At 35.4% G+C, this 61,172-nt stretch overlaps 2 protein-coding genes across 2 annotated transcripts; both read left to right on the top strand.

Annotated features, from left to right (window-relative positions):
• Positions 1–2,283: 2,283 nt before the first annotated feature.
• LOC121410514 lies at positions 2,284–16,540 on the top strand. The gene is made up of 8 exons (XM_041602663.1): positions 2,284–2,598; positions 4,258–4,330; positions 4,864–4,916; positions 5,293–5,421; positions 5,748–5,950; positions 7,324–7,401; positions 13,454–13,664; positions 14,823–16,540. The coding sequence occupies exons 1-8, from the start codon at positions 2,346–2,348 to the stop codon at positions 14,864–14,866; spliced, it is 1,044 nt and encodes a 347-aa protein (XP_041458597.1). The 5' UTR covers positions 2,284–2,345; the 3' UTR covers positions 14,867–16,540.
• A 14,936-nt stretch (positions 16,541–31,476) lies between these two features.
• On the top strand, positions 31,477–46,325 carry LOC121411984. The gene is made up of 8 exons (XM_041604895.1): positions 31,477–31,672; positions 31,705–31,729; positions 41,113–41,165; positions 41,701–41,829; positions 42,177–42,379; positions 43,732–43,809; positions 44,802–45,012; positions 46,246–46,325. Exons 1-8 carry the CDS (start codon positions 31,477–31,479, stop codon positions 46,287–46,289), a joined length of 939 nt encoding a protein of 312 aa, XP_041460829.1. The 3' UTR covers positions 46,290–46,325.
• Positions 46,326–61,172: the final 14,847 nt, after the last annotated feature.

Raw genomic sequence — 61,172 nt, 5'->3', positions numbered from 1 at the left:
TGTCTCTTCAACTTCTTTTGACATGTTCAAGAGCAGCCTCTATTGTGAACACGCCATGTCGCCATTAGACTGACCTGGTTTTGCTCAAGGGGTTGAACGCTGTGTCGTGAACCATTGAGAGTATTTATTCTATCGGCTATTGGAATGATGGTAGATAAAAGTGGAATGAACAATAAATGAAGCTATTTGACTGCATCTCGTTTGACAGGTCCAATAATATTCCGCGTATTGTACCCGGGATTGTACCTTATCACAGACCAGTGGTTTCGAGATCTGGGGGAGCTCAATTGACTTCGTGATATACTTACCATGATAATGGACAATGGACTTTTTATTTTTTCAGGGAGTTGGAGTTATTATAGTTTAGACACAATGCTGTTTATCGCGAGACCCATTCCAACCAACACTGTAGGCCTATTTTTGTTTGTTTGATGAAGGAACGTTTTTTAATAATGTACACCCCTTTTCATATTACTGAAATCGGTTCCAAGACATGGGCTCCGGCGACACTTGCTCCGATGGAAAATTTGTACGTTAAGCTAAACATAAAACCTAACCTCCAAAACTAAATAAACCCTAATCCTTACCTTATTCTGAACCAAAAACTCTATTACAATCCTGAATTCAATTTATGCCCTCGGAGATAATAAGACAGTAGCAAATGTCGCAGAAGCAAATTCGGTTAGAATGTTTGTCGACAATATCATGCAATATGGAGAACCCAAACTCAATTATCTTGAAAAAGATTATAAATTCAAGCACCGCAGCCAGCTGCTCCAAATGAATATACCAGCAATTGGGTATGGAACATTATATTAAAAGTCAAACTCTCTTGAAATATGCCAATTTTGGAACGGACTGGGCAGTTTTTTTCAAAGTGGTATTGAATTAATTTCTCATAGCATAATTCTATTCATTTATGCAAAGGTAGATTACTTGAAACCCATAAATACATAGGAAAATACATTAGGTGAAAACATCTTAAAATAACAAAGTTAAGGCAAGCAATAAGATTTTTAGGGATGTTGGAGAACATTCATGAACCAAGACGAAAAGCTTTGTAATTTCGTGTTGAAATAGGTTAAAAGAAATACAAAAATCCGTTTACGAAACATACTGTATAGAAGAAAGAAAGATCGCTCATCATGCACTTCTCATCGAATTTTCAATTTTTTGTCGTTTTATTTCATCTCAAATTGTTGTCTTTCGCTTATCTAAAACAAAAATGTTCGTAAGCATATTGAGACTTTGTAATGGAGCATTAGGGAAGAATAAACCTAATATCAGCGATTTCAATGACCCTGGTAAAAACAAATATTCAAGATTCAAGATTCAAGAAGATTATTTCATTTCTATGACAAATATAATTCAAATACAGATAAGAACGAGTACAAGATCAATTTTACCTTAGCATAATTATATAAAAAACCTTACATAACATAGTATTACGTGTATGGAAATAAGGGGATCCACTAAAAAGCATTGCTTGTATAGAGCGTGGAGCCCCTACAGCGGGTTTAAGAAATAATTTATATTAAGCAATTGAAATACAAAAAAAAATTTATATTTGCTACAAGTTTCAGTAACTAATGATATATGAAAGTGAGAAAGATAGTGATTTCAAAAATGTTTTATAGAAATGTGTTATGTAAATTATAAGGCTAATGTTACCGGGGTATGGACGCTCGCCTACACCTGTACATGGAATCGATGTCAGAAAATATATTTTGTACTTGTAGACATACCTTTATTATTTTTCTTTTTGTAAAACCAATCACTACATGCTACTTATAAAACATTGCCTGAACTATGGAAGAAAAACAGGTCAATATATAGACAACAATGCACTGCACTCTATGCCCAGTATTAATCTATGTACATGTACCACTATGTACTTAGATGTAATATTTTCATAATAATGTGGCAGAGCAAACTTATTCAAATACGAAAAAAGACATCATAATAGTGTGTGCAACATCTTTTGAGCCATTTTGCTATCCAGTCAAATATAGCCCACTCCCAATAATATACGGTATAAAATCTTTGTCGTCATATTTCGTCTAGAATAGTTATGTTTCGCTCAACTGAACACCAAAACTTTGAAAAGCTAATTCAAACTTTGCAATGGAGCGATAGGGAACAATAAACCCAATATCTGTGATCTCTGACGAAAACAAGTGCACAGGTGGGTGTGTTCAACTGGTGAATAACACCACATTAATGCATGTATCATCTTCTCACTGTGCTGTTTGATAGTTTTAGTGTCAGACTTGTACCCCCTAAAGACTCTTTGAGGCAAATACCTATTTTCAGACGTTAAAGAGTCCTGATTATATGAAATAAACATGTCGAGCAAAGATGTTGAGCTGAGCAGTGTTTCTGATGTCAGAGCCGTCATCCCACCCGAGCCCAAAAGAAATGACTCGAATTCGTCACCATTACTCATCTTCGTTCTCGTTGTGGGTCTAATCGTTGGATTCGTCGCTCTTGTCATCGCTGCGATAAGCCTTGGGCGAACAAGTGGTGGTGGTGGTGGTGGAAGTGACGATCGATCAGTACCTAATATTATCATCAATCAGGATGGTACAGGACAGGGAGGTAAGTCGTTATTTATTCCTTTTCAGATCAAATCTTAGCTTGTTGGCTGTCAGGCAAATTTGATAAAGGTTAGTACTTATAGATTTCTATATGGATTTTGAATTCACCCCCCTAGGAGTCAATTCCATTTTTATTTTCAGTTCAGTTCATTTATTTACTTATTTTATAGAGAACAGCATAGTAAAAAAATATATCAAAAATGTACTTTATTCTCATCCTAATCCCGATATTTTAGTCAATATATTGAACATTGAACTGGAGAATAGTACAATGGATAAGATCTAATAAATTGTCAATCAATGTACAAAAAACGAAATGTATGCTTTTCAGCAATTCTTTACATAAATTACCATACGATATTAAATTGGACAACGCTGACATTAAAGTGGTCGCTACAACAAATCTTTTAGGTCTGAGAGTATAACAATTTATCTTGGAAAACACACATTGATTCTATATGCCGTACAATTTCACGCAATATTGGTTTTATGAATAAGGTCAAGCTTTTCTTAAACTTCCTCCTTAAAAATGCTTCATTTAACATTAATTTTACCCCATCTAAGCTACGGGATAATTGTCTGGGGAAATACACATACATCATATCTAGAACGAATATTACTTTTACAGAAAAAGGCATTGCGCGTTATTTTCAATATGTTCTGAAGATCCCACACGGACCAATTGTTTATTGACAATTAAATCTTAAAAGTAAAAACATTATATCAATATTTGAGTCAATTTATGTATCAGTTGAATAATAATATGCTACCATCAATCTTTGATTCTTCATTTAACAAAAACAAAACTATCCATAAATACCCTACACGTCAATCCGACGAATTTCATTTTCCTCTACCCCGGACAATTCTTGCCAAATCTATCTTTACTTTCGAAGGCCCTCGACTTTGGGGCACTCTTAATAATACTATCAAAGATTCCCCAAGCCTAAATTTTATTAAATTTACGTTTAAAAAGTTTCTCCAAGATACTCGTTACTTTATTTAACTCTTCATCACTCAAACATTATATTTTTCATATATACTCAGCACTACGAACTGTGAAATATGATATTTTTCGTTTTCTTGTTGATCCGTAATATTCGCTGTGAGTGTCGGGGCAAGAATCTGATGGAGACCATTGATCTCGCTTTTCTCTCTCATTTTCTATTTCTTTCTTTCTTTCTTTTCTGTTAAACTATTCATTCAAATAGATTTGAGTTCAAATTTCTACCATGTTTTATTTGTCTTTTGTTTACATTGTTCATACGAATGTGTTGTAGGAGGCTGCATTCTACAAGCTTCGCTTTTTAGCAGCTTCCTCCGTTTCCGACCTTTTATCTTGATTATTATTCATAATAAGTTTCTTTGTTTTATTGATTATAATTATATCAAGATGTATGTAACAAAACTTATTGTAAATGATTGTTGGAAATGGAAAAATAAATGAAGTGAAAATGTATCATCATGAAACGTTAAACTCAAGAAGAAAAGAAGAAAGCGGGAAAAGGAAAAAAAAGATATAGAGGATGAGAGAGAAAAAAATGAGAGAAAGAGAGCTAGAGAGGAGAGGAAGAGAGACAATGCAGTTGGGGATGTGATAATGGGAAATTAAGATGCTTTGATATTCTCCGTGACTTCATTTGTGATACTTTTTTTTTAGACACTTCAGTCTCTATTTCTGGAGATATTTGGACTTTTGCCATTGGGCATGACGGGACGAATCTCGAATACATGTACGTATTTTGATCTATGAATCCATTCAATCAAAATATTATGATGATTAAACTTTGCGGTGAAAAGAAGAGTACAAAGATAATATATACATGATATAGGCCAAGTATAAATTGAAGACCCACATATGATATACATAATTTATATATCATATCAAGCACTTGATGGGAATATAGTTCAGAAACGTATTTTGAGCCACAAATTTTTATGGACCCAGACATTTTTAGATTGTTTTCGGGGCTTGATTTGCCATTGATGAAATGATGAAAAGTGGCCCATGACCACCACATAATAAACCATAATTAAATAATGTGACAATAGAAATGAGATGGAATAGGGAGTCAGCCCAAACCAAATATAACCAGGGGCTTTGAAGCCACTTGTACGGATGCAATATGTTAACAGCTGCTATCTTGTTTCCCTTTTGACTTACCTACCCCGCTACCAACATGATTGAAGCCTTTTTTAGTCATCGTTATTAGTGTTTTCTTTTGTTATTTTCTGATACCGTCTGATCTTTTCTCTTTATTCACAGTGATGATCTTACTGGAACACTTCGTGGCTTCCATGTTGATATCGTAGATGCAGGTAACTATCTTCTTTGAAAAAAAATATCTTCAAAGGGGCAACCCATAGAGTAATTGTTGATGATCGTACTTCCCCTTATATATTCAGAGAATATGACTGCATACCAAAATTACATAATTATGTTGTCATGAAAGTGGTACAATGATGTTTTGATTTAAATCTTCTTATCTGGAGTACAACTATCTGTATTAACCCACAGACAAAGATGTCGTTTATCATCAGCATAATTTATATAAATATGCATAAGGTTTGGTTTATACCTGGTTTGTCATCGTATCAGTAGTTATTAACGAGGGCTGATCAATAGACAGAAATCATCTACTTTGTCACAATGCGTAGCGAAAATAACTTTAACTTATTGTTTCCATTCACGCAGTTTGCGCAGCAGCAAATAAGGATTGTCGACTCATCTGGGATGTTTACGAGAATTGTTGGGATTCTGAAGCTGGTCAACGTTCTCGTGGTGGCTTTGGACTTATGGCGCGCTGGTATGATGCCTGTACTGGTGAGACTCATAGTTTGTCTTTTTTTCGCGGAGAGAATTCAATATTCATGTACATGGATTATTATTTTTTATGTTTATTTCAAATCCCTCGTTTTCCAGAAAATAGTCTTAAAGTGCATGGATCAATATTTTGTTTTTTATATATTGGTATGATTATTGTAAACATTGTTAGGTCAAAACGTAATGACGTAAACCAATGTATTTTCAGCACAGCATTTTCATCCGTTGTACATACCCGGATACACACCGAGTCTGATATTAGTTAATTGTGTGTGAAACTAATTACAAGCATTGTCTAATTTTCACATTGGGCCTTTCAATTCTAGGATGGTTTAATACCTACAAGCGGGCTCTCACCGTGCAATTCTCAGACGAGTTCCGCGTTGGTCTAAGTGGGATCTTTTACGTCAGACCTTCCAATCCAGGCGGTTTTAATCCCACTAATATCCCATCAAATCAGAAAATTGGTTTCTTGGATGGTTGGGCGTCCGATGAATATTGTTTGGCTCGTAACGCCGACGCAATACAGGTATTATTGGATGGAGAGTGTTCGACAAGGGAAATGACAGGGTTTAAGGAAGATGGACCAAGAGAGGGAGAGAGGGAAAGAGAGTCAGAGGGGTGGGGCGTAAAGCGCGATGAGGGTTAAACAGATAAGTACTGCTGAGCAAGTCCTATCGTACAACATCATAATCATGGATTAAGAATAAAGCATCTAAGTTTCAGACACAAACAAGCTTGGAGGAAAACAATTAAAAAAGTAAGATCTTCCAAAGATAAAGGTGCAAGAAAGATAGAAGGGAGAGAGAGAGAGAGAGATAAAGGGGGTAGTGTTGGTTGAGAAAGAGAGAGATATATGGGGGGGGGGTAGAAAAGGAAAATGAGAGGGTAGAAAATGAAAGAGAGGGAAAAGGGAATTAGAGAGTGACATTGAGAGCGATCGTGATTGTGGCTTTGTAGAAGAGGTTCATATCTTCTGAAGATTATGGAATTAGATCATAATCGATTAAAGAGAGAGCTAAACAGAGAAAAGAATAATAGTATTATTAAAATTACATCATAATCGATTAAAGAGAGTGCTAAACAGAGAAAAGAATAATAAGATTATGGAATTAGAGCATAATCGTTTAAAGAGAATGCTAAACAGAAAAAAGAATAAGATTGTGGAATTAGATCATAATCGATTAGAAGCAAATGTGACTGTGTGAAAGAGGGTTAAGAAGGAGGGGGGGTATAATAGAATCAAGAGATGGAGAAAGGAACACGGAAAGGAAAAGAGTGAGAAAGAGGGGGGGAGAAAATAAATAGGAGTTATTCAGGGAAACCGATTGAAGATTGTAGGTCCAATTATATTTTGATACGAGATTTTGGAATACAAATATTACTATTTCTCATAAACATTATTATATTTCTTCTTGTACAAAACCAGATTTCAGTTTACAAATATGATTATTATATTTTATAATATATTTTTTTCGGGCCTTTATAAATTATAATTTATATTGTGAGGAGGTCTATGAGACACATTAGTACTGAACATTGTAGAAAGGACTTGAAAAGACTAAATTTATACAAAAAAATATTGTGAAATCGTTCTTTTTAAGTTTATGCTTAAGGAATTATTAGATATAGTCAGGGTATACTTCATAATGATGCCTCTTTCTACTTGATTTCCGGCGAAAGAAGGCCAATGAAGTCATTATAATAACGTTTTATCGACTAGTTCACAATCTTAGTTATTAAATTTGTACTTATTTAGTATCACGCATTATCACTGTAAAATTACTGTACTCTTTCAAGACCTAATTGCAGTATAAAGCCAGATCAAGATAACAATTAAGTGGTATATATTTAAATCAAATGAATATTTTTTTTCAAACCAATTTTATGTTTGCTGTATAGGGTGTTCCACTTGCGCCTAGTCAAGTGAGGCATTATCCGACCAGGGAGGCTTTTAAAGCCGGGATCATCGCAAATGAGGTAAGTCGAAGTACAAACCAGGTTGAACCTTAAACATAATTATAGAAATTAAAGTGATCACTACAGTACGTCGCACTCGTCATGGCATTGGCATATTATATATCGTACTCTTTATGTTTTTTTGTAAAATATTTCCTTCTTGATCTTGATCAACTTGATCGCAACAATTCAAAAGACCTCGAGTCGCTTTGCTCCCTTGCTTTCATTTATCCAAATTATTTACTACATACACACTAGAAATGTTTTGCCCCATAAATATTATCACTGTTATCTCTTTTTCGGGTGTAATCTTGTACACTAAGTGAGAAAAGGTGCCAAAATCACTTTATTATTATCATCATTATTATTATCATTATTATTGCTATAATTATCATCATCATCATCATAATTATTATCATTATTTTCACCAAGAAAAGCTCGTTTGCAGCTTAAAATATATAAAAGGTGCACCTTTTCATGTTTTAAGGTGCGTATTACGTGACGTTAAGAATGTTCAATTTTGTACCTTCATTAGGCCTACATTGTTTATCTCTATACTCTAACTAAATCCTAAAGGGTGCACAATTGAGCATGATTACTCTCATTAGCTCCCCTTAGGGTGCTACTATTGTACCAACGCATAGGGTTCAACTTTGAACCCCTATTTCTTAGTGTGTACATGTTGTATGACACTATTAAAAAGATTGTTCAAATTGCATCATGAAACTATGTTGTCTTTATTAATCTTTATTATTGAGTAATTTCACAGACTTATATCTTGTTGACTGATCCAATACAAAGGACTCTGGTGGAGACTTTGGTAGTGAACTTATATACAGTTTTATTATACAGGCCAGGCAGGTCAATCAGCAGGCATGGTATCCATGATGCGGAAGGTGTATGGAGTGCTTAGATATCAATACTGATATCGTAACATCCCCCTTCTTCTGACAAGATTGAGAATTTCAAATTTCAATGATATTGTTTTCAAACAATAGTTTTGGTAGTCTGCAAATTTTGGCAATTTGGCTTAGTTATGATTTATCAGATAATAATATAAAAATTGTTTGGTTTGTGAGAACTGAGAAAAATATCAATTTGTGATAAACTGTATGCATCTTCAATTTTACATAACTTCAATCTTGTGCAAAACTGAAAATAATTTGGATAACCGGATTGATCCTGAAATCAATATTTCCAAACAATAAGTTTTGGCTATAGTGTCTTTTTGATAATTTCGTAAACACTATTGTGACATACCAAAAATAATGTACAATGATTATACGTGCATATAACAAACTTTTAAACTACTCTAATGTCTTCAGTGTTGTTCTTTTTTCTTCTCTTTCTCTTCTTTGTTTGAGAGTTTAGAGTGTTCATAATGTTCAATCTTCAAACATGAATCTTTCTGGTTGGCGAATAGTGCGTCCAGATCTCGTAGTTTGTGATTGTGTCTGTTGAGATTGATTAGCGGTAGAGTTGGACATTGGTGTTCGTTGGACATTGTCTTCCTCTGGTTGAGTTTCTGTGGAGTGATCTTCGTCGAACCTCACACCCTTCGGAGTTGGGTTGGTGGATGGAACTTCCCTCAAGTGAAATCTATTTCTCCTCAAGATTCCTCCGTTCGGCGTTGAAACTTCGTAGGATCGAGGTTCTTCACAGACCTTGGATTCTTTGGCTGGTATCCAAGTGTTGTCTCTTGGATGCAGAACCCTCACTGGCTGTCTTACATGCAGTGGTGGCAAATCAGAACTTGCATGTCGACCATGCACTTCCTTCATTTTGTCTTGCCTATTCAAGAGAAACTTGGTGGCAACAGAATCTCTCGAAAGATAGTGACTTGGCAATGTGGTTCTGATGGGTCTTCCAAACAACATCTCTGCTGGTGATCTCAAGTTATTGTCAACTGGTGTTACTCGCAGGTGCATCATGGCTAGTTGACTGTCTTGGCTAGTTTGAGAACACTTCGTCAACAGATTCTTGATTGTACGAACCATTCTCTCAGCTAATCCGTTGGATCTTGGATAGTGTGGTGAAGAAGTGATGTGCTTGATATTCCACTTCTTGCACATGTCTTGGAATAGTTTCCGGACAAATTGTGGACCGTTGTCGGACACAATCTCTTCTGGTGGACCGAACAGACCAAATATTTCCGTCATCTCTCCTGCTATAGCTGCACTGGATGTATCGGTTAGCTTAGCAATGATCGGATACTTGGAATAGTAATCAGTAACGAGTAGATACTCTTGTCTACTGAGCATGAACAAGTCGGTTCCCAGTCTGGTCCATGGTGCTGGTGGTACATCATATGGATGCAGTGGCTCTTTCTGCTGTCTTGCTTGGTGTTTCTGGCATGTTTCACACTGCTTTATCAACTGATCAATGTCCTTGTTGATGTTTGGCCAGAACACTGTCTCACGAGCAAGTCGCCTCGTGCTTTCGATTCCCATGTGTCCTAGCTGTCTAAGGATGTCATTCCTTAGTGTCTTCGGTATGATGACTTGACTTCCCTTAAAGAGTACTCCGTTTGATACTCCGATTTCATCTCTGTAAGACCAAAATTGACGAAGGGATGTCGGCAATTCTTGGATGGTCTCAGGCCATCCCTGAGTGACTATTTGCCATAGTGATCTGAGAACAGGATCATTAGCTGTTTCTCTCTGAAGCTCTGTTCTCTTGTGTTGTCCGAAGTATATCAAGTCAATCTGGTGCGAATCTGCGGCTTCAGAGCAGATGGATTCCACTCTGACATCTAGCGGAACATCGCGTGCTTCCTTGGGATTAGGAAGTCAGCTCAAGGTATCGGAAAGAATCATGTCTTTTCCTGGTCGATACTTGACTTGATATCGGTATCCTTGGACTTTTGATAAGCAATCTCTGTAGACGTGGTGGTGCACTTCTAAGAGGTTTCTTCCATATCATTTCCAATTGTCTGTGATCTGTTATGACGGTGAATTCCTTCCCGAATAGATATGTATGGAAGCGGTTGATACCAAACACTAGGGCTAAGGTTTCCCCTCTCTATGTTCGAATAGTTGGACTGTGCAGTGGAAAGACTTTTGGATGCAAATGCAACTGGTTTGCCATGCTGGAGCAGGCAGTTGTCTATTCTTTGGGTCATAGAATTGTAGACATGCACCTGATGATACTGCACATTTCAGGCTGTTCAAGGAATGTTCATGATCATCGTCCAAGATGAATGGTACTTCCTTGTGTAGAGGTTCTCGAAGTGGCGCTGACTTCTCTGAGAAGTTAGGAATGTATGCTGCTAGGTATGTGAATAATCCTAGGCATCTCTGAACATCTTCCTTGTCCTTGGGTAATGACATTGATGTGATAGCTTCTACCTTGCTCGGATCTGGGTAGATACCTGATCTAGTGTACTTGGAACCGAAGAAGTTGACGGCTTCCTTCTTGATAGTACACTTGGAGCTGTTGAACACTAAGCCTTCTTGCTTTGCTGTCTCCATGAGTAAGTAGAGATTCCTATCGTGTTCCTCCTCCGTTCTTCCTACAATCGCTATGTCATCTGTGATGCATATGCAGCCTGGCACATTTTGGACAATCCTATCCATATGCTGCTGGAAGATATCCTGACTAGTATATAACCCAAATGGTAGTCTTTGGAAGCAGTACCTTCCAAATGGTGTACGGAATGTGGTGAGATCCTGGCACTCCTCTGATAGGTGAACCGACCAGTAACCAGCCTTCGCGTCTAACTTAGAGAAGTACTGATCTCCTGCAAAGACAGGTTGGACCTCTTCCAAAGTTGGTAGTTTGTGCGGGCATCTCTTCAAGGCATCATTTAACCTCCTGGGGTCACGACAAATCCTGATGGATCCATCTTTGTTCACAACAGTGGTCATGGAGCTGCACCAATCGGTGTGGTACTCAATTTTTCTGATGACTCCTTGCTGCTCCATATTGTCCAGTTCCGCCTCGATTTTGTCTTTCAAGTGTACGCTGCACTTGCGGGGTGCGTCTATGGTAGGTTTAGCATCATCCTTGACATGAAGCATTGCCTTCCCCCCGGAAACTACCAATAGCGTCAAACTGATTCGGATATTCTTGTTTGAGATCCCTTACACTTGTGATAGGTGTTTGTTTAGGTTTAGGATTGGGTGTAGGTGTTTTGTTGTGCATTGAGTGAATTGTGATAATTCAAAGGTCAGTGCAACCTAACAACCCTAGGATTGCTGGACCCTTGACATCTGCTACATAGAATGTCTGTGTTGACCATTTTGTACTCTTGTATCTACACTTTATGTCTAGTGTATCCTTACATGGAATTGGTGTCTCTCCGTAAGCTATAAGTTTTACTGCTCTTTGTTTCACTACTGATTCCCACTTTGGACCGTATATTGCTTTATCGGTACGTACGGTGATAGTGTTAGCACTTGCCCCCGAGTCCACTTTTAGGTAAAGCTTATGTTGACCTACTCTCTGTGGGCATATTATGTCAATGTTAGCAAATGCTACAGTACCTTCTGGATTTACAACTGTGTGTGGTCCACTAGTGTGCATGGTGTCGAATGTGCTACGTTGAATGGACTATCTGTAGATTGATAATGATCATGATCTGTGGTAGTATCATGTGTTATGTCCATTTCGCTTATTGGTTTACTCTTTCGTCTTTTCGACTTTGATCGTGATTTGTTTTGTCTTGGTTTCCGATCATCAGATACCGTGTCGGATCTTCGGTCATCTGATTTACGATTCTGTTTACGACTACGATCATTTTTCGATTTACGACAGAATTTGGCCCAATGGCCCTTGGTGCCACAGGCACGGCACTCATCGTCATACGCAGGGCACTGACGAGCTAGAGCTGGGTTTGTGGAAACGTCCGCAGTTACCACATGTTTTTCGTCCCTGGTTACGCTTGAACGAATCGATATTCTGTTTAGGGTCTAGTGTCTCAAGACATTGTCGGCTCGCTGCCTCGTATTTACGACTTTCTACCAAAATTTGTTCGACCTTGTAACCTTTCGGTTGATCTAGTAATGACTTTTGGAATTTGAGACTTGGAGTTGACGCAATCAAGCTCCATGATTCGCTCATTTAACTCAGCTCCCTTGAAATCGCAATTTTTGGCTTTGTTTCTACACCTGGTTACGAATTCATCAATCGTTTCATCTGGTTTCTGCCTGTACCGCATTAACTCTAAGCGGTGTATGCGAAAATTGACATTGACCTTTAACTGTGCCTCTGATAGTCTCCATAGCTCTTGCGGTTTTTCTTTATCGGTCTCTGATAGCCCCGATGCATTGATTCGACGCAAGCCTTCATTGCCTACAGCAATCTTGATTTTTATAGCCACTTTTCTCTGATCAGTTATGTCTTGGTCTGCGAGAATCTGCTCCATTCTTTGTCTGAAAATCTGGAACTCTTCGGGTAGGTCTGTTGCCTCCCAGTTCAATTCTGGATATTTTCCACTACTCATTGTGTATGTTCTCTGTACGTATTAGGTATTTAAACGAATGAGTGTAGATATTAATGTCTGATTATATCCACGTGTGAACGCTCCTTACAGTCACAGGTCGACTGGTGATGATACCTGTAACGCACTCACAGCCCTGTGTGAATGTCATTAGGTGTTTCATGGAGTGAAAATGTTGGTCACTCCCACTCACTTCTCACACTCCAGATTTACAATTAATATTAGGAAAATATTAATTCATTGTTGACACTCCAGTCCAGAAAATTAAGTAATTCAGGTTTCATCAACTTTTAGTGTATGATGATCTTATGATGCGGGAGGTGTATGAAGTTCTTAGATATCAATACTGATATCGTAACATTGACAATATCATTATTATTATTATTATTACAATTTTAAGTATGCTCAATCATGTTTCAAATATGCTGGGCGTAAATTCGAAGGAGGAGTGGATATAAATCCTATATTGAAACTTTTGGGATTAAGGGTGATCTGTAATGTTCATCCAACACTTCAGGGGAAGTAAATATTTGTCAAACCATGGATATCAAACTATGTCATAAAACATACTATGGAGAGTAATATTGCAATAATGCTTCGGCTCAAGGGGTATATGCAATTACTTTTAATCAGGTGGCAGCAGGATTTGCGAACACCAATGTGCATGCCGATGATCCTGAGCTGGATACGGTTGGGCAGCCTATCACTAACTGTATTAAAGGAGGCGGTTCTATAATGTCTCGATTGGATAGCTCCCTCAACGTTTGGTGGAATCCAGCTTTTGCAAGTATCAAAAACACTGAAACCTACCGACAAATCTGCGAGCGAGCTTCTACAAGCCATGGTAGGTTAATCATTGATCTATATTCTTAACTCAGTGATCTAAAAATAAATAAATAAATAAATACACTCACTAAACTTAAAAAAAACGAGCTTGCATGGTTCTTTAAAATACAAGAGAAGAAAGTGTTCCGTGACCATTTTCATCATTTATTAGTATGATAACTAAAGGGAGCCTATAATGTATCATGGCAACTTAAGAATAGTTTATAGACGTAGATTTTTTTTTCATCAACCAGAAAGAATTAGCCATAATAGTAATGATCCAATGAGGCAGGGCAAACTGGTGATTTTTATCAACCCAAGATTTGGTATAGGCGTTTTTTTAGTATCAGTATTGGATATACAGGATGTAAAATTTATTTGGGTTTTCGTTGTTCCCCCAGATTAAGTTAACAAAGTAACTAGTAAACAAAGAGCCCGCAAGTTTTGTTTAAATGATGCCAAAATTTTGGAAGGCGGAGTGTAACACTCTCACATGCTGATAAGGAATTATGGGAAATTACGTCACGGTTTATTGTATTAGTTAATTTTTATCAGAAAGACTGCATGACGATCTGGGTTGCGAGATTTTGAACAGATAAAAATATACCTTATAATACTTCCCGGATATGTACTTGAGCGCAAACACATAGCTCCAACATGCCCAAAGTGAAAAATGAAATCAGTAAATGAAATCAATCTAACGGGCATTTTCAATGCATTTAATATGTTAGAATCTCTCCCCGTTGCACTTGCGAAAACTCGTTAGTGTTTTTTTTTTCTTTTACGTATTTTACATCTGTCAGAGTAGAGAGGTCACAAACGTTAAGTGTAAAGGTTTTTCTGAATCCAGTAATGGTTTCGTATCAGAGGCATCTAGTCAGATTCGTGCAAACCATCAATAGTTTTATCAATTTTGGTGTTAGGATGGACGGCGTTTGTTATGAATAATGGCTATCATCATAAAAGCACGCATTCTATAAACTTGTATAAAAAATACAAGGGGCAGTCTAAATACCATTGATATAATCTTTCATCATTCCAGATCCTCTGTCGGTCACGAGGAAACCACCTTCTGATTTTTTTTCTTTTTTTAAGGTGAGGGTGGGTCTATTTTTTTATTACTATATCTATTAATGAATAAAGCGTATAACACGCATCCATATTCTCTTTTTGACAGGACACACGCCCGGAGCCACAGGACCTGATCTTTGTTTGAACTAAGATGAAGAAACAAATGCATCTAAACCTACGCTTTCTTTTTTTGTCAAGATTCAGTATAAAGTATTAAATCATGTGATACCTTACTTTATAGAAATGTGTTTTTTTTATGAGAAAATCAAGAGAAAATTTCAATCATGTTATTTTACCACGTATCATAAAGAAGTATATGTATTGTAATGGTATGGTGTATGGTTTGGTAATTCAATGAGTCAATTAAAATTATCGTTATGCTGTCTTGTTTTGATCAATATTTGAACGTATTGATTGATATTCAACAGCAAATTATGACCTCGTCTTCGTTATGCAAAGATTCTACATACTAAATTAAAACACAAAATTGTCATTGATTTTTTTCTTTTATTTTGTTTTTCTCAACTGGGAAAAAATATGGAAGAAAGAATGGTATTATAAATTATTACCTGGGGCGTTGAAGTCTCATGAACAGCGAAATCAATACTCTTGTGCAAAATTTATATGCACAAAATGTTGATAAACCTTTAAATTGGTTTCTATTATATATCCTATTTCTGGTGAATAATCTGCATTTTCTGTACATTGTAGGTTTCAGTAGATGCAGAAAAGAGTTTGTTGTTAGTATTGTAGAAATCTTAAAAACAGCTACACTGTAAAAAAAATATTGGGTAAGATTTTAACCAGCACGAGGGTAATTATGTGTCCAACCAATTTGGGACAGCATTTTACCCAATGCGGGAAGCACATTGGCAAGTAAAAGGTCAAACAGTAAGCAGCAATTACTTTCGAATGGGCAAAATTTTCATCATATTGGAAAAAATAAAAATGCCGAATGTTAGTTGGACACATAATTACCCTCATGGAGCATTTTTTACCCAATATCATTTTGTTTAGAGTATATGTATATGGTTGATGATATAGGGTGGTGAAGACACTACACTGAACTTGGATTTTAAAGAGAGAAAAAAAGTGAGACCGCTGTTGATCAAAGACTGCAATAACTTAGCCAAGCTAGAACCACATGGTAAAAAATATCCAGATTGGGTTAAATTTAGTTGATCTCTTCAGCAGTCGGTACTCCTACTGATGGAAAAAAATCGTCAGATCGATTACTCGTTGCTGAAATTGATTAAGCCATGTTTCCATTGCTGAATTGATCGTGCCAGATTGAAATATTCTCGACCGGTTTATATTCTACTCGGTAATTTAGAACTGAACACTATCTGCAAAAACATTGTAAATCTGAAAGATATCCTATATGTAAATGAGAATTACAGTCTATAGATCTATTGGGAAGTCCATTCATGCCAAGCATGGTTTTGAGAGACATGTCAGGATTACCCACCCTTTATGCACATTTTCCGATTCTTTATACCACTGAATTTGATTCTCCATATCTTCTATAAGAAAAAAAAAGTTTTCCGCATTAATAAACGCAAGAACACAATCAATTCGACGTGCGCCTGGTGACGAAAATTATCTGCGTAACATTATCTGCGTAAACATTGTAAATCTGACAGATATCCTATATAGGTGTATTGATTGGGAAGTCCATTCATGCCAAGCATGGATTTGAGAGACGTGTCATGATTACCTACCCTTCTGCATATTCTCAGATTCTTCATACCACTGAATTTGATTCTCCTAAAGTTTTCCGCATTAATATTATAAAAACGCAAGAACACGATAAATTCGACGTGCGCCTGATGACGAAAATGTAAAGTTATTTACTTGTTTTGGTAAACGCGGATGATGTACAGGCCTCAATGATTCTGTGTAATCCGGTTGAATATCACGATCGATCGCCTTGTCAAAGTAGAGTAGAAAATATTTCTATCAGGTTTGGTCAACGTGGTGTGTTCGGCAAGGCAAACTCGATGATTGGTGACAAATCACGCAAATTAAGGCGACATAACCTACTTTGGGCATGTTCGAGTTGTGCTTATGGTGTGTACTACGCCCATTGCAAGGCTCGTATAATATTTATCGAGCTTGTTCTTCTTACTGATGCAGTATAAACGTCTATGTTCAATGCTTCTCAAAATTAGTAGACATAATGATATTGTTCGATTAGGGAATATATAGAGTCGCTATTACTACGGGGGGGGGGGGGGCGTTGGGGGCACGTGCCCCCCAATCGGCTGGCAAAGGGGGGGGGGAGAAAAAGAGGAAGAAAGGAAGAGAAACTTAAAACGAAAATTATTGTTCATTATAACTTTATAAACCCCTCAATAAAGTTTGGAAATCTGTGTTTGGCCATTATTATCTCCCAACTCCCAATTTTTCACAATGCATAATTTACATCATTCAAAAGATAATTTAATTCTCTTTAAAATGATACCATGCTTGTTATGATCATGTCATCACGAAAAGAGCAGGATTCAAAAGTGTTGGATGAGGTCTGAATTGAAAAGCTACAAAACGAGTAAAAAAAGATTGGAAATCTGAGTTTGGCCATTAATTTATCTCAACTTTCAAATTTAAAACAATGCATATTTGACATCATTCCAAGGATAATTTAATTTTCTTTAAAATGATACCATGTTTGTTATGATCATGCCATCACGAAAAGAACAGGATTCAAAAGTGTTGGATGAGGTCTGGATTGAAAAATCTGCAAAACGAGCAGAAATAGTCATTGAGGGTCAATAGAGAACATGATTCTTTTGTCTGTGTCAATAGAGATGAAAATCCATTCAAATCAAGCCCCTGCTTCAATAGTGATGGTTCTGTGAGATAACATGGTTTTAGTCGTGGTTTGAAATACCCATGCATGTTTGTTTGTTTGTTTGTTTGTTATGTGTTTGCTTGTGCAGAGGTCTGTTTTATTCCATGTTAATGTTGATGTTAAGGTGCATGAAAATAAAAGAAACCGCTGAGAAACTCACTCATCACCACGGAAAAAACAACAGTGACTTGTGCCATTTTGCAACTTTTGAATTTTGACCTTGCCCCACATTTCAAGACACTGCACCTCCATGTGAACCATAATCATATCAATCATATCATGTAGGGCATCATTCTATAGAGAATTAAATGTTCTATTCATTAATATTAATTACACATTGATATTTACTAAAACCGAGGAGGGATTATCGATCAAATTCAAATTTCCAAACTTTTTTTGAGGAGTTTATTATGTTATGTTAGATTTTTTCGCAACTTTATGAAACATAATTTGCTCAGGGCCTATTATGTCTTCATTGCTCCTGGTGGTCACATTGTCTGTTTAACGAGATATATAATCCTGTTGTACTAAATTCTCCCGTTTTCAAGTCAATTTACAACCAAATATATTTCCTTGCACTTCGAGTTATTATTGTTTTGTCGTGACATATGCTTCTTTTTCATGACTACTTAAAGTGATTGCACCATTTTAAGGTCTTGATATAAAACATTTCCTGTCTGTGCATGCTTACGTTCGCATTTGAATTAGTGAGATATTTCTGCTCTTCATGAATTCCTAAAATCAGTCCTTAAAATGTCCCTTTTTCTGATCTAAATATGAAAAATTTTCAGCTCGAGCTTCGCGCTCGCATCATTTGGTTAGTGAAAAACATATGATCTTAGTGCATTCTTGCAAACAAGCCTTAGATTGCCCGGCCTGTTCAGGTCTGATTTCCTAAATTTTCAGCTCGCGCTTCGCGCGAGCAATTTTTGATTAGTGAGATGCGTTTAATAATCATGATTACAATAACTTCAAAATTGTGTTTAGATTTAATTCTGGCAAAATGCGCCCGGCACTCGCATTAGACTATGGTGAGATATGTATACCCTTAATGGGTTCCTAAAATAAAGTCCTTAAAATGTCTTTGTTTGGGGTCAATATATACAAAATTTCAGCTCGCGCTTCGCGCTCGCATTGTTTGTTTAGCGAGATACATATTCATTTAATGGCACTGTCCTTAAAATATCTCAATTAGGTCAGTATACCTGGCAACTGAGCACGCTTCGTGCGTTCACTAAATAACTCAAAATCGTTGCCTGGTGCCCCCCCCCCCAAGCCGTGACCCACAGTACGCCACTGCGACCAATGATAACTTGATCATAATGTATATTTTGTGCATGCAACAACAGAAAGGGAGACAGGATTTGTCAAGGGAAAGAGATCATTGTTCGATGTTGTACCAAATTGTTAACATAACCATGTTTACCTGGTTGGCCAGGTTATAATCGATTACGTTCGGTTTTTTTCCAAATATCTTTTTCATTAGTTTATATGTTTTATTTACTTTGAAACATTAATCCATAATTTGCATTATCAGAGTCTCAATAAAATGAATTTGATCTTTTAATATATGCCTTCAGATTTTTATTACACTTTTAATGAGTTGTGGTGGTAGAAATAATGATATCGGTAATAATCTGATGATAAAAATAACTTGTCTGATATATAATTAACATTAAATTAGTATAAGATCCAGAAAAGAAGGAAGAGAAGTAAAAGAATGTGAAGAATTTAAAGAAATTAGGAAATTGAAAGTAATAAAGCTGGAAAGGGAAAGGCAAATGGAGGGAGTTATTAAAATAAACCCCAAGAAATGCATCCGTGGTCATAGTCGATATCGACATTAAAAAGCGAGATAAAGATAAAGAAAGAAGGGGAGGGTGATAGAGAGGAAAACGGAGAAATGAGATTAGAAAATGCATGAAGAAAAATGCAAACGTCAATATAGGCGGGGCATAGCATTCAAATTCAACAGAGGTATTAATTTGACAAATTTCGACATTCCCAGAAGGGTTTTTTCCCCTTATTGCACCTTCTCTTTAAAATGTTGAAAAAACGGCAAACGGCAGTGACTATCATTCAGAAGGTATTTTGTTGAGGGAAAATTACTCGTGATCAAGGAATATTTTGCATGAAAGAAATAATTTGAGGAGAGGATGGTGTAGAGATAAAGATAGAGATGAGTTGGTGAGTATGAAATGATAAAATCTCGAAGCGAGCTCCTTGTTTGATGCTATCTTTTTAATTCTATCATGACTACTTCTTTCTTAACTTGTTTGTTACCTCGGTGATGATAAAAGCGATGTGAGACGAATGAAAAAGATATTTGAATTAGGACTGTTATTTTGTTGTCATCGCATAATCTCCTCACAGTACGCAAACCGTCTTTCTTCGTGGCCCTAACGGAAGGAAATGCACGAAGAGAAAAAAATCAGTTGGAATAACTTATAGATCTAGAAGTACATCAACCTGATATAGGCTAAGGACGTGTCCTAGTGAGATACAAGAAACGAGTTTTTGAAAAGAGCGTCCTTCTGTGTGCTTTTGCAGAAAAAACCCTTTATTTTCAAACGAAAATAATCGGGCGTGTATGTTGCTTCAAACAAACTAAAAATATTTAGAAAGTAAAAGATAGTCCTTCAACTTGCACTTTTTGTTATCTGTCACATCTGCTCTGGTTTTATCCTCATCATTGTTCATCACATTCCCGGAGTTAACTTGATTTTTTTATTGAGGTACAATAGGCTTCCTCTGACATTTAGAAGAACTTATACTGCTAACATTACCAGTAAACACAATTAGTAGGTCATTGAAGTATATAGGGTCCAGAGAGAAACTGACCTTTTCAATTTTACCTGTTAATGTCATCGAAATGACTTTTCAGACTTTATCTAAGTTGAAAAGTAATTGGACATAACAATCAAGAATATGTATACTTGGTAAAAATTCGTTAAATGCCTTGTACTGTATGGTTTTATAAACATTAATACTGATAATAAGATTCAAGATTCAAGATTTTATCGATTTGATTTTCATTCAGATCGAGCATACTGATCTTATGATTTTCATTACAGATCGAGCATACTGATCTTAAACAAGTAGGAGTAATGCCGTTGCAGTTTGTCACATTTGCTATACGGCGGCCGTATACGGCGAGTTGAAAACAGTCGTTATATTCATTTTTATTCAAACCACCTATATGTACCTGGTACAAAAATGTTAAAACGGTTGTTTTCGACTCGCCGTACGGCCGCCGTAGAACAAATGTGACCAAGGTATAACTCACGGTCCGTCAAATGAATATACCGTTTGCATGTAAATTTCATTCAAAACGAAATGGAAAGTGAGACTATCACGAACAGTCACGAAATACATATGAGAGTGCATGAATGGCGACTGCGCAATTATGCATTAAAAAAATAATTTTTCAAAGATTTAAAGGCGCTTTTATATGATTCAATAATGAAATCGCTTGCATATAAAGTATTGTTTTGGACTTGTTACCCTTTTCGTCAATGAAAATGTAAATTCGAAATATTGACCAAATTTGATGCTGTATGTGCAATACAAATTCTTGTACATAATTGCTAAAAACATACCAACTCTCAGATATATATACCATCATGTACACACACACTTCTTATATCCCACACACTAGGGGCCTACTTTTATACCCCACAGAACAATAGTGAACCAATTTTAATGTTATACTTATCGATACAAACCACAACTAAACCGTGATCTAACCCGATGAACAAAACAAATTTGGAAAAAAGCGTGAGCATAGACAGGGACGCCGGAAGCGGTGGGGGGGGTTGAAGGGGCAGATGCCCCTAGTAAAATGGTAGGGGTCAAGAAAAACAAGATGATGCGAGTAAAACGAATCGTTTTTTCGCCACGGTTCAAATTATCACAATTCATAATCTGACAATGTTTTTAGCTTTTAATTATCATATATCGGTAAAAGTAGCCGCTGGAAATAAGAGGATAGCCCCTAAAACGTGTACCTGTAAAGGCGAAACAAGGGGTCCTATTAAAGCGACCGCCTCAGCAATTAGCGGTGCAACTTAGGAAAAGGGGAAAGAAGAGAAGAGACAGAAAAAAACAGAAAAGAGAAAGGAAAGAAAATGAAAAGGAAAAGGAGAAAGAAAATTAAAAAGAAAATCCAAAATCTGGGAACGGGAGTACTAGCAAATAGCAAAACTTAAGGTTACTGCATAAAAATAAAAACTCTTTCTTATTGCTTCAATTACCTGTTTTATTAGATATCATTTTCGATAATTAAGGATAATATGGCGCTTATTTTGTTTCGTTTTCAAGACAGTGAATATTCCAACGAAAATTTACTGATTTCAAAAAAATTTATAAAAAAAAGCTTCATATCCTATTCGCATGAAATATAAGTTATGTATCGGGCCTATTCGTGATTTTCAGCCCGCATGTTATTATGATAAGGTCATTCGTTTCGTTTCCCAACTTATGAATTTCTTCGAAAATAATATTAATATTAACAATCAATACAAAATATTTATGTAAGCTAAATTAAAAGAAATATATTGCCGATCATGTATGCATCTCCAAGAATCACCTATACCATCACCAATTTGGGGATGTTTCCTCTGTGCACAGAGGAGATTTCTTTTATAAAAGTTCAGCCTCCATAGTTTTGACCTCAAATTTATTCTCAGTCTACCCACGTCTTTTAATATATTCAACCCTAAAAATTTTAACATATTATCCTTAAATACTTTTTGCCAAAGATAGATGACACATGTAAAACTACGTATACACTGATTCGCCTTAATCTGCATCTCTCTGTTATATACACTTTCCTTCCTCTCTGTGCGCTCATATAAAAATTAATTAATGTATTGTAAAAGTTTTAATCCTCATTAGGCTTCCTGGCAAACATTAAATGAAGCTGAATTATTTTTGTTCGATTTGTTCGATGGTTAAATTAAAAATAAAGAAAAGCCTTGTTTTCCATGACTCAAATGAGAAGAAAAAGGCTAATCCGTGTCTCAAAAACTTAAAGTGCCCTCAAAGGGAAATCCAGAACGATGCAGAATAGTTTAGGTGTTCTGAAATAAAAGGAGCAGCAGAATTTAGGTTTAAAAACTATTAAAAAAAACTAGAGCAAAAACACTTGATATCCTGTGACAGACAGTGAAGGGTCAGCAAACAACGACCTGGAAAGTTCTAATTTTAAGCACTCAGTTTACCTTGCATATCTAAATAACATAAGTCAAGTGTTCCATGACATTTGCCTCCCCTTATGTCGAACATCAATTCGGCACCCATAAGTAAAATATCGATTCGACGCCCTTCCCCCCATGTCGAACATTAATTCGGCGTCCCCTTCGGCGCCGCTAGGTAGAACTTCAATGCGGTCCCCCTTTGGTCGAACATCAGTCATGTCAATTCGGCGCCTCCAAAGGTTGAAGATCGATTCGGCGCCCATATGTCGAACTTCTATTCGGCGCCCCCTATGTCGAACATCAATTCGGTGCCCCTAAGTACAACATAAATTCGGTGCCCCTATGTGGAACATCAACTCAGCGCCCCCTATGTCGAACATAAATTCGGCACCTCCTATATCAAACTCCAATTTGGCGCCCCAAGGTAGAACATAAATTCGGCGCCCCTTGGTTGAAAATCATTCGCCACCCTTTTTCTCTCTCTCTCTCTCTTCTTTCCCTCCTTTTTTCTCCCCTTTTATTTTCCTCTATTTTCTACTTTTTTGGCGCCCCTAGCTTTCGCCTATCTGGGGGGCCCGGGCCCCGAAAGCACCTCCATTATATACGCGCATGATTGTGGTCCGGACTTTGATAATATAGGCGTTCTTCACAACGTGCCTGGACAGGGGGTAGTTCTATTCCTATCGCCCTTTGTGCAACTCGTCGAGTGTGATCTATTCTGCGTTTTTACCCATTTGACAAATTGTCGAAAGTACATACATGTATCAGGTTGAATATTATTACACTTTTTACATGAAATAACAAGACATCAACATGGATAATATTCAATTTTATCAACATGTATATATTCGTACGTGGTAATCTGTGGCTCAAGAGAGAGAGAGAGAGAGAGAGAGAGAGAGAGAGAGAGATGAGAATACGATAGACTGTACATGGTGTCCCAGAGAAACTTGACTGATTGTTGTTTGGTTTATACTCTTATCTTATCCTTTTCCCCTATTACTTACCATTAGTATTTCGCGTTGCCCTGTGCAATTATAACTATTTATATCTTGTCAAAAAATTTCTGGATGTGCCAGAAACAAAGTGGAACGGTAAACTTTGGCGGATTAACATTAAGAAAAATATTAAACATATTCTTTAAAAAAAAACACAACTATATAGCAAGATAATTAAATCCGGTACATTTTACAATTTTGCATGTTTTGCGACGGCAAGTGCCTGAAATCCAAGCAACATGGGGAAATTAAGAATACTTCATGCAGAGGTTCGAGACATGGTAGGACTATACTAGGTCAGTTACTAGGATGGTGAAGAATCGTGCTTTCTAACATGGTGCTACTTTGGCTATACGATCGTTAATGCTTCTAACAAAAATATAAAATAAATATAAGCTAAATAACACCATCTCTGTCTCTTCAACTTCTTTTGACATGTTCAAGAGCAGCCTCTATTGTGAACACGCCATGTCGCCATTAGACTGACCTGGTTCTGCTCAAGGGGTTGGACGCTGTGTCGCGAACCATTGAGAGCATTTCTTTTATCAGCTATTGGAATGATGGTAGATAAAAATGGAATGAACAATAAATGAAGCTATTTGACTGCATCTCGTTTGACAGGTCCAATAATATTCCCCGTATTGTACCCGGGATTGTACCTTATCACAGACCAAGCTTTAACAACGCACACTTCTTTCACTCATACATATGGAAGCTTAAAAGTGCCACCGAGATGTTGAGATAATTATCTCGGGAAGTCGACATCTTGATAGCAAAAGATAAGATGACGAGATCCCAGATCTCATCATGTTGACATCTTGTAGAAGAGATGATGAGATGACAAGATCCCAGATCTCATCATGTCAACATCTTTTGGAAGAGATGATGAGATGACAAGATCCCGGATCTCATCATGTTGACATCTTGTAGAAGAGATGATGAGATGACAAGATCCTGGATCTCATCATGTCAACATCTTTAAGAAGAGATGATGAGATGACAAGATCCCGGATCTCATCATGTTCAACATCTTTAAGAAGAGATGATGAGATGACAAGATTCCGGATCTCGTCATGTGGACATCTTTTAGAAGAAATGGTCAGATGACAAGATCTTCGATCCATGATCATGTCATCTAATCATCTCTTCTACAAGATGTCAACATGATGAGATCCGGGATCTTGTCATCTCATCATCTCTTCTTAAAGATGTTGACATGATGAGATCCAGGATCTTGTCATCTCATCATCTCTTCTACAAGATGTCAACATGATGAGATCCGGGATCTTGTCATCTCATCATCTCTTCTTAAAGATGTTGACATGATGAGATCCAGGATCTTGTCATCTCATCATCTCTTCTTAAAGATGTTGACATGATGAGATCCGGGATCTTGTCATCTCATCATCTCTTCCAAAAGATGTTGACATGATGAGATTCGGGATCTTGTCATCTCATCATCTCTTCTAAAAGATGTCGACATGATGAGATCTGGGATCTCGTCATCTTATCTTTTGCTATCAAGATGTCGACTTCCCGAGATAATTATCTCAACATCTCGGTGGCACTTTTAAGCTTCCATACATACTGGTTGTTTTATGTAGATTATTTCTGGTTGCCTTGCACACGAAATTTTTGCACGAAATGTACATATACATTTTTATAGTGCCTAAAAAGTAGTGGATTTCAGTTTCTATTCTTGGCATAATATGGAAGGCCTGGATAAGGACCTAGGCGCGATGGTATGCGCCATGTCTTTCTTGTTCGTTTCGCGTGAAATTATGTTTAGTGTTGTCTTGTTTGTGTGTCAAGTGTTTATGTTTGTTGTTTAGTGTTTGTGTTGTCAGTGTTAAAAAAAAATAAAAAAGCCTCCACAGGAATTGTTATTCATAACTCAATGCTAGATTCAATGTATGATGGGTAGTTTCAGTATAATTTCTTTGAACTGTCGAGGTTTAGGAAATAGTAAAAAAAGAAATGATGTCTTAGAATATATTAAGGCAAAAAAGTTTCATATCTGCTGCTTGCAGGACACTCATTTTGTAAGTGAAGACGAAGTTTCAATAAAACGTATTTGGGGAGATAATTGTTTTTTTTAGTCATAAAACGTCTAATGCTAGGGGTGTAGCCATTCTCTTTGCGGAGGGTGTTATTTTTAATATAAATCAAATTAAAAGGTCAACCGAAGGGAATTTTGTTGCTTTTAGATCTCCAGATATATGATTATAATATAACATTGATATCTCTATACGGCCCTAACCAAGACAATGTTAACTTTTATTCAGATGTTGAAAATGTTGCATTAGAATTTGAAAACCCTTTAACAATTTTTTTGTGGTGATTGGAATTTTGGTCCAAAATTTTGATAAAGACACATTTAATTATGTTCGTTTGAATAATCCAAACGCAAAGAAAAGAGTTGATGAAATGAAAACTAACTTAAGTTTGGTGGATCCATGGAGAGAATTACATGAACATGAAAAGATATTTACATGGCGCCAACCCACTCCATTTAAGGCAGCCAGATTGGATTATTTTCTTGTATCTCATGAATTAATGTCTCTTGTCAACAAAATAGAAATTCTACCGGGATATAGAACTGATCATTCGTTGGTGAAGTTATCATTGAATCTAAATCATTGTAAGACAGGAGTTACTGGAAATTTAACAATTCATTGTTAAAAGATGATATTTATATAGAACTGATTAAAGGTGTTATTCAACAAACAATTGATACCTATTCAACTCGACCGGTAAGATCCGGTGGAAATGTAGTCGATGGTCAAAATCCTTTGTATGAGTTTAATGTAAGTGATCAGCTGTTTTTTGATACGCTGTTAACAGTTGTTAGAGGTGAAACAATTCATATGCTGCTGCAAAAAAGAAAAATCGTTAATCTAGAAAATGATTTAGAGAAAGAAATTGTAAATTTAGAAAAGAATTTGGTTTTAGATACAAATATAGAAAGGGGGTTAACTGTTTTGAATGAGAAGAAAGCTCAGTTTGTTTGTTTGTTTGTTTGCATTTATTTCTGCGTTCAAAAACACAATACAAAATTATTTATAATTACAAACTACAAAATAATTCATAATATAAACAATGTGGTCATATTACATAATAAATACAAATAAGGATGTGAGTATAAATTAATCTTTTATAAATGTAAACATATACATATAATGTAAAAAATGAACGCAGGAGACCGCCATCGTGAGCGGTTAGGCTTGAATTGATGGCGGCCTCATAAAAGATTCGTGACTAAGATTGATATTTACTGACCAAGTGGGTGCATTGCAAGTGCAGGTGCTGGTGCTGTGTATAGCAGTTGAGTAAAATCAGAATATTAAATAGCGAATGTGAATATTTGAGTGAATGTTTTAATTTGGAGGGTGGGGTTGATAAGATTGAATGATAGTTTTCTTTAGAGTGGCTTTTAATGAGTATATGGTTGAACACGTTTTAATATTGTTTGGAAGACCATTCCAAATGTCAGGACCATGGTTTCGTATTGATTTAGAGGCAATTACCAGTCTGGGGTTAGAGAGATGAAAGTTTCCGGATATGCGCGTTGGGTAAGTATGGACAGTACTATTAAATTTGATAATGTTATCAAAGGACGAAGGGAGCAGTTTGTTAATATATTTAAACATAATTATAGTTATTTGAATATTATATAAGTCGGCAATTTTTAATGTTTTCAGTTTAAAAAATAAAGGATCGGTGTGAGCCAAATAATGTGATCCTGTACAAATGCGAATTGCTCTTTTTTGTAATTTAGAAATAGAAGTAAGTTTTGTGGAACCACAATTAGCCCAAACAACGTTACAATATGTTATATACGGGAGTATTAACGAATTATACAATAGAAATAAAGTTTTGTGTGGTAAAATAAATTTCAACTTGGAAATTATTCCAATATTTCTCGAGATACATATAATGATATGGTGCAGATGTTCATTGAGAAAAGAAAATAATGAAGAAATAAAGATGAGATCCAGAACTAAATGGATGGAGTTCGGAGAGAAACCATCCAAATATTTTTTAAATTTAGAAAAGAAAAATGTTGTTAATAAAAGAATATGCAAATTGATTACCAATGAAAATAAGGAAGTAACAACACATGAGGATATTACATCAGAAATTGTTTCTTTTTATTCACAACTATATGAAAGGCACCCTGTTATAAATACTGATTTAAATGCAATGATAAACAATGATGAACTAAATAAATTAACAAATGCTATGTCACGGAATTTAGAAGGAGAGCTCTCCACCGACGAGGTTTATTATGCCCTAACAAATATGAAAAACAATAAATCTCCTGGTCTAGATGGATTCACTGTTGAATTTTTTAAACATTTTTGGAAGGAAATCCATATATTTTTAGTTAGATTTTTAAACTCTTCATTTTTATCTGGTATGCCTTACATACAGAAGTTGGGAGTTATTACTTTAATCCCCAAAGGAAATAAAGATAGACACTATTTAAAAAATTGGAGACCCATATCATTATTAAATGTCGTATACAAAATAGGATCTACTTGTATAGCTAATAGATTGAAGAATGTACTCCCTCTTCTTATTCATGAGAATCAGAAAGGGTTTATGTCCGGACGCTTTATCGGAGAAAACATCCGCTTGTTATATGATATATTATTATATACTGGATTAAACGATATTCCCGGTTTATTGTTACTTATAGATTTTGAGAAGGCATTCGATTCAATTTCTCATGACTTTATTCGCAATGTACTACACTTCTTTAAATTCGGTCCGACCATTGTTAAATGGTTTGATGTGTTTTATGAAAATGCTCAATCTTGTGTTTTAATCAATGGACACCTGTCTCCCAGATTTTCAATAGAGCGAGGCTGTCGCCAAGGAGATCCATTGTCTCCATATATTTTTCTATTATGTGCTGAAATACTTGGCGTTTTGTTTCGACAATCAATGTCAATAGATGGTTTGAGGATGCCCTCTGGTAAATGTCATAAAATATTACAGTATGCAGATGAGGCAGATGACACTCTTCTGACATTAAACGGTTCAGAAAGAGAATTGAGTAGTGCTTTTGACATCTTGGAAAAATATAAAACAATATCAGGTTTGACTGTTAATATAACAAAGACACATGCAATATGGATTGGAGGATACAAGAACAAGAAAGACTGTATTCTTGCCAACAGGAATTTGAATTGGGTAATAGCTCAATTCACAGTAGATCTCTAAATAATAGGGGTGTTCGTTTTGTTAATGATATTTTAGATGTACATGGCAATTTCCTCTCTTTGAATGACCTTCAGGAAAAATACAATGTTCAAATAAATTTTCTTTTATTTTATTTTTACTTTTTCAGGGAGTTGGATTTGTCATAGTTTAGACGAGATGCTGTTTATCGCGAGTTTAGACACAATGCCAAGACTCAATCCAACCAAGATTGTAGGCCTATTTTTGTTTGTTTGATGAAGGAACGTTTTTTAATAATGTACGCCCCTTTTCTCATATTACTGAAATCGGTTCCAAGACAAGGGCTCCGGCGACAATTGCTCCGATGGAAAAATTGTACGTTGAGCTAAACATAAAAACCTAACCTCCAAAACTAAATAAACCCCAATCCTTACCTTATTCTGAACCAAAATCTTTATTACAATCCTGAATATAATACATGCCCTCGGAGATAATAAGACAGTAGCAAAATGTCGCAGAAGCAAATTCGGTTAGAATGTTTGTCAACAATATTGAGGACCCATACTCAATTATCTCGAAAGAGATTTTAAATTCAGTCAGCGCAGCGAGCTGCTTCAAATGAATATACCAGCAATTGGGTATGGAAAATTATATTGAAAGTCAAACTCTCATGAAATATGCTAATTTTGGAACGGACTGGGCAATTTTTGTTCAAAGTGGTATTAAATTAATTTCTAATAGCATTATGCTATTCATTTATGCAAAGGTAGATTACTTGAAACCCATAAACACATAGAATATATCAAAATGTTTAGGTGAAACATCTCAAAATGACAAAATTAAGGCAAGCGGTTATACACTTCGAAATTCCGAAGGTTCGTAAATCCGAAGGTTCTTTATTCCGAAGGTTCGTAATTCCGAAACACGTAAATTGCCTATACATCGATGTTCGTTAATCCGAAAACGTAAAAGGGTTCGTTAATCCGAGCATTTGTGGCGTTATTCCGAAGGCTCTTTCTTCCGAAGGTTCGATAATCCGAAAACGAAATAAGGTTCGATGTTCCGAAGGTTCGTTAATCCGAAAACGAAATAAGGTTCGTTGATCCGAAAACGAAATAAGGTTCGTTGTTCCGAAGGTTCGTTAGTCCGAAAACGAAATAAGCTCGTTAATCATTTAGTTTTCAGACTATCGGACCTTTGGAATTACGAACCTCTTTTTGTTTTCGGATTAACGAACCTTCGGAATTACGAACCTCACTTCGTTTTCGGACTAACGAACCTTCGGAATTACGAACCTCATTTCGTTTTTCGGACTAATGAGCCTTCGGAATTACGAACCTTCGGAAATACGAACCTTCGGAATAACGAACCTTCGGAATATCCGAACCTTCGAAATAACGAATGTATGCGAAGGCAAGCAATAGGATTTTTAGGGAAGGTGGAGAACATTCATGACCCAAGACAAAAAACTTTTTAATTTCGCGTTGAGATATGTTAAAAGGAATACAAAAATCTGTTTCCTAAACATATAGAAGAAAGAAAAATCGCTCATTCATGCACTTCTCATCATATTTTCAAATACTTGTCGTTTCATTTCATCTCATATTGTTGTCTTTCGCTTATAAAACCACAATGTTCGTAAGCATATTCAAACGTTGTAATGGAGCATTAGGGAACGATAAACCTAATATCAGCGACCTCAATGACCCTGGTAAAAACAAATAGACAGGTGGGTGTATCCCATTGATATTTGCCACAAGTTTCAGTAACTAATGATATATGAAAGTGAGAAAGATAGTGATTTCAAAAATGTTTTATAGAAATGTGTTATGTAAATTATAAGGCTAATGATACCAGGGTATGGACGCTCGCCTACACCTGTACATGGAATCGATGTCAGAAAATCTATTTTGTACTAGTAGACATACCTTTATTATTTTTCTTTTTGTAAAACCAATCACTACATGCTACTTATAAAACATTGCCTGAACTATGGAAGAAAAACAGGTCAATATATAGACAACAATGCACTGCACTCTATGCCCAGTATTAATCTATGTACATGTACCACTATGTACTTAGATGTAATATTTTCATAATAATGTGGCAGAGCAAACTTATTCAAATACGAAAAAAGACATCATAATAGTGTGTGCAACATCTTTTGAGCCATTTTGCTATCCAGTCAAATATAGCCCACTCCCAATAATATACGGTATAAAATCTTTGTCGTCATATTTCGTCTAGAATAGTTATGTTTCGCTCAACTGAACACCAAAACTTTGAAAAGCTAATTCAAACTTTGCAATGGAGCAAAAGGGAACGATAAACCCAATATCTGTGATCTCTGGTGAAATGCACAGGTAGGTGTGTTCAACTGGTGAATAACTAACACCACATTAATGCATGTATCATCTTCTCACTGTGCTGTTTGGTATCTTTAGTGTCAGACTTTTACCCCTAAAGACTCTTTGAGGCAAATACCTATTTTCAGACGTTAAAGAGTCCTGATTATATGAAATAAACATGTCGAGCAAAGATGTTGAGCTGAGCAGTGTTTCTGATGTCAGAGCCGTCATCCCACCCGAGCCCAAAAGAAATGACTCGAATTCGTCACCATTACTCATCTTCGTTCTCGTTGTGGGTCTAATCGTTGGATTCGTCGCTCTTGTCATCGCTGCGATAAGCCTTGGGCGAACAAGTGGTGGTAGTGGTGGTGGAAGTGACGATCGATCAGTACCTAATATTATCATCAATCAGGATGGTACAGGACAGGGAGGTAAGTCGTTATTTATTCCTTTTTTCAGATCAAATCTTAGCTTGTTGGCTGTCAGGCAAATTTGATCGTAAAGTTTAGGACCTATAGATTTTCTATATGAATTTTGAATTTTACCCCCTAGGATTAAAATCTAATATTATTTTCAGTTCATTTATTTACTCCTTTTATAGAAAACAGCATAGTAAAAAAACTTATAAAAAAATGCTTAAAATAATTATGATATGATAGAACCTAACAAACGAACAAAAGAAAAAAAAGAGTGAAGAAATATATACTTTTACTCTACAGAAATGAAAATAAGAAAGGCCGAGCCTTATGTAAAGGTCAAGCTCTAAACATATATACCAAATCATGTACATGAAATGAATTATCACCGATTTAAAATATACTCAACAAAAAAAGTAAGTCCCCCCTTAAACAAACATCCATAATTTCCGAACCAAAGCGAGTTTTTAATTTATTTTTACATGAGCGTGTAGGTAATTTTATAAGCTACCCTCTGAGTTAACTTTGTGAACATGTTTTATGTCATGCTTCAGAGAGCACCGCCAGAAGGCAATAAACAAGTCACTTTTCAAAAGTCACAAGCCAAAGCCAAATATGATTTTGATTCCACTTTATTGGAACGATTTCCACATTCTCATCATGAAAAATAGTCAGAAGGCTTGTAAAAAGTACTTTATAAAAGACGATACAATTTTTTCTTGGCTCAATTTCACGGTTTCACACAAGTTGAAATCTGCTATAATTTGATTTTTCACACACTTCTATCGTTCAAATTGATTGAATATGATGACAGTTGTTTTGGGGAAGAGTATCTTTAACAATATTCATCGTTTCACGGATCAATAAACATTTATTTAATGAAAGCAAAAAAATATGAATTTCAAATATCATAGGCAAGTATTGTTTCATTTTGGTAACTGAAATGATCTTTTCTCAACTTTTTTCGTTATATTCATGACCAATTTGCATGTAATTATTCAAATGCGTTTAATTAAACATTTACGCTTGAATGAACATGTGAAATGTGATAAGCTCTTTTTTTACATTTGATTTGATTTTTATAAAAAAATCCCGATGTCTTTATGCTTCAGTGAGCACACAATACTAAAAAAATTATGCAAATGAGAAGAAAGTTTAAGGCCTTGGCCCCATTCTGTGCCGTATCGAAAGAATATTTTGGAGTGCGCGCCTTTTGGATAGTTTTTATCTGAAGCCATGTGCGAAGTTTCATGAAAAAAATTGTCGGCAGAAGTAACAAAAACCGTCCATGAAACAGACCCTCATTTCATTATTGTTACGATTTTGACTTCCTCTCTCATAGACATTGTGTACACTATGGGTGGATATGTTTAAGAATAGGTGATCCTAGGGTTGCAAAGGGCTGGAAACTTTCCGGAAATTTTGGAAAATTTCCATGGAAAGTTTCGGGAATTTTCAACTGCCGGGAATTTAGGGAATTTTCGGGAAATTTCAATTTTTCCCCAAAAGTTATAAATTCTGTTTTTAAATAGAAAATTATAAATTGATAACCTAAAATATAATATTTTCCATTTGTATTTATACTATTCTTCATTCTGTAAATTGCCCATGGTATAAAATATTCATCAAATACATTATAGTATATGTAAATGTAGTAACATGATGGAGCATTAAGTACAAAATGAAGCTTTTCAATTCAACATGAAAAAAATGATACTTTGCTTTACACTTTTTTTTTCATTTTTCTTTAAATTTCAATATTTTTTTCGTGTGAGAACCTGCCATCATATAATAGCATGTTATTAAGAGAACACTGCTCCCTACATGTAGCCTGCATGCACAGACCCTTATTGAAACTTTGATCCACAAGTGGGACTTCATACAAGACTAGCACGAATACAACTTTCTGTTGAACAAAAGGACCTTCTGTACACAAGTCATTGGCAGAAACCTTAGGCTGCTTATTCAGACCACTTTCCTTGAGTGAAGGCTTTGCCCTTGTCTGTTGTGCAAAGCCTTCACTCAAGTTAAGGGTCTGAATGTGCAGCCTACTCATGCCTTGTGTACAGAAGGCCCTAACACTCAGGAAACAGCAAGATTTTATGTGCTAGTCTTTGCATGGACACCCACTTTTTGATCAGTTTCAATCAGGGTCTGTGCCTGCAGACTAGGTTTGCACAGCAGACTAATCCCACCAGCAGCTATGGCACTGGCTTGAGTAAAAAAATGGGAAAATCAGGTCCAGGAACAAAAAACGTTACATTACTAATTTATTTCTGAGATGCCCCCCGAAAACATGGGGGGGGGGCAAGAAATAACATTATTATAATGGGTGACTTTGAAAACAATCAAGATGAATAATTTTTCGCAAAGGGAGAAAAAATGCACTATTAAAGTTTGTTGACCTCAAATGACCTTTGACCTTGATTGAGAAACTTGTTATCAATTTCATATCTTTTGTGACATTAAATGACAATCTCATATCAGTCTCATTTAATTTGATCTAGTATTTTAAAAATACTATGTTTATTTCTAAGAGGGTTAATTGAACTGAAGTTAACTTTAATCTTGAGCCAGAAAACTAAATACTCATCAAATTAACGCGACAAACTGCACAAAGTTCTCACTTCTGCTATGCAGAAATAAATTAGAAATAGATGATAATATAATAATAATATAATGCTAATAACAACAATAATGCCATAATTATTATTAATAATGTTTCTCATCTGCAAAAAGATGAGAATATCTTATACCCCTTTCGTAAACCTATCCTCCAATTAGCCGCCTAAGAATAATGCGGATAATTCAATGAAAATTGCGTTCATAAATTCCGCACTATTTTTACGAGCGCCCGTCCTTAAAAAGGAGGATAATCGTCATGGCAACCGCACGCAACCCCTCCGATGCGGTTTCGTTGGAAAAGGGTGACCTTGTGACTGCTCCATGGCAATTATCCGCAATACTTTCGAAATGCGTTCATAAAGTCAAAATCTTGTCTCGATGCTACTATTATGCTGATAATTGCAGCATCAAAATAATGCGGTTAACTGTGGTCCTCCTCCGATTTTACGACCAAATTATGCTGCTATTAGCCGCATAGTTGGGTTTATGAAAGGGGTATAAGAGGCATTAGTGTAAAGCATTTGCAGTGTACATGCACTGCCATCGCTCATACCATTCAACCAGTAAAACAGTAAATCAACTTTTACATGAAATTCATTGAAATTCTGCCTTGTCTGACTGTCTTAGCATTTATATTTTGCTTGAAACTTGCTGACAAAGCACAATCAAGCATCATCTGCCAGAACAATCCTTTCAATTCCTGTATATAAATATCAGAAAATTGCTACTTTTTGAAAATTCCCAACATTTCTTGAAAATTCCCAACACTTCTTGAAAATTCCCGAAAATTGCCGAAAATTCCCAAAATTCCCAATAAATTCCCGTTTATTCCCATGGAAAGTTTCCACCGTGAAAATTCCCGGGAATTTTGCAACCCTAGGTGATCCCCAGTGGCGTACCTAGGATTATTCACAGGGGGGGAGTATGTCCGCCCACAAAATTGACAAGCAAAAAAAGGGTCTTCAACCACAAATGTTGGATTTCGTACCAGAAAAAGATTGACAAGCCAAAAAAAAGGTCTTCAAGCTCGTCAGGGGGGGGGGGCAGACTGCCCTCCCGCTGCCCTCTCTGCCCCCCGTAGCCGTAGATACGCTCGTGTTGATCCCTTATTTATTATGGTGGAACTTTATTTCAAGGCGGTCTTAGCTATGTCATTTGGTAGTTATGTTTATCAACCTACGGGCAGAATTCTGTGCAAAAGTAAATCAAAGTGGGAAAAATGGGAATTTTTTTTCGTTCGCATCTATTTCCAACCGTTATTCGCAAGGCTTCTCAACGAAATGCACACTGGACACAATTTGCTAGAATTCCACAAACTTATGTTTTATTCAGCAACTCAATAGTGTCAACCTTAACACTATCTCTGAAGCCTTGAGATCTAAACTGTAAGTTCCAATCTTGAGTCAAACCTTGAGATAACAATCTGTAACAAAATGAATAAACAAACAATAATAAACAAATGTTTCATCTTGAAAACTGGTCAATAACTAAATATATATATTAGTGTATATAAATGACGATTATATGTGATTAAATAAGAATCAACCTTGTGTTGATATAAATGATCAATAACATACACATGTACTATTATATCTTATAATATTAACCTATATAAATTAACAGAGTATAAAAACATACAAGGAATAAAGTTAAGCTGGTGATTAAATCCTCATATGAACAGGGCTGCATTCACTCTGTGCAGTGCACTACTAATACCATGGTCACATTTGGTCTACGGCGGCCGTACGGCGAGTCGAAAACAGCCGTTTGAACATTTTTTGTACCAACTACACACATTGATTTGGATGAAAATTAATAAAACGGCTGTTTTCGACTCGCCGTATACGGTCGCCGTAGAGCAAATGTGACCATGGTATAAGTATTCCACCAATAGACAGATTAGCCGTGTGAACATAACTACATTCCAACACAGTTCAAGGTTTCTCCCTAAATCACTCACAAAGGAAAGTTCCTTCTCTCCTATGAATGTTTTATTAGTTTTGGTCTAATACTATAAATTGATCATGAACTACATGTACAGTTATCAACATTACCTCATATCAAACATTATATTGATTAACACTGAATTACTTAACTATATGAATGCACAAATATACTTTCTATCAACATAAAAAGGAAAGAAATCTACTCCACTCTGCTACATGCTTCGCGCACTGTATGCATGGTATGTATGTCTCATCTCTTTGTCTATTACTAACAGGTAGGCTATATTCTGGTAACATCTCAGTAAAATTATATATATCTACCCAAACTTACTGTATTCAAATAAAATGACAATTATTAACATTGAATGATATTATTAAGAACATAATTAATATAATAAAATCGTATTCTTTCCGAATTGGGCCTTTGTATATGTTCCACAACTAACTTTTAAATATTTCTGCTGCAGTGTTATATAACGTGAACCGTACTGTATCACTTCGACAATGACCAAAAACTCTACCCAAAATGAAAATAGATGAGATGAACAAAGAAATTATACCTTTGTGACTCATTAGTGAATTCCATAAGGAACTTTCAAGAATCTTACTTGTAGTCTTGTCTTAAGACTTTTTATAACTTAAATATTACACTTTCATCACTACATTCTGATGTAGTCACAACTATCATCATCATTATTATTATTATAGCCTCTCTGTGATTGAACCAATCTCTTGATTATTGACACGTACTTAGCAAAGGTTATTGAAACTAGCCTGTGTAAAAATATTAATTTTGACTGAGTGGAATTTATGCAGTGCCCTTGTAAATTTTGATCAGTTTCTTTTGAAACCCAGTTTATCATAACAGTCTTCATCAATCCACTACAAATCCAATCGAAACAGGACTCTTGTCATTTTTAAACTTTAACACAACATCAATAGCTTCTTTCGGTGTACATAGAGTATCATACATACTTTAAAAAAAATTAGTTACATATTGCATAAAATATCAATTGTTTCTAAAGGCGAAAGATAATTCTTAGCCCATGTTTACAAAGAACATATTAAAACTATTGCACATTGGACCTTTCCCATTAACTGTTACATCATTGGAAAGAACAGAGTTTGGTAATACCTTATCCCTTACACCCTCATCAAGCATTTTTTTTTTTTTGAAATAAATATAACATAATTTCTGACTTTTAATTTGGATTCCGCCAAAAGCATAGTACATTTCATGCGACTCTTTCATTTGTTGAAAAAAAATCACAAAAGCTATTGATAACTTTGAACATACAGTCGGTGTTTTTCTGGACCTCTCCAAGGCCTTTGACACTATAAATCATGAAATACTGCTATACAAACTTAAAAATTACGGAATCCGTGGAAAGGCCTTGGAGTGGTTCAGGAATTACCTAATAAACCGTAAACAGTTTGTTAACATAAATGAACGAAATTCTTCTCTACTAAAGGTCAATTGGGGTGTTCCTCAATGCAGCATACTGGGCCCACTTTTTTTTCGATCTATATAATTGACATCCACAATTATTCGACAATGTTATCTTAATCTTTTTGCAGATGATTCAAATGTACTATTCTCATCCTAATCCCGATATTTTAGTCAATATATTGAACATTGAACTGGAGAATAGTACAATGGGTAAGATCTAATAAATTGTCAATCAATGTACAAAAACGAAATGTATGCTTTTCAGCAATTCTTTACATAAATTACCATACGTTATTAAATTGGGCAACGCTGACATTGAAGTGGTCGCTACAACAAAAATTTTAGGTCTGATAGTAGACAGCAATTTATCTTGGAAAACACACATTGATTCTATATGCCGTACAATATCACGCAATATTGGTTTTATAAATGAGGTCAAGTTTTTCTTAAACTTCCTCCTTAAAAATGCTTCATTCAACATTATTTTACCCTATCTAAACTACGGGATAATTGTCTGGGGAAATACACATACATCATATCTAGAACGAATATTACTTTTACAGAAAAAGGCATTGCACGTTATTTTTAATGTTCTGAAGATCCCACACAGATCCCAATTGTTTATTGACAATTAAATCTTTAAAGTAAAAACATTATATCAATATAACTTGGGTCAATTTATGTATCAATTAAATAGTAATATGCTAACATAACCTTTGATTATTCATTTTGACAAAAACAAAACTATCCATAAATACCCTACACGTCAATCCGACGAATTCCATTTTCCTCTACCCCGGACAATATTTTTGCCAAATCTATCTTTACTTTCGAAGGCCCTCGACTTTGGGGCACTCTAAATAATACTATCAAAGATTCCCCAAGCCTAAATTCTTTTAAATTTAGGTTTCTCCAAGGTACTCGTTAGTTTATTTAACTCTTCACCACTCATACATTATATTTTTCATATATACTCAGCACTACGAACTGTGAAATATGATATTTTTCGTTTTCTTGTTGATCCGTAATATTCGCTGTGAGTGTCGGGATAAGAATCTGGAGACCATTGATCTCGCTTTTTTTTCTCTCATTTTCTATTTCTTTCTTTTCTTTTCTGTTAAACTATTCATTCAAATAGATTCAAGTTCAAATTTCTACCATGTTGTATTTGTCTTTTGTTTACATTATTCATACGAATATATTATAGGAGGCTGCATTCTACAAGCTTCACTTTTTAGCAGCTTCCTCCGTTTCCGACCTTTTATCTTGATTATTATTCATAATAAGTTTCTTTGTTTTATTGATTATAATTATATGAAGATGTATGTAACAAAACTTATTGGAAATGGAAAAATAAATGAAATGAGAATGTATCATCATGAAACGTTAAACTCAAGAAGAAAAGAAGAAAGCGGGAAAAGGAATGAAATGATATAGAGGATGTGAGAGAAAAAATGAGAAAAAGAGAGGAGTGAGAGGGGGGAGACAGACAGAGGAGTTGGGGATGAGATAACTTTCTCTGTGACTTCTTTTTGTGATACTTTTTTTAGACACTTCAGTCTCTATTTCTGGAAACATCTGGACTTTCGCCATTGGGCACGACGGGACGAATAGCGAATACATGTACGTATTTTGATCTATATGAATCCATTCAATTGAAATATTGATTATTAAACTTTACGGTAAAACTAAGACTACAAACATAATATATACATGATACATGATAATGACATTGTTAACTCTTGCCATGAACCACATTTTATATTGTATGCCGATGATACGTCACTTCTTGCCTCCCATGATAATATCACTACTTTAGTTGAAATTTTAAATAGATAGAAATCTTGCCCAAATTTCTGCCTAGTTTAAGTGCAATAGACATTCCTAAAATATAAATAAAACTCATTGTGTTTTATTTAATAAAAAAAGAGGTGTGCAATATAATCAAACTGACATATTTCTCCATATGGATACAACTCAATTGCAATTTTATAATTCAGTTAAGTTTTTAGGGGTGATTTTAAGCAATAATTTATGTTGGAATGATCATATCAGTTCTATCTCTGTCAAAATAGCACGTTTCATTGGAATGTTAAATCGTTTAAAATGCAATGTACCTAGTTATATATTATTTACTCTTTACAATGCTTATATTCTGTCTCGTCTTTCATATTGCAATTCAATTTGGGGTAACACTTATTCTAGCCATATACAAAAATTAATTATTCTACAAAAAATGCAATACGTATGTAAGAAGACAGACTATAATGCCCCGACTTCTTTGCTTTTTAAATCATTACGTACAGCTAAACTTCCAAATATTAAGATTCAAATTGCTTCAATTATGCAACGATACCACACAAAAAGTCTTTCACCCTATTTAATGAATATGTTCTCAATCAATGCAAACATTCACAATTACTTTACTAGAGTATCTAAAAAATTCCACAGATGGACCTTTTCAAAATGATCTAAATATTCAATACGACATACTGGCCCCACACTATGGAATAGTTTAGACCTGAACACATATAATATACAATTTAATAATACTTTTAAAAGAAAATATAAACATAAATTACTGAGCAATTATTGATTTCTCTTAACGTGGTTTTATACTATTTGCTTATTTGATTGTCCGTCTTCAGGAGACGGACATTCAACCTGTCCGAAACGTCGAGTCTCTCTACTACTCATCTCTACTCGCCGACCCAAGCCAGCATCTCCTCATCAGCTCTACTACTCAAGCTGTTCTCACTCAAAATTCCTTCTGGTTTACAGTCCTTTTCAGGAGTATTTTCTAGAAAGAATACTCTACTCTCAAATCTCCACTTTCTCGCCTATCCACTTCTCTTATTCTATCCACTGTTTCTATAACACTCCACATGGTGTACCGTAAACCACATCAGCAATTGTACATGCCACCATGCAAACCTTCAAACAACATCATACTGAATTTTATTTTTAACGATTGATATTTCTTGGGTATGTGCGTTTTAACAAGCCTTTTTATGGCTTTTTTGTGCATGCCCAATTTCCATTCATTATTTTCTCACCTATATTTTTATAATTGTGTGCCAACCATAATTTTATCATCACCACTATTTGTTTCAGTTATGTTATGTTGATACCTTTGCTTTGTTTTATGTTATTTATTTTTTCTTTGTGTATATATACTTTTGTTCTCATTTTGTTCTTTTTAATGAATTTGGAAATAAATGATGAATTGAAATTGAAAACCTAAACCAAAATGAACAGCTGCAAGCTTGTTTCACTTTTGACTTAATGTAATGACCTATCCCGCTACCAACATGACTGAATTAGTGTTTTCTTTTGTCCCTTTCTGGTACCGTCTGGTCTTTTCTCTGTATTCACAGTGATGATCTTACTGGAACACTTCGTGGCTTCCATGTTGATATCGTAGATGCAGGTAACTATCTTCTTTGAAAAAATATATATTCAAAGGGGCAACCCATAGAATAATTATTGATGATCTAACTTTCCCTTTTAAAGTATTCAGACAATATGATAGCATACCAAAATGTCATTATGTTGTCATGAAAGTGGTACAAAGTTTATCTTTTGATTTTGTTCTTGATTTATTTTTTCTTATCTTGATTACTCCTATCTGTATTAACCTGCAGGCATGATGTCGTTTATCATCAGCATACATGACTTGTGTGGGAGCCGTTTCATAAAGCTATTCGTAAGTTAAAAGCGACTTAAAAAACGATAGGTGCATGGTCCTTTCTTGTGAAGAATGCGTGGGGGATGGCATATTCAGTGACGATGATTACGTATATAAGAAAGGTTCACCAGTAGTCCTTAAAAGTCGCTCCTAACTTACGAACAGCTTTATGAAACGGCCCATGTAGTAATTAACGAGGACTGATCTACAGACAGAAATCAGCTATACTTAGCCACTATGCGCAGCGAAAATAATTTCATTTTTTTCATCCACGCAGTTTGCGCAGCAGCAAATAAGGATTGTCGACTCATCTGGGATGTTTACGAGAATTGTTGGGATTCTGAAGCTGGTCAGCGTTCTCGTGGTGGCTTTGGACTTATGGCGCGCTGGTATGATGCTTGTACTGGTGAGACTCAGAATTTGTCCTTTTGGGGGAGCTCATTATTCAGTACATGGATTATTATTATTATTTATGTATAGTTTGAATTCCTCGTTTTGCAGAAAACTGCAAATAGTCTTGAAGTGCATAGTGTAAAGTGCATATTTTGTTTTCATATATTATCATGCATGATGACTGTAATTATTGTAAACATTGTTGGGCCAAAACGTAATGACGTAAACCAATGTATTTTCAGCACAGCATTTTCATCCGTTGTACATACCCGGATATACACCGAGTCTGATATTAGTTAATTGTATGTGAAACTAATTACAAGCATTGTCTAATTTTCACTTTGGGTCTTTCACTTCTAGGATGGTTTAATACCTACGAGCGGGCTCTCACCGTGCAATTCTCAGACGAGTTCCGCGTTGGTCTAAGTGGAATCTTTTACGTCAGACCTTCCAATCCAGGCGGTTTTAATCCGACTAATATCCCATCAAATCAGATAATTGGTTTCGTGGATGGATGGGCATCCGATGAATATTGTTTGGCTCGTAACGCCGACGCAATACAGGTATTATTGGATGGAGAGTGTTCGACAAGGGAAATGACAGGGTTTAAGGAAGATGGACCAAGAGAGGGAGAGAGGGAAAGAGAGTCAGAGGGGTGGGGCGTAAAGCGCGATGAGGGTTAAACAGATAAGTACTGCTGAGCAAGTCCTATCGTACAACATCATAATCATGGATTAAGAATAAAGCACCTAAGTTCCTGACACAAAAAAACTTGGAGGAGAACAATTTAAAAAGTTAAGATCTTACATAGATAAAGGTGCAAGAAAGATAGAAGGGAGAGAGAGAGATGGCGGGGGTAGTGTTGGTTGAGAAAGGGAGAGAGATATATTTAGAGGAGGGGGGGGGGTAGAAAAGGAAAATGAGAGGGTACAAAATAAAAGAGAGGGGAAAAGGAATTAGAGAGTGACATTGAGAGCGATCGTGATTGTGGCTTTGTAGAAGAGGTTCATATCTTCTGAAGATTACGTGTATTTAGAACATAATCGATTAAAGAGAGTGCTAAACAACAGAGAAAAGAATATATGACGAAAAAGATTGAGAAGAAGAAGAAGCCAGGAGAAAAATGGAAGGGACAAAACGAAATGAAATGGGAAGGATGAAAACTTTTTTAAAATCCAGTATCACAAAGGCAAATGTGACTGTGTGAAAGAGGGTTAAGAAGGAGGGGGGGGGGGTATAATAGAATCAAGAGATGGAGAAAGGAACACGGAAAGGAAAAGAGTGAGAAAGAGGGGGGGGGGAGAAATAAATAGGAGTTATTCAGGGAAACCGATTGAAGAATGTAGGTCCAATTATATTTTGATACGAGATTTTGGAATACAAATAAACATAAAGATATTTCTTCTAACCCGAAAAGAAGGTCAATGGTACATAATATATATTATATCGAAGATTGTAGAAAGATTTCAGTCTACAAATATGATTATTGTATTTTATAATATATTTTTTCGGGCCTTTAAAAATTATATTTTATATTGTGATGAGGTCTATGAGACACATTAGTACTGAACATTGTAGAAATGACTTGAAAATACTAAATTTATAGAAAAAAATATTGTGAAATCGTTCGTTTTATGTTTATGCTTAAGGAATTATTAGCTTTAGTCAGGGTATACTTTATAATGATGCCTCTTTCTACTTGATTTCCGGCGAAAGAAGGCCAATGAAGTCATTATAATAACGTTTTAGCGACTAGTTCACAATCTTAGTTATTAAATTTGTATTATTACTGTAAAATTACTGTACTCTTTCAAGACCTAACTGCAGTATAAAGCCAGATCAAGATAACAATTAAGTGGTATATATTTAAATCAGATAATTTTATTTTGAAACCAATTTTATGTTTGCTGCAAAGGGTGTTCCACTTGCGCCTAGTCAAGTGAGGCATTATCCGACCAGGGAAGCTCTTAAAGCCGGGATCATCGCAAATAAAGTAAGTCGAAGTACAAAATAGGTTGAACCTTAAATATAATTAAAGAAATTAAAGTGATCACGACAGTACGTCGCACTCATCATGACATTTGCATATTATATACCGTACTCTTTATGTTTTTTGTAAAATATTTCCTTCTTTGTCTTGATAAACTTGATTGCAATAATTCAAAAGATCTCGAGTCGCTTTGCTCCCTCGCTTTCATTTATCTAACTTATTTACTACGTACACGATAAAATGTTTTACCCCTTAAATGTTATCATTGTTATCACTTTTTCGGGTGTAATCTTGTACGCTAGGTGAGAAAATAGGCAAAAATTCACTTTATCATAATTATCATTATTATTATCATCATCATCATTATTTTCACCAAGAAATGCTCGTTTGCAGCTTAAGATATATAAAAGGTGTACTTTTCATGTTTTAAGGTGCGTAATACGTGACGTTAAGAACTGTTCAATTTTGTACCTTCATTAGGCCTGCATTGTTTATCTCTGTACTCAAACTAAATCCTTAAGGGTGCACAAATGAGCATGATTACTCTCATTACCTCCCCTTAGGGTGCTATTATTGTACCAACGCATAGGGTTCAACTTTGAACCCCTATTTCTTAGTGTGTACATGTTATATGACATTATTATAAAGGTTGTATACATTGCATCATGAAAGTATGTTGTCTTCATCAATCTTTATTATTGAGTAATTTCACAGACTTATATCTTGTTGACAATATTGTTATTATTATTAAAATTTTAAGTATGCTCAATCATGTTTCAAGTACACCGGGCGTAAATTCGAAGGAGGAGTGGCTATAAATCCTATATCCTGAAACTTTTGGGATTAATGGTGATCTGTAATGTTCATCCAACACTTCAGGGAAAGTAAATATTTGTCAAACCATGGATATCAAACTATGTCATAAAACATACTAGATATAGTTATATTTCAATAATGCTTCGGCTCAAGGGGTGTATGCAATTATCTTTATTCAGGTGGCAGCAGGATTTGCGAACACCAATGTGTATGCCGATGATCCGGAGCTGGATACGGTTGGGCAGCCTATCACTAACTGTATTAAAGGAGGCGGTTCTATAATGTCTCGATTGGATAGCTCCCTCAACGTTTGGTGGAATCCAGCCTTTGCAAGTATCAAAAACACTGAAACCTACCGACAAATCTGCGAGCGAGCTTCTACAAGCCATGGTAGGTTAATCTTTGATGTATTCTTAACTCAGTGATCTAAAAATAAATAAATAACTTAAAAAAAATCGAGCTGGCATGATTCTTTCAAATACAAGAGAAGAAAGTTTTACGTGACCATTATCATCATTTATTAGTATGATAACTTAAAGGGAGCCTATAATTTATCATGGCAACTTAAGAATAGTTTATAGACGTAGTTTTTTTTCATCAACAAGACAGGATTAGCCTAATAGTAATGATCCAATGAGGCAGGGCGAACCGGTGCTTTTTATTAACCCAAGATTTGGTATACGCGTTATGCTATTTTAGTATCAGTATTGGATATATACAGAATGAAAAACTTATTTGGGTTTTCGTTGTTCCCCCAGATTAAGTTAACAAAGTAACTAGTAAACAAAGAGCCTGCAAGTTCCTCTGTTTAATCATGTAAATAGCTTGTTGATTTGTTTGATTTATACTCTGATTTTATTTTTTGATCAATAAAGATTGAAAGAAAAAAAAGTTTTGTTTAAATGATGCCAAAATTCTGGAAGGCCGAGTGATATGCTGATAAGGAATTGAGGGCAATTACGTCACGGTTTATTCTATTAATTCATTTTTATCAGAAAAACTGCATGACGATCTGGGTTGCGATATTTTGAACAGATTCTATCCTGCAATGGATAAAAATACCTTATACTTCCCGGATATGTATACTTGAGCGCAAACACATAGCTCCAACATGTCCAAAGTTGAAAAATCAAATCAGTAAATGAAATCTATCTGACGGGCATATTCAATGCATTTGATATGTTAGAATTCCTCCCCGTTGCACGTTAGTGTTTTTTTTTCTTTTACGTATTTTATATCTGTCAGAGTAGAGAGGTCACAAACGTTAAGTGTAAAAGTTTTTCTGAATCAGTATAATGGTTTCGTATCAGTGGCATCTAGTCAGATTCGTGCAAACCATCAATAGTTTTATTACTATTGGTGTTAGGATTGACGGCGTTTGTTACGAATAATGGCTATCATCATAAAAGCACGAATTCTACAACGTGTATGAAAAATACAGGGGGCAGTCTTAATAGCATTGATATAATCTTTCATCATTTCAGATCCCCTGTCGGTCACGAGGAAAACATCTACTTATTTCTTTCTTTTTTAAGGTGGGGGTGGGTTTCTTTTTTTTATTACTCTATCTATTAATAAATAAAGAGTATACACGCATCCATATTCTCTTTTTGTTTTTGACAGGACACATGCCCGGAGCCACAGGACCTGATCTTTGTTTGAAATAAGATGAAGAAACAAATCCATCTAAACCTACACTTTCTTTTTTTTCTTTTGTCAAGATTCAGTATAAAGTATTAAATCATGTGATACCTTACTTTATAGAAATGTGTTTTTCTATAAGAAAATCAAGAGAAAACTTCAATCGATATTATTTTATCATGTATCATTAAGAAGTATAATGTATCGTACAATGGTATGGTGTTTGGTGTGTAATTCAATGAGTCAATTAAAATTATCCTTATGCTGTCTTGTTTTGATCAGTATTTGAACGTATTGATTGATATTCAACAGCAAATTATGACCTCGTCTTCGTTATGCAAAAAATTCTACATACTAAATTAAAACATAATATTGTCATTGATTTTTTCTTTTATTTTTTTCTCAACTGGAAAAAAATATGAAAGAAAGAATGGTATTGAAAAATAATGACCCGGGGCGTTGAAGTCTCATGAACAACGAAATCAATACTCTTGTGCAAAATTTATATGCACAAAATATTAATAAACCTTTATATTGGTTTCTATTATATATCCTATTTCTGGTGAATAATCTGCATTTTCTGTACATTGTAGGTTTCAGTAGATGTAGAAAAGAGTTTGTTGTCAGTATTGTAGAAATCTTAAAAACAGCTTCTCTGTAAAAAAAAATATTGGGTAAAATTTTAACCAGCACGAGGGTAATTATGTGTCCAACCGATTTGGGACTGCATTTTACCCAATGCGGGGAAGAATATTGTCCAGAAAGGTTAAGAAATAAGCAGCAATTACTTTAGAATGGGCAAAATTTTCATCATATTGGATAAACAAAAATGTCGATTGTTAGTCCAGTCAATCTAGCCAGAATAGGGGGGTGACCCGCCACTAATTGCAACACTTGATTTTCCACTGCAATGCTTTCCACGAAGGTCCCCTTAACAACATACTAAAAGTCCCAAAAAATCCAAGCAGTGGAAATTTATGAAATTTGCATATTATGCAAATAAGCCATAAAAATAGAAAAATAAGGAAAATAGTCCAAAAATTACAAATTAAGTGTCCAAAACAATTTCATTTGAGCGAAAAGTAATGATAAATAACTGTATTCAATGTTTTTATTCAAAAGCGCCAGCGAATCTACCTAATTTGCATATTATGCAAATAAGCATCCTTATATGGAAAAAATGTTAAGATATTGTGATTGTTCTCATATAGACTGCTTGAAAACATTTCATTTATGTAGACATTTTTGCTATTATCACTAAGCATGAGAATTCATCACAATGCCTGAAAATTAATTTGCATATTATGCAAATTAGCCATTAAAAATAGAAAATAAGGAAAATAACACAAATATTATAAATTAAATGTCAAAAGCAAGCAATTCGAACAAAATTTCACGATGAATAAATAAGTACAATGTTTTTATTTTAAAAAGCTAGCCAATCTGGCTCATTTGCATATTATGCAAATAAGTATCCATATATGGAAAATGTCAAGAAATTTTGATTTTCTCACATTGACTGTTGTTCAAATCAATATTGCTGCTATCACTAAGCATGCATATTTATCATAATATGATTTGTATTTAAGGTAAAATACTGGAAATGTGTTCTTCACGTCCTAAAGCCATGTTGTTAGTCTGACAAGATGATGGGGTTGGCAAGAATAAAGCACAGTATTTGAAATTGGTGAGTAGTTTGATAGAGCTGACGTCCGTTTCTTATATGGATGGGAACGACAGAAGGAAGGCCAAGAAAAGCAAACTTATGGCAGGTGAGATCTGATGAGTAGTCTCATTAGGAAGTGTAGCAGAGATTCCATCTGGCCTAGTAGCTTCATGCAGGTTGGTTTCTTTAACAATTTCTTCAGTAGTTTGGGCTACACCCGCTTGACTAAAAAATATGTTTCCTGGCCATGCCTGGGTCAGAACAGGGTTCCAGGACTTGCAGAGCAGCGTCATCATCATCATGATCAGTGGTAAATACTAATACTAAAAACCAGTTGTCTTCCAATGTAGTCATAGCATGATAACATGATATTAGGGGCTTTCATCATGTTACAGCCTGGATCATTGCCAATCCGGTCAACAAATGGTGACCATTCTATGGTCCTAGTGTAGCAATTCTGAGCTTCACCTTACTGATGCTTTAGGAGCTCAACATGCGCAAGCCTTCCTATAAAACTCTTCTTCTGACACAACTTATGTCCAGCGTCTAATTGAGGCATCTTGTGTCGGAAGAAGACATTGGTAATGGTTTGGTTCTTGCCAAAGTCCTCTTGATTAACATTCAATCTCCTATGCTCGACCTGTCGGATTTCAGTACAGAGAGTTGTATGATTGTCCAAAGTACATGTGCATGACACTATGAATGTCAGCATTCCTCCAGATTAACATCCTCAGTCGTACCATGATTTCTGACAGGTTTATTCCTCTGTATACTCACAGTATACCAATGAGTAACACAAAGTGGCAAACAAATCCTGGAATGGGTACACACTGTTTAATCATTGTTGGATGGTTTTTGATGGGGACGTTAAGGGTGTTCCGTTATGTTGTGTCCTCAATAATCTGGTTTAGTCCTTCATCCGTTAACGTCTGCTTGGTTGTTCATTGTCTCACTGAAGAATTTCCATTTGCCATAAATATCAGGAAATTGATATCATTTGCATACGATTTGCTTGGAAACTATAGCTACAATATTTGGAGATAGTTGCCATTCTTAGGACATTCATCAAAGAGGAAAGAACAGAATATGGATGCTTCATCCTGAAGCAGCAACAGGATTCAGCAAGAACATCTAATCATGATTCCTGTATCTGGGAATGATGTCTATATACACTTTAAGCCTTTATCATGACTTTATGAATGGCTTTCATGTTGCTCGTATGGGCAAATGCTCATTGGTACTCTTATAAACCATGCCCAGAGATCTCGTGATTCAAGCAAGTACTCATATTCACCACCAAGACAAGTGGTGTGCTACAAGGACCAAATATTCGAAGCTAACGAGATTTTATTTTTACTGGGTGTGACTTCTTGTGCTGATCACTTGACAATCAAGGAGCATGCTAGCGTGGACTATACTAGAAAGAAAAGCAAAGACTATACCAAGTCAAGGAGAGAGCAAGACTTTGATAGAAATATGAAGCATTCAAACAGTGGGACCCATGTAGAACTGACTCATTGCACAATATGAACATAGAGCTATTAACAGAGCTCCATGATATGAGTGAGGTATCTGCTCCGGTGGTAACTGCTCATGAAAAATTCAATATCAACCAAGCAAGGTCATCAAGGTTACACATAATCTACGTGGAATTTTAGAGGAAAATATCACAAGTTTACTTGATTATTATTTTATAACATGACGGATGCTTATTTGCATAACATGCACATTCCACTTCAGATATAGATCCACAGAGGGGAGACCTTTGAAGGACCTTTCAAAGACCAAAAATTGGCAAGGTCTTAATTTATACAGCAGTCTCCAAGATCACTGAAATTTGTCATTTCTGTTGTGGAATGGCTCAGAAAGACCCCTCAAAGAACTCTGAAAGACACCTGTCCTATAGAGATCTTTCAATGGTCTTTCAGAGATGTTTATGCATCAGGTGATCTTTCAAAATTCTTTCCATAGACTTTGCCTGGTCTTTAATTTATCTTTCGATGATATTTCAATGATCTCTCATGAGTCTTACAGTAATCTCCGTAAAAATCTTGAGAGACTGCCGAAAGATCATAGAAAGACTAATAAGAACTTTGAAAGTTCATTGAAAGACCACTGAAAAATCATCAAAAAATAATTTTACTGTAAGACCACTGAAAGACTGTTTTGAACCGTTTCAAAAAGTTTTGGGACTCATGAGGAACATAAAGACAATTGAAAGATCTATCAGGAATCGTGAAAGATATCGGAGATCTTTGAAAGTTCGTTGAAAGACCCTTGAAAGATCAAGCAAGTTTTATCGTCTTACAGCAGTCTTTCAGAGGTCTTGTTCTCTGTTGAATGGGGGTTTAACTGTTTGTGTGAGAAAACTCAAAATTTCTGGGGTTTTTTCATACAAGGATGCTCATAATTTTATATGCAAATAATGGAGATTTATTAACATTTTTTTTATTTGAAGAATTATTAAATTTGTAAAGATTACCATGAGCTTCCGTTCAATTTATATTGTTTTCCGCATTTGATTTCCATTTTTTTATTATTTTCCTCATTTGCAAATTATTATGGCTAATTTGCATAATATGCAAATTTTGTGATTTTCCTATGATTGTCTATTTAATGACTTTTAATATGGTATTACTTTCCTGTAAGGCATTTTCATATTCCAATTTCAATAGATAATCTACTTGCAATTTTTGAGGAATGTATCACCAGTGTGTTTTCTTGAATATTTATCACATGTTAGATACTTATTTGCATAATATGCAAATGACACTACAGACACTAAGCTTAATATTAATGTATTCAACGTTCTTAGTGATAGACGCATAGTAATTTCAACATTATTGAAATTTTCAAGCAGTCAATGAGAGAAAAATCACAATATCTTGACATTTTTTCCATATATGGATGCTTATTTGCATATTATGCAAATGAGGTAGATTTGTTTGCATTTTTGATTAAAAACATTGATTAAAATTATTTATCATAAATTTCCTCTCAAATAAAATTGTTTTGGACACTTAATTTGTAATTTTTGGACTATTTTCCTTATTTTTCTAACTTTTTATGGCTAATTTGCATAATATGCAAATTTCATAAAATTCCACACCTTGGATTTTTTGGGACTTTTAGTATGTTGTTCAGGGGACCTTCCTGGAAAGCATTACAGTGGAAAATCAAGTGTTGCAATTAGTGGTGGGTCAAAGCCTATATTGACTGGACTATGTTGGTTGGACACATAATTACCCTCATGGAGCATTTTTACCCAATATTCTTTTTGAGTGTATGTATATGGTTGATGATATAGGGTGGTGAAGACACACTGCACTTGGATTTTAAAGAGAGAAAAGAGTGAGACCGTTGTTGACCAAAGACTGCGATAAATTAGCCGAGCTAGACCCACATGGTAAAAAAATATCCAGATTGGGTTAAATTTAGTTGATCAGTTCGGCAGTCGGTACTCCTATACTGATGGAGAAAAAATCGTCAGATCGATTACTCGTTGCTAAAATTGATTAAGCCATGTTTCCATTGCTGAATTGATCGTGCCAGATTAAAATATTCTCGACCGGTTTAGGTTCTACTGGGTAATTTAGAACTGAACATTATCTGCAAAAACATTGTAAATCTGACAGATATCCTATATAGGTGTATTGGGAAGTCCATTCATGCCAAGCATGGATTTGAGAGACATGTCATGATTACCTACCCTTCTGCATATTTTCAGATTCTTGATACCACTGAATTTGATTCTCCTAAAGTTTTCCGCATTAATATTATAAAAACGAAAGAACACGATAAATTCGACGTGCGCCTGATGACGAAAATATAAAATTATTTACTTGTTTTGGTAAACGCGGATGATGTACAGGCCTCAGTGATTCTGTGAAATCCGGTTGAATATCACGATCGATCGCCTTGTCAAAGTAGAGTAGAAAATATTTAGATCAGGTTTGGTCAACGTGGTGTGTTCGACAAGGCAAACTCGATGATTGGTGACAAATCACGCAAGTTAACAGCGACATAACCTACTTTGGGCATGTTCGAGTTGTGCTTATAGTGTGTACTACGCCCATTGCAAGGCTCGTATAGTTATCGAGCTTGTTCTTCTTACTGATGCAGTATAAACGTCTATGTTCAATGCTTCTCAAAATTAGAAGACATAATGATATTGTTCGTTTGGGGAATATAAAAGAGTCGCTGTTACTATCCGATGGCGTAACTACGGGGGGGGGGGCATTGGGAGCACGCGCCCCCCAATCGGCTGGCAAAAAAGGGGGAGAAAAAGAGGGAGAAAGGAAGAGAAACCTGAAACGAAATAATAACATAATGTTACATTATGTTATATTTTTTCGTAACTTTATGAAACATAATATGCTCAGGGCCTATGTCTTCCTTGTTCCTGGTGGTCGCATTGTCTGTTTAACGAGATATATAATCCTGTTAAATTCTCCCGTTTTCAAGTCAATGTACAACCAAATACATATCCTCGCAGTTCGAGTTAATATTGTTTTATTACGTGACATATTTTCAATGCAATTCAAATTGAATTGAATTGAATATGCTTCTTTCTCATGACTACTTAAAGTGATTACTACATTTGAAGGTCTTAATATAAAACATTTCCTGTCCATGCTTATGTTCGCATTTGAATTGGTGAGATATGTATACTCTTCATGATTTCCTAAAATCAGTCCTTAAAATGCCCCTTTTTCTGATCTAAATATCACAAATTTTCACCCCGAGCTTCGCGCTCGCATCATTTGGTTAGTGAAATACGTATTGATCTTAGTGCATTCCTACAAACAAGCCTTAGATTGCCCCTGTTCAGGTCTGATTTCCTAAATTTTCAGCTCGCGCTTCGCGCTAGCAATGTTTGATTATTGAGATGCGTTTGATAATCATGATTACAATGAATGCAATTGCTTCAAAATTGTGTTTAGATTTAATTCTGGCAAAATGCACCTGGCACTCGCATTAGATGACGATGGTGAGATATGTATACTCTGAATGGGTTCCTAAAATATAGTCCTTAAAATGTCTTTCTTTAGGGCCAATATGATCTCGCGCTTCGCGCTCGTTTTGTTTGTTTAGCGAGAGCGAGATACTTATTCGTTTAATGGCACTGTCCTTAAAATTTCTCAATTAGGTCAGTATACCTGGCGACTGAGCACGCTTCGTGCGCTCACTAAATAACTCAAAATTTTTGCTGGTGCCCCCCCCCATGCCGTGACCCACAGTACCACACTGCGACCAATGATAACTTTATCATAATGCATATTTTGTGCATGCAACAACAGAAAGGGAGACAGGATTTGTCAAGGGAAAGAGATCATTGCTCGATGTTGTATCAAATTGTTAACATAACCATGTTAACCTGGTTGGCCAGGTTATAATCGATTACGCTCGTTTTTTTAAATAACATTTTCATTAGTGCATATGTTTTTTTTTACTTCGAAATATTAATCCATAATTTTCATTATCAAAGTATTAATAAAATAAATTTGACCTATTAGTATATGCCTTTAGATTTTTTGTTACATTTTTATTATACTTTTAATGAGTTGTGGTGGTAGAAATAATGATGATATCGGTAATAATCTGATAATAAAAATAACTTGTCTGATATATAACAAGTCCACCCAACAAAAACCTTGATTTGAATAAAAAGAGAAAAATTCAAGAAGCATAACACTAAGAATTTCATCAAAATCGGATGTAAAATAAGAAAGTTATGGCATTTTAAATTTTCGCTTATTTTCAACAAAATAGTTATATGAACGAGCCAGTTACATCAAAATGAGAGAGTTGATGACATCACTCACTCATTTCTTTTTTATTTTATTATATGAAATATGAAATATTTCCATTTTCTCGTCATTGTCATGTGAAATGAAGTTTCATTCCTCCCTGCACACATGGAATTCTATTATTTTAACATATTGTGCTTAAGGCAAGGAGGTCCTAATCGTCAAATTCGTAAAAATTGAAATATTGTATAATTCAAACCATAAAAAACAAAAGAAATAGTGAGTGAGTGACATCATCGACTCTCTCATTTTGGATGTAACTGACTCGTTCATATAACTATTTTGTTGAAAATAAGCGAAAGTTTGAAATGTCATAACTTTCTTATTTTACATCCGATTTTGATGAAATTTTCAGCATTGTGCTTGTCTGATTTTTCTCTATTGATTCAAATCAACATTTTTCTGGGGTGGACCTTTAACATTCAATTAGTAGAAGGTTCAGAAAAGAAGAAAGAGAAGTATAAAGAACGTGAAGAATTTAAAGAAATGATGAAATGGAAAGCAATAAGACTGGAAAGGGAAAGGCAAATGGAGGGAGTTATTAAAATAAACCCCAAGAAATGCATCCGTGGTCATTGTCGACATCGACATGAAAAGCGAGATAAAGATAAAGAAAGAGGGGGAGGGGTAATAGAGAGGAAAACGGAGAAATGAGATTAGAAAATGCATGAAGAAAAATTCAAACGTCAATAATAGGCGGGGCATAGCATTCAAATTCAACGGAGGTATCAATTTGACAAATTTCGACATTCCCAGAAGGGTTTTCCCCTTATTGCACTTTCTCTTTAAAATGTTGGGGAAAACCAGCAAACGGCAATGACTATCATTCAGAAGGTATTTTGTTGAGGGAAAATTACTCGTGATCAAGGAATATTTTGCATGAATGAAATAATTTGAGGAGAGGATGGTGTAGAGATAAAGATAGAGATGAGTTGGTGAGTATGAAATGATAAAATCTCGAAGCGAGCTCCTTGTTTGATGCTATCTTTTTAATTCTATCATGACTACTTCTTTCTTAACTTGTTTGTTACCTCGGTGATGATAAAAGCGATGTGAGACGAATGAAAAAGATATTTGAATTAGGACTGTTATTTTGTTGTCATCGCATAATCTCCTCACAGTACGCAAACCATCTTTCTTCGTGGCCCTAACGGAAGGAAATGCACGAAGAGAAAAAAATCAGTTGGAATAACTTATAGATCTAGAAGTACATCAACCTGATATAGGCTAAGGACGTGTCTTAGTGAGATACAAGAAACGAGTTTTTGAAAAGAGCGTCCTTCTGTGTGCTTTTGCAGAAAAATACCTTTATTTTCGAACGAAAATAATCGGGTGTGTCTGTTGCTTCAAACAAACAACAAATATTTAGAAAGAAAAATATATTCTTTCAACTTGCACTTTTTGTTATCTGTCACATCTGCTCTGGTTTTATCCTCATCATTGTTCATCACATTCCCGGAGTTAACTTGATTTTTTTTTATTGAGGTACAATAGGCTTCCTCTGACATTTAGAAGAACTTATACTGCTAACATTACCAGTAAACACAATTAGTAGGTCATTGAAGTATATAGGGGTCAAAGAGAAACTGACCTTTTCAATTTTACCTGTTAATGTCATTGAAATGACTTTTCAGACTTTATATAAGTTGAAAAGTAATTGGACATAACATTCAAGAATATGTACACTTGGTAAAAAAATTCGTTAAATGCCTTATACTGTTTGGTATTATAAACATTAATAATGATAATAATAATGATGATGATGATACTGCTGCTACTACTACTACTACTACTACTAATACTTCTTCTACTACTACTACTACTAATACTACTACTAACTACTACTGATAATAATAATAATAGTAATGATAATAATAATGATGATAATAATAATAACAATAATAATGATGATAATAATAATATTAATAAGGTTTGAAGGGCAGAGCATTCCAATTTGATGTTTTAATTGATGGAATCAAATACAGTGAATTCATAACGATCACACATTCACCTCGGCATAATTATACTGGGTATCATTTTTTTTCTTTATAATTATACTAGGTATTTTAAAGCGATCGAGCGAGGAAAAAAAATCGAGAAAATCTCAGTGGTCTATCACACACTAAGTTAAACTTCACTTCTTGAATGGAATATGTAACAGAGTATTCTATTCATAATTATATAGTTTTTAATTTACCAATAATGATTTGGTAAGCATTTTCACTATCTTGCCATGATTTTATTACCTGAATGTGCATTCTCATATGATAGCAGGTAGGTGTTTCATAAAGCTTTCCGTAAAGTTACGCACAACTTTACGCACGACTGGAACATGTTCTTATATAGGTGTTGAGTCAATTACACATGTACAGGGATATCATTTAGCACAAGAAAGGATCACCAGTCGTGCGTAACGTCATTCGTATCTTACGAACAGCTTTGTTGATTTTTGGAAATGTGATTATTTCTATGCTATGTTTTGTATGTTCAATACCATGTAAAAATGCAAGTTTCTGTTTATTTGTTTTTTTTTACAATGAATACAACCTTATGAACCTTATAAATTTTCCCACTGGCAATGATGATAACTATGTTTAGTCCGGCAGCCCAGGAGGTTTATTCAACCGAAAGCCGGACAAGCAAATGACCCCATAGCTGGATGGCATGGACCTTGAAGTTTACAAAAATGCATTGCTGCCGGGTTCTACGCGTGGTCTTCCCTCCGAAATGACGTAATATATGACGTCACTACAAAATGGCCCTATTTCACCATTTTTCAGACATTCTACACATAGCATGAAGTCAAGGGAGAATATCTCAGCCAAATCAAGTTTGTTTTGTATGAAACTTTCACAATATATTTTTCAAGTAGTGCACAGGAGATATGCAAAATTTCACGAACAGAAATTATTGTTTACATATGCAAATTACGTAATGAAATTTGCATATCATTAGTTTTGGAGATTTCTCGCATAAAAAATTGTAAAAAATCGATTCAGAAATTTATTTTCTTTTTTAGTGTAATTTATTTGATATTTTTCCTCTCAAGCATAATATCATTGTCTTTATCTATATCTCTACTTTAAGAAAACATATAACAGTAATTGAAAAAGACATTATAGACTGTGATTTCAGCCCCCTTTCCAATATGGTGCGTACGTAGAAATCGTGCGTTTTTGGCCTATTTTCACCATATGGCTGACGTGTGCGAACGATATGCCTACTTTATTGATGTTTCCTGCATTTTGCATGATATTAAATCTTCCAAACAACATATTTTCTTCTTCATTATGTCTCTGGTGATCAATCAATGATTTCAGCAAAAATTGATTGCCCACTGGGCAGTCTATAGGCTACGTTTTCAGCCTAGTTTTCAACAACGAACCTATACCATGTATGACTGCATCGTTGTAGTCGAGTCGGATAAGGGGGTTTCTATGTACCATCAAAACATTTTTCACTCAATGTTTTGGTATTTGCCGAAAGTGTCTAGTTAATGAATCTTGATGTTCCCTTCCCAAAATCGTGTCCAACGGAGTTCAAAATTGATATCTTTGGCGGCCCTCTTGGACATTTTTAATGAAAATCAATTATTTTCATATTTTATTGCACAAAGTCTGACAATGGGAAATTTTAAATCAATACGCATTTCACTAGGATTTGGATAGTAGAAATCGGTTGAAATTGTTTTCTGAATAGTCCGGTTAATATATTAAAAAAAGAATTCATCAAAAATTTTGAACCAAAATGTTCATGTGCATTGACATCTATCTGTTTCATCTTGCATCCGATCGCCTTTATTGATGTGCCTAACATGCAGAAAATAACGTACTTAGCGATCGATAGAAAGATATGTATTACTTGTATCATGTGTATGAGGGTAAAAGGCATTTTCTACACAAAGCAATTTTTATGATAATTAAATCTCTTGAAAAAGGTAGAAGTTCGAGGCATTGCTCTGCATTTTCATTTTGCATGCAATTACTCTCGGGCACCTTAAAGCATAGTCCCACAAGAACCAGTAAAATGTTACATACAGTACCATACCATTATCCATAGCTTGACTATTATGATATCGTGCTTTTCGGAGCCCCCAATGTGGTAAAATTTTGTTTTCAGTATGTATTTTTTTTTCCTTTAAATCACTTTTCTCTATCAGCTACATATAAAGAAATTGGGGCATAGCAAAGCCTACCCCTTAGGGGGCTGCCAAAGTTACCCAATCTTTTTTTGTATCTTGCCAGTTTCTCGGAAAATTAGTCATTTTGAGGCAAACAGTGTTTCTGCCTTGCGGTAAAGCCCTTGTTTTTGTTTTGTAACCACATAAAGATGACAGAGTGGGATCTTCTTTATCAGTTACATATGTCTATTTTCATTCTTTATTGTAAAAAAATGCAATGTTTGAGCCCCCATTCAGACAAAAGGGCATTTCTGCTATATAGTAAAGCTAGCTTTGATTTTGGAAACCACTTGGAAATAAAAGAAGAGGCATTTTTTTCTATCAGCTACATGTAAAAAAAAAGTGCTGGCACATCGACTGCTACCTTCTTCAGAGGCTCCAAGATTGGCAGATTTTCCCCATATTGGAAAAAATATGGAAAAGGGGTGGGTGACTTTCGGAACCTCCGGAGGGGATAGACTTTGCTGTGCAACCACTTATTAGCAGCAGATTGAAGAAAGTCTACTCCTTTAATTCCATGTAGTTTCAAAAGAATGAAACTGGCTTCACCATATAGCAGAAACGCTTTCTGCCTGAATGGGGGCTCAAAATAGTACATTTTCCCATAAACAGGTAAAGTATGGAAAAAGGGTAGGTGATTTCGGCGACCCCATAAGGGGGGTATGTTCCAATATGCCACCACCTCTTTATATGTAGCAGATAGAGGAAACTCTACTCTTTCGTCTCCATATAGTTTAAAAGCAATAAGAGTAGTTTTACTACATAGCAGAAACACCTTTTGCCTCAATGGAGGCTCGAAAATAGCACATTTTCCCATGATTTTGCAAATTACGTAAAAGGGGCGGGTAACTTTGGCAGTTCCCAAAGGGGATAGGCTTTACTGTACCAGCACTTCTTTATATGTAGCAGATAGAGGAAAGTCTACTCTTTTGTCTCCATATAGTTTAAAAGCAATAAGAGTAGTTTTACTACATAGCAGAAACACCTTTTGCCTCTATGGGGGCTCGAAAATAGCATATTTTCCCATAAATAGGTAAATATGGAAAAAGGGTAGGTGAATTTGGCGACCCCCAAAGGGGGTATGTTCCAATATACCAACACCTCTTTATATGTAGCAGATAGAGGAAACTCTACTCTTTTGTCTCCATATAGCTTAAAAGCAATAAGAGTAGTTTTACTATATAGCAGAAACACCTTTTGCCTCAATGGGGGCTCGAAAATAGCATATTTTCCCATAAATAGTTAAAATATGAAATAGGGTAGGTGAATTTGGCGACCCCCAAGTGGGGTATGTTCCAATATGCCAACATCTCATTATATGTAGCAGATAGAGGAAACTATACTATATTGTCTCCATATAGTTTAAAAGCAATAAGAGTGGTTTTACTACATAGCAGAAACACCTTTTGCCTCAATGGGGGCTCGAAAATAGCACATTTTCCCATGAATTTGCAAATTACGTAAAAGGGGAGGGTAACTTTGGCAGTTCCCAAAGGTGGTAGGCTTTACTGTACCAGCACTTCTTTATATGTAGCAGATAGAGAAAAGTCTACTCTTTCGTCTCCATATAGTTTGAAAATAATAAAGGTGGCCTTACTACATAGCAGAAACACTTTTGCCTCAATGGGAGCTCGAAAATAGCATATTTTCCCATAAATAGGTAAAATATGGCAAAAAGGGTGATTTCGGAGACCACCTAAGGGGGTATGTTCCCATATGCCAACACCTCTTTATATGTAGCAGATAGAAGAAACCCTACTCTTTCGTCTCCATATAGTTTGAAAATAATAAACGTGGTTTTACTAAATAGCAGAAGCACTTTTTGCCCCAATGGGGGCTCGAGAATAGTATATTTTCCCATTAATGGGCAAAATACGTATAATTATTGGGTAACTTCAGCAGTCCTCCGAGGGGGTAGGCTTTGCTGTACCAGCACACCTTTTTTGTAGCAGATAGAGGAAACTCTACTCTTGTTTCCACATAGTTTAAAAACAATGAAAGTGGCCGTACTACATTGCAGCAACACTTTTTCCCTCAATGGGGGCTTGAAAAAGCATATTTTCCCACAACTAGGTAAAATATGAAAAAGGGTGGGTGATTTCGACGCTCCCTGAAGGGGGTATGCTTCAGTATGCTAGTAGCAGATAGAGGAAACTCTACCCTCCTTATCTCCATGTAGTTTAAAAAGAATGAAAGTGGCTTTATTCCATATCAGAAACGTTTTTTGCCTTAATATGGGCTCCAATGTGGCATATTTTCCAATAAATGGGTAATATTGGTATTTGCCCTTTAACTAAGCAAATAAAGACATACATACTGTCATGAAGCGTTACAGTATTATCGGTATATTACATCCTCTTTCGTGTCGAATGCTGATATTTTGAAATAGTTGTTGATGTTAAAGATTGAACAGATAGATATCAATGCACATGCAAATTTTTGACCAAAATCATGCCCATTTTGGGATAAATTTTATTTCAAAATATATCATCAGAAAACGAATTAAATCGATTTCTACTATCCCAATCATAGAGAAATGCGTATTGATTAAAAGATTGTCCCATTGTCAGATTCTGTGCAATAAAATATTAAAAAAATAATTGAATTTCATTTTAAAAAAGTCCAAGAGGGCGGCCAAAGATATCAATTTTGAACTCCGTTGGACACGATTTTGGGAAGGGAACATCAAGATTCATTAACGAGACAGTTTAGACAAATACCAAAACCAGTGGCGTACCGTGGGTCATGGCATTGGGGGGGGGGGGGCACCAGCAAAAATTTTGAGTCACTAAGTGAGCGCGCTTGCCCAGTTGCTGGGTATACTGACCTATTAGAGACATTTTAAGGACAGTGCCATCAAACGGAAATGTCTCTCACTGGTCAAATAATGCGAGCGCGAAGCGCGAGCTTAAAATTTTTTAAATTCAGACCTAAAAAAGGACATTGTTATCAATCTTTTGTAATCATGATACGTACTTGTCTCGCTAAATAATGCGAGCGCGAGCTGAAATTTTTTTGTAAATTTTGACCCCCAAATAGGAAGATTTTAAGGACTATATTTTAGGAATCCATTAAGATTATATACCTCTCACCGTAGTAATCTAATGCGAGTGCCAATAAGCGCTTGCTTATTTTGTTCGGATGCATCTAAACATGCACATAAAGCACTTGTAATCATGATTAACATACCCATCTCACTAATCAAATCTTGCGAGCGCGAAGTGCGAGCTGAAAATTTAGGAAATTCAGAACT

Source organism: Lytechinus variegatus, chromosome 3 (assembly GCF_018143015.1).
Source record: "Lytechinus variegatus isolate NC3 chromosome 3, Lvar_3.0, whole genome shotgun sequence".
In the NCBI taxonomy this organism is placed as follows: Eukaryota; Metazoa; Echinodermata; class Echinoidea; order Temnopleuroida; family Toxopneustidae; genus Lytechinus; species Lytechinus variegatus.
The sequence above is the reverse complement of the archived record's forward strand: the minus strand, read 5'-3'. Positions and strand labels throughout refer to the sequence as shown.

Bases quoted from the DNA above. Each gene is read 5' to 3' on its own strand.
- LOC121410514 (XM_041602663.1), top strand. From the start codon at position 2,346: ATGTCGAGCAAAGATGTTGAGCTGAGCAGTGTTTCTGATGTCAGAGCC. The intron at 4,331-4,863 runs GTACGTATTTTG...CTTTATTCACAG, and splicing joins GGGACGAATCTCGAATACAT to TGATGATCTTACTGGAACAC. The intron at 7,402-13,453 runs GTAAGTCGAAGT...ACTTTTAATCAG, and splicing joins CCGGGATCATCGCAAATGAG to GTGGCAGCAGGATTTGCGAA.
- LOC121411984 (XM_041604895.1), top strand. From the start codon at position 31,477: ATGTCGAGCAAAGATGTTGAGCTGAGCAGTGTTTCTGATGTCAGAGCC. The intron at 41,166-41,700 runs GTAACTATCTTC...TCATCCACGCAG, and splicing joins TGTTGATATCGTAGATGCAG to TTTGCGCAGCAGCAAATAAG. The intron at 45,013-46,245 runs GTAGGTTAATCT...TGTTTTTGACAG, and splicing joins GCGAGCTTCTACAAGCCATG to GACACATGCCCGGAGCCACA.